This window comes from Zea mays, chromosome 4, assembly GCF_902167145.1.
Source record: "Zea mays cultivar B73 chromosome 4, Zm-B73-REFERENCE-NAM-5.0, whole genome shotgun sequence".
Lineage (NCBI taxonomy): Eukaryota > Viridiplantae > Streptophyta > Magnoliopsida > Poales > Poaceae > Zea > Zea mays.
Window position 1 is genome coordinate 13,827,002 of NC_050099.1, and position 71,280 is coordinate 13,898,281.

Sequence of the window (71,280 nt, forward strand, 5' to 3'; positions counted from 1 at the left end):
AAGCCTCTGACCTCCTCTCTGACCTTGAAACGACATTCAAGTGTCTCAAGGCGAGAGGCGTAAAACTCAATCCCGAGAAGTGTGTCTTTGGAGTCCCCCGAGGCATGCTCCTGGGGTTCATCATCTCCGAGCGGGGCATCGAGGCCAACCCGGAGAAAATCGCGGCCATCACCAACATGGGGCCCATCAAGGACTTGAAAGGGGTATAGAGGGTCATGGGATGCCTTGCGGCTCTGAGCCGCTTCATCTCGCGCCTCGGCGAAAGAGGCCTACCCATGTACCGCCTCTTAAGGAAGACCGAGCGTTTCACTTGGACCCCCGAGACTGAGGAAGCCCTCGGGAACCTAAAGGCGCTCCTTACAAGCGCGCCCATCCTAGTGCCCCCCGCTGCCGGAGAAGCCCTCTTGATCTACGTAGCCGCAACCACTCAGGTGGTCATCGGCGCGATCGTAGTCAAGAGACGAGAAGAAGGGCATGCATTGCCCGTCCAGAGGCCGGTCTACTTCATCAGTGAGGTACTGTCCGAGACCAAAATCCGCTACCCGCAAATTCAGAAGCTACTGTACGTGGTAATTCTGACACGGCGAAAGTTGCGACACTACTTCGAGTCTCATCCGGTGACTGTGGTGTCATCCTTCCCCCTGGGGGAGATCATCCAGTGTCGAGAGGCCTCGGGTAGGATCGCAAATTGGGCAGTGGAAATCATGGGCGAGACAATCTCGTTCGCCCCTCGGAAGGCCATCAAGTCCCAAGTCTTGGCGGACTTCGTGGCTGAATGGGTCGACACCCAGCTTCCAGCAGCTCCGATCCAACCGGAACTCTGGACCATGTTTTTCGACGGATCGCTGATGAAAACAGGAGCGGGCGTGGGCCTGCTCTTCATCTCACCCCTCGGGAAGCACCTCCGCTACGTGTTGCGCCTCCATTTCCCGGCGTCCAACAACGTGGCCGAGTACGAGACTCTCGTTAATGGGTTGCGCATCGCCATCGAGCTAGGGGTTCGGCGCCTTGACGCTCGTGGCGACTCGCAGCTCGTCATCGACCAAGTCATGAAGAACTCCCATTGCCGCGACCCGAAGATGGAAGCCTATTGCGACGAAGTTCGGTGCCTGGAGGACAAGTTCTATGGGCTCGAGCTCAACCACGTCGCTCGACGATACAACGAGACTGCGGACGAGCTGGCTAAAATAGCCTCGGGGCGGACAACGGTTCCCCCAGACGTCTTCTCCCGAGACCTACATCAACCCTCCGCCAAGACCGACGACACGCCCGAGCCCGAGAAGGCCTCGGCTCTGCCCGAGGCGCCCTCGACTCAGCCCGAGGCACCCTCGGCCGCCGAGGGTGAGGCACTGCGCGTCGAGGAAGAGCGGAATGGGGTCACGCCTAATCGAAACTGGCAGACCCCGCACCTGCAATATCTCCACCGAGGAGAGCTACCCCTCGACAGGGCCGAAGCTCGGCGACAGGCGCGGCGCGCCAAGTCGTTCGTCTTGCTGGGTGACGGAAAGGAGCTCTACCACCGCAGCCCCTCAGGCATCCTCCAGCGATGCATACCCATCGCCGAAGGTCAGGAGCTATTGCAAGAAATACACTTGGGGGCTTGCGGTCATCACGCAGCACCTCGGGCCCTCGTTGGAAACGCCTTCCGACAAGGTTTCTACTGGCCAACCACGGTGGCCGACGCCACTAGAATTGTATGCACCTGCCAAGGGTGTCAATTCTACGCAAGACAGACGCACCTGCCCGCTCAGGCTTTACAAACAATACCCATCACCTGGTCATTTGCTGTGTGGGGTCTGGACCTCGTCGGTCCCTTGCAGAAGGCACCCGGGGGCTTCACGCACCTGCTGGTCGCTATCGACAAATTCTCCAAGTGGATTGAGGTCCGACCCCTAAACAACATCAGATCCGAACAGGCGGTGGTGTTCTTCACCAACATCATCCATCGCTTTGGGGTCCCGAACTCCATCATCACCGACAACGGCACCCAGTTCACTGGCAGGAAGTTCCTGGACTTCTGCGAGGACCACCACATCCGGGTAGACTGGGCCGTCATAGCTCACCCCATGACGAATGGGTAGGTAGAGCGTGCCAACGGCATGATTCTACAGGGACTCAAGTCGAGGATCTACAACGACCTCAACAAGTTCGGCAGGCGATGGATGAAGGAACTCCCCTCGGTGGTCTGGAGTTTGAGGACGACGCCAAGCTGAGCCACGGGCTTCACGCCGTTCTTTCTAGTCTATGGGGTCGAGGCTATCTTGCCCGTAGACTTAGAATACGGCTCCCCGAGGACAAGGGCGTACGACGATCGAAGCAACCAGACCAACCGAGAAGACTCACTAGACCAGCTGGAAGAGGCTCGGGACATGGCCTTACTACACTCGACACGGTATCAGCAGTCTCTGCGACGCTACCACGCCCGAGGGGTTCGGTCCCGAGACCTCCAGGTGGGCGACTTGGTGCTTCGGCTACGACAAGACGCCCAAGGGCGCCACAAGCTCATGCCTCCCTGGGAAGGGCCCTTCATCATCGCCAAGATTTTGAAGCCCGGAACATACAAGCTGGCCAACAGTCAAGGTGAGGTCTACAGCAACGCTTGGAACATCCGACAGCTACGTCGCTTTTACCCTTAAGATGTTTTCAAGTCGTTCATATGCCTCGTTCTCTTTACATACACAAACAAAGTCTAACCATCAAGGAAGGGTCAGCCTTGCCTCGGCAAAGCCCGACCCTCCCTCAGGGGCTAGAAGGGGGGAACCCCCTCTGCGTCAAAATTTTCCTCCGAAAAAGTCTTTCTGCCGGAACATCTTTCGCGCTTTTTTACTACTTCGATAGTGGGATCCTGAAAACGACGGAGTACACGTAAGCGGCAAGGCCGATCGAGCCGAGGGACTCCTACGCCTCCGGGATACGGATACCTCACTCATCACCTTCTGCGATAAGTAACTCACGCTCGGATAAGCGATTCTACTGCCGAACAAGTCTTAATGCTCGAAAACTTTTCTGCCGAAACGATTTTTCGTGCCTTCTCGACTATATCGATAACAGAATCCAGCGGACGAGTAAGAGTACACGTAAGCGGCAAGGCCGACCGAGCCGAGGAACTCCTACGCCTCCGGGATACGGATACCTCACTCATCACCTTCCGTGAAAAGTAACTCTCGCTCGGATGAGCGATTCTGCTACCGACAAACAAGTCCTGATACTCGAAACGAGGGGAAAAGAAACGCAGCTTTACAACACGACAACGATATGTTTGGGCCTCGGTGGCCGCTAAAAACATACGCACACTACAGATAGACTGTTCGTGTAGGTTCAGACATCAGTAGAGGGAGCAGCAGCACCCTCGGCGTCGACTCCACCTTTGGCAGAATCCGACCCGGCCTTGGACGGCAATACGGTCGGAGGATCTCCACCTCGAAGGAAGATGTCAGCACCGCCCCTGGGCCATTGCCGCCAGGGTCTCCTCCAGGAACCCGGCCCGAGCAAACGGCTTGATCAGCCGCTCCGTAGCCTCAGCCAGCTGACCCCTGAGGACATCAGCCCTGCTCATGGCCTCGGCAGCCTGACTCCAGGGTTGGTCTCGCCAGTGGACGACCCGGTCAGGCTCCGGCCGACGAAGTTTTCTTATCTAGCCGACTCCGCCTCTGTCCACGCTCACACCGCTGCCTCCGGCTCCGACTCATCGCAGAGCAGCCGAGGGTTCTCTTTAACTAAGCAAGAGAAGCCTTGGGTGGCAAGGCCGACCGAGCCGAGGGACTCCTACGCCTCCGGGATACGGATACCTCACTCGTCACCTTCCGCACAGGGCAACTCACACTTGGTTAAGCGGTCTAGCTAGCCGACAGGCGAGTCCCGGTGCTCGAAATAAGGAAGAAACACGGTATTGCACTCAAATACCTAGATGTTCAGGCCCCGACAGCCACAATGAACAGACACCGGCACTCAAGGTGCCATTACAAACGGAACTCCGGTTCCGCTCCCGCGGGTATGAACAACCTCCACATCGGAGAGCCTGCGGGACGACAAGCTCCGGGTGGCTTGCCGGCAACCTCTGCAGCAGTAGCGATGGTCCCAGGGCGGACGCTACCGCTGGATGGCTCTCGTTCACATCCCCACTCGAGGGACGAGAACCAGACATTAAAGCCAAAGAGCCAGGGGTCGGTCCGCGGGTGGCGCTGCTGGTCTCATTGGCGGAGAAGCTTTCTCCAGCTGCCACCACCTCAGCACTGGCGGCGGCGTCCACCTGCCCACCAACACCACACCAGTGGGCGCCGGTCGCCCCAAAGCGCACCGGCAGGTCCTCACTCTCATCCTCGCCACGAAAACGAGAATGGAACCACCCCAGAACACGAGTACCGCCCTCACGGCGTACGACGAGTTGTGAGACCCCCCGGTGCAGCTGGCCACCGTCACCCGGACAGAGGACGGAATGTTGCACCCAGGCTGGGCAGCAGCAGTTCACCTTCCCCGGCATGGCTGGAGGATGCCTCCTCCGCAGAGCTGGAGGATGGTTTCCACCCCCAGAAGCCGAAGGAAGAAGCGGGACGCCAGCCCACACGAAGGCAGGCCCCGGCTCGCCTCGCCCTCCTCCCCAGCAAGGATGATGAAGATCCTTGAAGCTGAGGGCGGGGCAGAGGTCGCAGCCCGGCTTGCTTCTCCCCACCATCGAACTGGTGGTCACCGTCTTGGGTGACCATTGGTGAGGGGATGTAGCCGGGCTGCCTGATGAAAATCCTTGAAGCTGAGCGATGGCTGAAAGGTACCAACTTCCGTGAAGTTGTGCTCCTCCAACAACAGCGAGACGAAAGCAACACGGGCGATCCCCATCCGGGGGCTCGGAAGGCGGAAGGGTGCAATACATGAGGAGAGTGCGAAGGCATGGCCACCACCCAGGAGGTCGATCCCTTTTTAAAGGCGACTCTCCTCGCTCGCGTCCTCAGGCGTCGCGGACTAAGTCTTCACCAACGCGCTCAAAGGTCCTCCCCCTATGACACGAGGGCTGGGTCCCACGCGTCGTGCAAGCTGGACAGGACAGAAGAAGCCAAACCGCCACGCGCGGAGCATGTAACCGCCCAACGGTTACGGGCACTCCTCTGTCTTCGCCTAAACCAGTGGGTGAAAGGGCGGACCACCATGCAGGCGGCATGCAACTGCACCAAGAGGATGCACCCCTTCGACTTTGACGCATCCAGCATGGAGTCCCAGGCCCACACGTCATATAACCGGTGTGCCGGTTACTACGTGCGAAAAGCTGCACCGCCACTTACGCCAATGTCGTGCTTCCTCGACTGTGGAACCGGTGCCGCGACTCGAGGCAACCCTACGCATGGCCCAGCAGTGCCAACCAGGCGCATCGGTCACGGATCAGTCAGCCGCGAAGGCGTGACATCGATATGGCCAAAAGTGGGCCGGCAGTAATGGTGGCAGCAGGCGAGCGGAAGCGGCGGTCAAATCGTCTACAGGCTCACGGAAGCAGCAGGAGAGCCCTCTCCCGCGGCGTGGAGACGACGTGCCCGTGTTCCGTTCCTCGAACAGCTCACGCAACGGCTGCCCCGTGAACCACTCGTCCCATCGCATTAACTCCGCGGCAGGGCAGGCGACACCTTTGGCAGGCGAAGCGGGCGACGCTTCACCTCCGCCATGATGACCGCGTCAAAAAAGGTGTGCCACATCGTTCAATTTCGTATCCTTTTCCTCTTCCCCTTTCTCTCTCTTGCTACAGGGACCGGGAAAGGGGATACTCCGAAAGGGATCCTTCTCCGCGAAGGAAGCGGGCCCCGAGCCCTCCTACTGATCAGGGGTTCGAAGGCTGGCCCCTCGGAAGGGTTTGACAGCCGCCTCAGAGCACTCGGGCTCCACGCCCACTACTGGTCAGAGGTTCGAAGGTTGGCCCCTCGGAAGGGTTCGACAGCCGCCTCAGGCCACTCGGGCTCCGCGCCCACTACTGATCAGGGGTTCGAAGGTTGACCCCCCGAAGGGTTCGACAGCCACCTCAGAACACGCAGAGCGAGGGATGACTCTTGGTACGTCTGATACATGGCCGAGGCTCTGGCTACGCTCCCGAGGTACCCTAGGACATTTCTGAGACCAGCAGGAGCGATTCTGTAACGGAATCCCATCAGAGGGAGGCATCGAGCCCTCGGACCCTATCAAACGGGACCGGGTCCGGCAAAACACCTGCAGGTACTTTTGGAGCGTGCCTCTGGGCCACTAGCCGACCCTTATCAACGAGGCACGGGCGTCCACTCGGATCACCCGTTAGCAACTCACTGGAGACACCATGTTCGGCGCCCTCCGAGGGCAACATGGCGCTTTCCCCCCTCCTCCTTGCGGAAAGGCGACGAAGGGGCGTATGAAAAAAGCCGAGTCAGTCCTTGACCGTCCTCTCGCTCTGTGCGGAGGCTCAGGGGCTGCTCTCGCAAACCCGGCTCCGGCCAAACCGTTGACAGCGTCAACATACCAGCCCGAGAACTCGGAACCTGACTATGCACCCGGGCTACGACCAGTTCGCATGAGGGAACAACCAGACCGGCCTAGGCGTCACGAAAGACACTAAGACCTCGGAGGAGTCAAACCACTCCTCCGAGGCCTCGGGGGCTACACCCGGCGGGTGCGCTCGCACGCACCCACCGGAACGAAATGCAACCGAGAAAGGGCGGTCCCCTTGCAAAAAAGTGCGACAAAAGCCTCCAAGCGAGTACCAACACTCCCTTTGAGGCTCGGGGGCTACTGTCGGGGACCATAATTAGGGGTACCCCCAAGACTCCTAAACTCGGCTGGTAACCACCATCAGCACAAAGCTGCAAAGGCCTGATGGGCGCAATACAGGTCAAAGCTCCACCCACTCAAGGGACGCGATCTCGCCTCGCCCGAGCCCAGCCTCGGGCAGGAGCAGCAGACCCACGTGGATTCACGCCTCGCCCGAGGGCCCCCTCAAGCAACAGGCGCACCCTCGACTCGCCCGAGGCCCAGCTCGGACAGGCTTCACAGAGAAGCGACTTTGGCCAGATCGCCTCGCCAACCGACCGGATCGCAGGAGCATTCAATGCAAGGATCGCCTGACACCTTATCCTGACGCGCATTCCGCAGTCGACAGGGCCGAAGTGACCACAGTCACTTCGCCCCTCCACTGACTGACCTGACAGGAAAGCAGCGCCGTCTGCCCTGCTCCGACTGCTGTGCCACCCGCCAGGGTGAGGCTGACAGCAGCCAAGTCCAGCCTCAGGCGCCATAGGAAGCTCTGCCTCGCTCGACCCCAGGGCTCGGACTCAACCTCGACCTCGGATGACGGTCTCCGCCTCGCCCGACCTCAGGGCTCGGACTCAACTTCGACCTCGGAAGACGGTCTCCGCCTCGCCCGACCCCAGGGCTCGGACTCAACCTCGACCTCGGACGACGGTCTCCGCCTCGCCCGACCCCAGGGCTCGGACTCAACCTCGACCTCGGAAGACGGTCTCCGCCTCGCCCGACCCTAGGGCTCGAACTCAACCTCGACCTCGGAAGACGGTCTCCGCCTCGCCTGACCCCAGGGCTCGGACTCCACCTCGACCTCGGAAGACGGTCTCCGCCTCGCCCGACCCCAGGGCTCGGACTCAGCCTCGACCTCGGAGGAGTCACCGCCTCGCCCGACCTCGGACTCGGACCGACCACGCCGCAGGGGGTACATCATTACCCTACCCCTAGCTAGCCCAGGCTACGGGGAACAAGACCGGCGTCCTATCTGGCTCGCCCCGGTAAACAAGTAATGATGGCACCCCGCGTGCTCCATGACGACGGCGGTCCTCAGCCCCTTACGGAAGCAAGGAGACGTCAGCAAGGACCCGACAGCCCCGACGGCTGTGCTTCTACAGGGTTTAAGCGCTACTCCGACGCCCACGACATCACATGAACAGGGCGCCAACACCTCTCCAACAGCCACGTCGACATGTACATAAGGCTCTGGCTCCTCTCTGCTAGACACGTTAGCACATTGCTACACTCCCCATTGTACACCTGGGCCCTCTCCTTACATCTATAAAAGGAAGGTCCAGGGCCCTCGTACGAGAAGGTGGCCACGCGAGAGGACGGGCTGACGGGTAGTCTCTCTCTCTCTCTCTCCCACTCCCTCGCGAGCACTTGTAACCCCCTACTGCAAGCGCATCCGCCCTGGGCGCAGGACAACACGAGCCGCGGTTCCCCTTATTGTTCCCCCTTGTGTTCCGTCTCACGCCGACCCATCTGGGCTGGGACACGCAGCGACAATTTACTCGTCGGTCTAGGGACCCCCCGGGGTCGAAACGCCGACAATATTCCACATGGCGTTGCTTAAGCCATTATGTGGAACCCCCTCTTCATGATTCTGTCGCCCGTCACCCATATAGGATGGTCGACATGCCCAAGTTAGAGCATGTGTTGCATGCCCAACTACGCCAGTGCACCTGACATATCCTTGTTAAGTTACTACCTAATGATGACACCACTTGTGAGCCACTTCAACAATTGAAGGACCTCTACCCTAATATTCAGCTCAAGGACAAGTTGTTCAAATAGGTGAGGAGACATGTTATGACCTATAGACAGTATCTCCTATGTGCATCAAAGTGAGAGGCCAATGTATGGGAAGCCCTAAGGATCGAGGTTAGAGACCGCACCAGGGGCCAAGGCAAAAGGCATCCCAAAGGCTAGGGCTAGAAGTGACCAGAGGAGTCTTGGGGGCCAAAACGCGAGTGGCTCGGGTGCTAAGGAGCGAGGTGCCCCATGGCATGAAGGGGCTCCAAGGACTAAAACAGTAAGGTGCCTCAACAAATCCGACCTAACATAAGAGATATCTAAGGGATTGTAATGCATGAGTCCAGATTAGAAAAGGAAATTGCTTGGAGATAAGATTGAGTTGATTAGAACATAGTTTTGAGTTATTAGAAAAAAGAGAGTTCAAATCTATAAGGATTTCTAGTCTAGTTCGCTTGAAAGTCAAATCCTCTAGGGACTATAAATATAGAGATAATGTATTATTTTGAAAGCAAGCAAGACAATCATCTTGCTTAGGGGGGGTTTAATTTCTAGAGACTAATTTTAATCCTTCCATTTTATTTTATTTTTTTTAGCCCCTAAATTATCAAACACGAAAACTAAAACTCTATTTTAGTTTCCATATTTAGCAATTTAGGAACTAAAATAAAATAAAATAAAGAGACTAAAAAATTAGTCTCTAGAAACAAAACATCCCTAGCCTCAGAGGTCATCTCCCACATCTCTTTTTCACTTGCCCACTCGTGTGAAAACACGGCTCATACGCGCCGCTATGGGTACACACCCTAGCGTCGATCTCCTATCCATAAAACTTACACCAAAATCCTATGAGGACATGACTTTATTATTGTGTATAATAGAGAAAACAGAATACAACAGTGTCGATCCAGACATTTGTCATTCAGAATGGAAGCCACGCTAGAGTATTATTTTGCGGGCAGAAGGAATCCTTTGATGTCGAAAGATCCATCAGCATCAGTTTTTGTGATCACACCCTACAAATCAATCAAAAAACCCCTAGTCAGCCCAAAACATATCAACAATGTTCTCTGCAAAATTGCTGATCATATAAAGAAACATTCGAGAAGGGGAGAGAAGATACCTTTTCTGTTATGATTGCAGTGATCAGATTTGCTGGAGTAACATCGAAAGCTGGGTTCCAGACTGATATACCGGATGCAGCAACTTGCTTTCCCAGACCACCTTCAGAGTTCAGCAACTCCTTTGGTGATCTTTCTTCTATGACTATCTCATCCCCAGATGGGAGGGAGAGATCAATGGAAGTTACCGGCGCTGACACATAGAACTGGACACTATGATGCTTCGCGGAGATGGCGAGGTTGTATGTGCCAATCTTGTTGGCTGTGTCACCTTGAAATTTCATAAAGGAAACAAATTTAACAGTAGGAATATTTAGTTATACATTGATCACAGAAATGATGTGGACATTTACCATTTGCTGCTATTCGATCAGCACCAACAATGACAGCCTGAACATGCCCTTGTTTCATCAACGCAGCAGCAGCAGAATCTGCTATCAGTGTTGCAGGTATTTTTTCATGAACTAACTCGAAAGCTGTAAGTCTGGATCCCTGTAAATTGACAGTAAATCAGCATGCATGTTACATCTCCATAAACAACACTCGATGTTTTTATCACAATAATCGAAGTTCAAGGTTGTAAGCAGTTGTCCGCTGTCGCTATTGGAATTTTGACTGAAACAATCTAGTCTTTTAATATCATGCCAGCGATGTAAAATAGCTGTAGCTAAATTCCACAAAGACAAAATAAAAGCTGGCATTTGACAAGCCAAGTCAAAAGTCCAATGCCAATACAAACAGAGTATCAACCTGGTTAAATGGACGAGTTTCGGTGCAAAAGGCCTTCTCTAAAACTCCCCCCGAATGAAGAGCGCGTATAACCCCAAGGGCAGTTCCATAACCAGCAGTTGCAAGACTGGATTAGAGAGAAAGCAATATAAAGTAAAACTACATAAGGATCTGAGCATCACACATGGATAAAAAAGTGATACAACTCGATTTAAAAATTACCTGCCAGTATTACAATGGGTTAGAACAGATATCTTTTTTGAATTTGCAAGCTGCCTTTGAAGAAATACAGCTCCATGTGAGCCAATAGCTTTATTATCTGCCACATCATCAACAAGCATCGTCTCTGCGGCCTCAATGTAGACCTTATCGATCAAAGGGAATATATAACAGGTTAGCAAGAGGTACAATTTGTCCACCTAAATCAAAGAAGTTTTCCCCTCATCATCAAAGAGAGTCATCTAAGCAGCACATCATTCTAGAATAACATGGTGAAGCTGGAATTAGCACAAACTATCTTCAGTTGCTGTAAAAAGGTTCAAACTTAAGTAGTCAAACATATGACATATAGATGCACAGTGTATGTGTATCAATATTCGAACCAAACTTCAGAAGAACGAATAATATGAGGTTTACTCTACGGTTTAGTGTAAAAGCTTGAGGCCTTGAGGGACAATTTGAAGTGCGGCGGCTGCAAAAAGTGTTAATTCAACAGAAGTAATTTCTGGTTTCATGTTGGTATCATCTCAATCAGTCACTTCATCAGGTTGGTTAATTCCATATTTATATTCAGAAAATCAATGTTGCAGGACACATTATATACGAATGTAAATTCACACAGACATAGTTTATTCATAATTATTCTGTATCCTTTTGTTTTTAATTGAAAGCAGAGAATGTTTTTTGGGGGGTCAAGGTTAGCACCTGAAAGATAGACTTGGAATCTTTTGCAGTTTCAGCTGCCTTTGATACCAAAGTTTGGAGCTTTGTTGCAGCATCAGATAGGTTCACTGCAGTTGGTCGGCTGATGCAGAAACAAATAATTAGGTTACATATGCATGACTACAAATATACTACTCATCAAAATGATAACATGAACAGATACCAAACTTATTGTACGCATAAATAAAAAAAATAGTTGAACTTTGCTTACCTGGATACAAGGTATTCCAATTTCTTTGAAACAAAAGAAGCTGCTTCTTCAGGCGTACCAATAAAATCTAAATCAGAAACTTCAACGGCTAATGCTAGTGCCGCTGCTATGGCTATTGCTGGAGCACCACGGACAACCATGTCTCTTATTGCATTCCTGGGTAATATTTAGGGGTCAGTATAAAACAAGCATTATCCAGTGGTATTTATAACTAGTTACATTTCAATGGTTGCAGTAGGCCTATCACCATGGGAGCATATAACACAATTGCTGGAAATTATGTGATTGTTTTTTCTTCTCTAGTGTGATCAAGGTCAATCCAGAATACCGAAATTTCTACTGATCACAGATTCAATATGAATATATGATAGCCTTGTACACCTCTATTGATGAAATTACCAAAAAAAAAATGCCACTGTTTTACTTGAACACAAAAGTAAGCCACTGTGATAACCACAAAGCAGCAAAATCTGCTTTAGATTTAAGCAACACGAAGAAAATTAACAGTTATCACAAGCCCCACCAAATCAATTAGAAATGTATACAAATCAATTGAACAAAAGAAGTAACAGTTTAAAACAAACAAATAAAAAGGATCCTGTCCTACTTGATCTTTAGAGTTCCAATAACTGCTAAAATTAAAGCCTGCATAACATAAACTATTTACAGGTCTGAGAGGTTGTTTTGAGGTTGTGAAGAGGATATGCTCTGTATGCTGCAAACTGTAAGCTGGTGTCCCCAGCTAACTCTTGTTTGTGCTTTCAATTAGGTAGGACCAAGGTCTTCGGTATAAAAAAACCATCTACATGTATGATAAAAACATCTAGAGGGAAGAAGGCCTTCTGCCTCTGCTGTGATGGTGGAGAAGGACAGGAAACTCGCCACTCCGTACCCTATCATACCATAGGGGAAACTATGGTGCATGGCACCTGCATACAAGGACGCATCCTGGTGCTCCAGGGACGACATGCGGGTGAAGAGACTGGCAAGCTACGTAGCAATGTCCGCTAGGGCTTTCACGATGGCGTCAACAGCCGATGGTGGTGGAATCAGTGTCTGCTTCTCAGTCATTGTCACCACAACTCCAATACTAGATTGATAGGATTTGGGATCCTACTGTGGCTGTGTAGCTTGTATAGGCAGGAGATCGATGGTCGGGACGTGTACCCCTAACGGCAGACAGGAGCCATGGTCACACACAGGGAGCAGACGAGCAAGAGAGAGACGTGAGAAATGACCCTTGAGACCAGACAAGATAATTACCTTGCTTAATTAGTTTGATGCATCCCCTCTCCTTATATAGAGAGGCTTACTTGACCCTGATCCTTATTTTTATAAATACCTCCTAACAAGAATAAATGATAATCCTATGCAAAGTATCTAAGGCACTTCGCCCCTAACTGCCCATGTGACCTAACCATTAGCGTGGTTCAGACGTCTATAGGTGACGTTGGTCATAACACATGTACTAAGGCTATGGCCAGCAAATCGTGCAAAACACGGTTTTGCATGTAAACTGCACTATTTACAGAGTGGAGTTTGAAATGAGTGATGTGGATGAGTAAGCTGCTGGAGATAGTCTAAGATGTCTAGTTCAACTGGTGCTCTTGTTCTTACTATTTTGGGGACAATTGTTTTTGGAATACCCCACGTAGCTGCCACTAGGTTTAGTTATCACAATTTATTACAACACCAAACATGTGCAGATATTCTTTTGAGTAGAGAAGAACCCCAAAACCCCCATCTTCCCTCCTCTCATGCCCTACCCTTTTCCCTTCCACTCGTCAAATAACTAAAAGTTCACGGGAGCCACAACATACCTACAAAGATGTTCGGCTCTTCACGGGGCGGACAATAAGTTTGGTGGGAGTGCCCTGGATTTTACCACAATGCGCGTGGTCCGGAGCGACCGCACGAGCTCCGGCGAACAGGGAGAGCATCGCCGAGCGTGAGTATCCTTTGGCACAACCTATATGGAAACCACGACAGTTGTCTTGGGCTTTGACGAGGCAAACACGACATCCCCATGCCATGCCAGCCTCCTGCTCCACCAGAAGCGCGAAGACGCTGAGATAAAGCGCCGAGCGCCAGAAGTCCACCTCCCATATCATCTGCAAGCTGCAGCCTGCGGCATTGATGTCGCCATTCGGCCTGCTCGTGGACTCACAAGATGCCGCTGTGGCTAGCTAGACGCCGGGCTGCGGACGCTAGGCCATAGCGGCTGACGAGCAGTGGCGGTGTCAGACGCCTGGGATTGGAGCGGCGACGCTCGCGGCGCAACGCTCAAAACGACGGCCCAGTGGGCCGAGCCGTCCAGAGAGAGCCAGGTGATCGAGGGAGAAATTAAACGGGCCTTTTTCTTTGATCCGTTGGGCTACCTTGTATTGGGATCTGGGCCTACTCATCGACACACGGCACAGCCTTCACCTTTCTGGTCCAGTCCTCCCTCCTCTGTCGGCAGCTCGACAACGCCGCCTAGGCTGCCGCCGCAGCCACCGGTGGCTGGGGAAAAGAGAGGGGTGGGGTGGGGTGGGGCAGTGGCCCGTGGGTTCTCTGCTCCGGCGATAGTTGAGGCAGCTGCCCCACGCTGGCACGCTATCGTAGGAGGAGCTCCGCCTCCACGCACGCATGACAGTCAAGGACGAAGAGATGAATCGAGAAGAGAGAATCTCCGTCTCACCAGCCATCGGCGGAACTCTTGACGTCGATGTACTCCATCTCGAGCGGCAGCTTCCTCTGCGTCGAATTGAAACTAACTCAGAGTGAAAACCCCATCAAGAACTCCTATTTTCTTGGAATCAAACCCACAAAAACAACACATACCCACTTCACACCACAAGGGAAAGGAAAAGGCGCACCTGATCGAGGAGGCGGAGCGACCCACGGCTGTAAACGATGGACTGCAGCGCGTCGGATGCCGCCATTCTGGGCTGGCTTCTGGGAAGAGAACCGCCTGGATCGGGGGAAGGAAAAGTATAGGTTCGCGGGGATTTCAGGTGGCAGTGGGCAGTGGCACAGAGGGGGTTCGTAATAAGTGAGGTGCGCTGTGGCTTTGTTCGTTTGCCTCGGGATGGACGTGGCTAGGCTGGGCGAAGAAGAATGTCCCGCCACTTTGCGTTAAGGCCCTCGGTCAAATTTTATTTGCGCGTGCTCAGGGGAAGTTGACGGAACTGAACAGGGTCGGTGTGAGTGTGACGTGTTGCATGATAAATTTGCTAGAACGAATAAAAATCGAATTCCTTTTTTTTCAAAATGATGGAATTTCTTTGTACAGGAGAAACATGGAGTTTGGAATGTTTTAGAGGAAAATAAATATATATACATCATGCAACGGAAACATCATACGAATTAGTATCTCCATTTATTATTTAAAGCTGAACAGTACAAATTTACAATTACAAACATCAAATAAGAAAATTAAAGAGAGTATAAAGTAGTCTGTAGATGACGTGCAAACGGAGGCGGTAGGGAAGAGCAGGTTGTTTGACTTTCTACGAGATCATAGTTAATAGAAATGGCTTCGAGTTTGTGAATGAAGGGAAAATTCATGCCGTGCAAACAGAGGCGGCAGCATGAGTCATGCTATTCCACGCGTTCAATATGTGAGTATTTAGATGGCCGATGTGCAAAATGCGAACGGATCCAAAAGGTAGTGGAGAGAGGAATCTTTCTTTGATCACTTGAGCCATCACAGTGAAGAAATCGGCTTGCATTTGTTTATCTGCCCTGCATAAGTGAGCACGTGAAATCTCTTAGGCCCCGTTATCCTTGGAATTAAATTTTATTTTAATAATTATAATTTAGACCAAACTAATTAAGTTTATATATATATGTAATATATTTCTATATTATTCTAAATTATATGAGAGGGATAATTATATATTACATTTATGTTATAACGAAGTAAGTAAAAGAGTGTAAGTTGTGTATCGGAAAAATAGCATGTAAATCTATAGAATCAATCTTCATCTCTCACATCATGAATTTGAGATAGGCTTATATGATAACTTTGAAAAATAGTGGAATATCATATTCTAAAAAAATAGTCTATTCCATTAGTAAGATTCCAATTCCTTAAAATGAAAAGAAACAAATGGGATCTTATATCTCTTATATATACGAATCATGGGTTTGTTTCCTGCCCGTCATCGCGCCTCGTCACCAACAAATCTCGGTCATCGGAGCCTCGGCGATTAGCAAAAAAAGGCCTTGTGTTTCATCGAAATTGAACCCGACATCCAGGCGGCTCATTTACTTCATCCTTATCACCTCCGGTCTCCCTCCCTCCCACGGCCAGCGCCCCAGCTACCTCCCCTTCGGTTCTCGCCAGCCTCCACCTCTTCCAGTCTTCCTCCTCGCCTCTGGGTCCCGACGCCTTCCGCCGTCGACCAGAGCAGCACGCCTCTGCCTCGCCACCGTCGGGTCCCGCTGTCTCCAGCCACCGCCGCTCCACCTCCGCCACCTCATCACCGGGTCCCGTCGCCATCTGGTCACTGATGTGGGTTGTCCTACACCGCCCGGACATGCCCTTCTCCATTCTCCCTCCACCTCCGTCTGTTGACTGTCACCTCCATTCGCCTCAAGGTGCAGCGGCGTGGCGAGGAAGCGCGGGAGGAGTCGGTACGGCGGACGTGGAGGGCGCGGTCGCCTGGTCCGCAACAACCTGCATCCCGGGAGGCCACGAGAGAAGATAAGGTGAGGGAGAAGAAGTGAAATCCGGTCGTCATGCTGTTAGCCACGCCGTCGCATAGGGAGTGATCGATCGCAGTCGGAGTCGCAAGGAAGGGGAAAGGAGCAGCAGAGAGAAGATAAACGCGATACTGATAGTGTATTCGGTTATTCCATAAGCCTTACTATTCCTAGGGATGCCTATATCATTTTCGCGTAAGATGCTCAACCCATCATCTATTACACAGCCCACTCGGATCATCAAGCGGACGATGACATGCCTCACTCTGCGTCGTCAGTCTTCGTTCTTCTGATGGCTCTTGTCGTCGTCCAGCCCTTGCTGACTTTGCTCGATGCTGCAGTATCCCCTGGTTTCTCCTGTGTCATGGAGCTAACACCATTTTCGTCCCTTAGGTCCTAACATTCCCACCTTCTTAAGCGTCAGCTTGCCCCCCAGGCCGATGGAGAATTGTTGGTACCATCATGATTATACTCCATGGAATGTGCAAGTTCGTAATGCTGAATAGCAGTCCGCTATGAGCCCACAGGATTATTTCTTGTGATACTACTAATTTCTATCTCTACTATCCATTACGCTAAGGTAGTGTTTGGTTGAGGAGCCAAGTAGAACGGAGTCGTTCCATCCCTGATTCTAGGAACGGAGCCGCTCTGTTCTGTGTTTGGTAATCTGGAACGGAGCGGTTCTGTTTTTTGTTTGGTTGCAAAGTGAACGGAACGGAGCGTGACTGTGAGAGCGGGATTGGAACGAAGCGGCTCCGTTCCATTGATTTTTTGGAGCGGAATGGTTCCGGATCTGAGGAGAATATTCCCTAATTGGAGTCATTCCGTTCTAGTTACTTTGTAACCAAACAACAACAAAACTGGGACAGAACGGTTCCGTTCTACTTGGCTCTTCAACCAAACACTACCTAATAGTATAGACCACGCTACCGTGCCCCCGCCTCCCACTTCGTCTGTGCCCCTGCCTTCCCTCCCTCCTCGCGAACCCAGCTCGGAGCCTCATCTGGGACCACGTGTTGTGCACTCGTGCCCCCACCTCCCCCTCCGTGCACGCTAACAAACCCCCGCAATTGTCATGCCCTTGCCTCTCCCATCTGGGTCGTGCCCCTACCTTCCCTCCCTGTTCGCAACCCCGGTGGCCAGATCCACGTCCTCGTGGACACCGTCGGTGGAGAAGCTCTTGTGCCCCCCCATAGACCCTTCGCCCGGTGTCGCGGCGCCTAGATCCCATGCCCCACCCCACACCCTCAGTGATGATGACGAGCACACCGCACCCCCCCCCACCCCGGTGCGCACATAGAATGTCGATGGAGAAGCTCCCCCCCCCCCCCGATGCCCCACGAGAAGACAAGAACGTTGGCGTCTCGCCGCCGCCCCCAGCCCGATGCACAGATCAGCCACTGGTGGAGAAGTTCCCATCGGCGTCCCACGAGAGGACGAGATCGGTTGTCGGTGGAGATCGGTCGTCGGCCCTACTGTAACACCCTGAATTTGGGGTATAAAATTTCTTTCTTATTATCATCCAAATTCAGGTGTTACTCTTCTCTATCTCACTCTAGTTTCTACCTCTCTCTAGTTTTTCTCTCTCTCTTTCTCTTTTGGTTAGGGTTAGCTTAATTAGTGAGGGATTATTTATTTTATTTTTTGACAAAACATATGAGTCATGAAATGTTGCATCATGTTGAACCCCAAATATTCTTTGAATTGTTGCACATGTTTGATTTGGTTTGAATTTGAAACTTGATTTGAATTTGAATTGAAAACCCTAGAGAAAATAAATAGAAAAGCAAATAGAAATTCCCTGGAAAATAGAAAAGCCAATTCAGCCCAAGTCGGCGCCAACCCGCGCGCCCTCTCTCACTCTCTCCCTCGCTGCCCAATGGGCCAGGTTTGTCGGCGTCGTCCTCTCGCACGCGCGCCTGCTTCTCTCTCTCTCCCGCCAACCGCACCTGTCAGCTCGTCCCCAACCTCTCACCCACTATCCCTCGCTGTGGACGCGCCCACGACCGCGCAATCTCCGGCCACCTCCGCACGTCCCCGCCCCTTTTGAGCCCCGCGCCCTGCTCGCCCACCTCCCTCCCCCGCTCACTTGCACCCTCAACCGAAACTTCTCGCCCTCTCTCTCGCTCTGCGCGCACGACCAGAGAGCTCCGCCACCGCCCACCGTCGACTGTCGTCCGTTCTACAACCGTCGTCGAGCTCGCGCCCCGTTTGTTGCCTCGGTGAGTTCCGCCTTGCCATCAGCTACTCGAGACACCCTCTGGTTTGCCCTTCCCCTCTCTGGTTTTCCCGGCCCACGCTCACCGGAGTGTTTCTTGCGCAGCCAGAGCCCCGCCGCCGTCGATCCGAAGCTCCATCGCACCTCCGCCGTTCTCCAAGCCCCCCTGGAGTTTGCACTCGAGGTGAGCACCCTTCTCATGCCTTTATTTCGCCAAGTGTTGCCCTAGAGCCCGCGCAATTGCTCACCGGAGTTAGCTGCGCTGCCGCAGGACCTTTCCCACCGCGGTCTGCGTTCTCTGGCGCCCCCATGTCGATTCTGCGCCCACTGTCGTGTTCATTGTGTCGTAATGAACGTGTCTGACCCCTTCCCCAAGCCACTCGAGCTCTGTCGTGGCCACCCCCTCCCGTCTCCGGCGAGCCCTCGCCATGGGACCGAGCGGCGCCACCGCGTTAAGGTCTAGCCCCCATCCGTTAGATCTCGGGCGTCCGTCCGAGATCGGGCGGTTTAAACTTTAGCTGAACGGATCTAATCCCAGCCCTCCTATCTAGATCTGACCGTCCTTCTCCCCCCCTCACCCGCGCCCCTGCCACTGGGCCCGGCTGACCAGTCTGCCCTGGCTCGCTGACACCTCGTCCCCGCCTGTCCGTCACGTCCGCACGCCCGCACCCGCGCGTGCCCGCGCGATCTAATCTTGCCCGTTGATCTCTGATCCGATGGTCGAGATCACCCCGTACCCCTTCGCGTGTAAGTTTTACTTAAGAGACCCTCGAGTTTTAGAAAATTAACCCGCCGTCCTAAGTTCTAGCACGCAGGCCCCTGGTTTATTTTAAGTAGCCCCCTATGCTTTTGTTTAATCACAGAATTAGCCCTAATTTCATATTTTAAACTTCAAAACTTGTTTATTTCATATCTTTTTCATATAAACTCCAAATTTAGTGGTTCAAATTGCAAAATGTTCATGAAATTATTCTCTGCCCAAATAAATTATGTTCATCTATAGTCTGTACACTTTAATTTTACACCTAGAATACAAGATTAATGTATATGTTAATTTATTTATTTAATGAAATAAATAAAATGAAAGCCCTAGAAGTTAAAGTATATTTAATCTTGTGACATTAATGATATGCATTACATGAATTCATCTATGGTTTAACTTTTAGGTCTCAATAAAATGAATAGAATTAGGTTATGTAATTAATGACAACACTTAAAGAATAATGAGTTCCTAAATGAGATTTGTTCATCTTATAATTTAATCTCTTTCTTTGTTTAATTACTACTTTACCTTTTGGGATCCTCTTCGATTAGAAGAACTTTGGTTACTTTTATGATGACGATTAGTAATGATGGTTACACATTTGATCTCTCGTATTTCCTCTTGGAGGGAGTGCCTCTGGGTAATAACTGGGTTTATTACTAAAATTTGGCTCTACTTGTAGTAATAAAACTTGACCAACTAAAAGCAACCGCTTAACCTTAACTCCACATACAGCTAGTCCACTTTTAGCCAAACGGGATATTTGCTGAGTACGTTGATGTGTACTCACCCTTGCTTTACAAACCACCCCACCATAGGTTGTTCCCACTGTACTCAGTGCTCAGGAGGAGATGTTGGCAACATAGAGGACTTTGAGGAGTTCTAGGACTACGATGAGTTCTAGTTTATTTTTAGTGGCAACCCCAGTCAGCTGCCTATGTAGGCTTATTTTCTACATTTCGTTTTCTGCACTTCGATATTAATGTTGAACACTATGGCAATGTATTAGACTCTGTGGATGTCTTGGACATCTTAATGTAATCAAAGTACCTTTCCGTTATTTACTTTAAGCATTGTGTGATGATGTCCAATTATGTAATCGCTGTGTACGTGAGTTTCTGATCCTGGCACGTACATGGTTCGCATTCGGTTTACCTTCCAAAACCGGATGTGACATAAGTGCTATCAAAGCCCTTGCTGACTGTAGGACTGCTAGCCTAAACTAGAATGGTCACCCTAAGGACTATAGACATCCACTCTTACCTTGATCTTTAGAGTCATTTCAAAAGTTTTGTCTCACTTTTCTTTCTATTTACTTTTTGGTCTTATAGTTCTACTCTCACTCTTGTGCTTACGATGTTTTGTAGATGGCTTGTATTAGGTGCACTGCACGTAAGTCTGTGATCCCCTTTTTGCCTTCTTGCCTAGCGGAGCGTCCACTATGTCGCACGGTGCCAGGTCAGTCCAGCCACCTGGAGAGACTGCATCGTCGCCTGCATGAGGAGCAGGAGCGCCGACGCCAGGAGCAGGAGCAGGACAAGGAGCAGCAGGACTCTTCCCCCTCGCCTCAGTAGGAGGTGGAGTCTGGGAAGTCGCCTTCCCCTGCACCTCAACCAGAGATGACCCCTTCACCACCATAGGGCATCCCGGCTGCTGGAGGAGACCCTGACGAAGATGGAGACGACGATGATGCCGGTGGCAGTTCGAGCCACGGCACGGAGCTCTCAGAGGAGTCAAAGCCGGAGGGATGGATCGCTAGACCCATCACTCACGACGCCGCTCGCGGGTGTCACTTCCACGACGCTCTCGACACCCTATTGCATCGGGCCTTCGACCGATACACTTGGTCCATCGAGTATCGTTGTGTAGTCTACCAGCATCGTCGCGGGTTATACCCGGACTAGTGGGAGGCTACTTGCTTGGTGCGCCGTCTGGACGATGATCTCCAGGGTGCAGAGGCCTTCTCAGAGCACTATTCTATTACTGAGAGGGATACCGGCGAGGCAGCCATGCAAGATGCAGCACGACAGGCATTTTTCAGCATTGACCTGAAGTACTACCCTCACCGTTCGACCGACAGTGCTGGAGGTGTGATTGTCTCACCCGTTGGTGAAGGCAATCCGAGGCTGAACAGCATGGTCAACCTGGCCGTCGTGCTCAACACTAAGCTGGACCACACCCTTGACGAGTTGGGCAAGGTTCGGGCGGAGGTTGCGGAATTGCGTGCTGAGTGCGCAGCACGCCACTATCTGGATGGTGGTTCTCTCGCCCCTGTCGGGATTCAGCACCCTTACCATTCACCGCCCCGTGGTCGCTTCGATTATGGTATCCCAGACTGCAGGACCCGGATAGATTTGGATCCATAGATCAACGGAGTCGGAGTCTGTAATAATGCTTAGTTCAGTGTCTTAGTCTAGTCAGTCTTAGTTAGAGTTAGTTTGCTTATCGTATGTTGAAATGCTTGTCATGATGAACATGTAATGAAGTTGGATCTTTGTAATGATTGTCATCAAGGTGTGGGTATCCCTTGCAACTTGGTGTAGTTATTAATATAGTCGGTTATTTAGTTGGGTAATCCATTTATTTCCACTTTCCTCTTTATCTGAGAAGCTGTCAGTGAAGATGATCATTTGTTCAGTGCTATGAAGATTTCCTTATATCTTTTCTTATGCTGAAAGACTGCAGAGTCAGATCTGATGTGTGTGTGTGGTTTCTACAGATGTCTGAGAACAGGCGCAGAGGTGCAAGGCGTGCTCAGCCAGAACAGCAGGCACCCTAAGAGGATGCAGCCCAACAGCAGCAGTTGCCACCGCCACCCCCGATGACAGTTGAGCAGATGTTCATGATGCAAACTCAGGCAGTCCAAGCCATTGGTCAGACACTAGCAGCAATGCAGCAGGTGTAGCAGCAGCCACCCCCACCTTAGCCTCCAGTGCAAGTCCAGATGCCATAGGTGCCCAGAGACAAGCGGGCAGAATTCATGAGGGGCCATCCCATGTCTTTGCCCACTCTGATGATCCCATGGACGCTGAAGATTGGTTGCGTACCGTGGAACGTGAGTTGCACACTGCTCAGTGCAACAATCCTGAGAAGGTGTTATATGGTCCTCGACAGCTAAGGGAAGCAGCACAGTCTTGGTGGGAGTCTTACCTCGCCACTCATGCCAACCCTGAAGCCATCACCTGTGAGGAGTTTAGGGATAACTTCCGTCGCTACCATATGCCTGAGGGACTGATGATAGTGAGGAAGGAGGAGTTTCTCGCCTTGAAGCAAGGTCCCCTATCTGTCAGTGAGTACAGGGACAAGTTTCTGCAGATATCACATTATGCCCCAAAAGATGTCAACACGGATGCCAAGAGGCAGTACCGCTTCCTGAGAGGATTGGTTGATCCCCTCCACTACCAGCTGATGAATCACACTTTCCCTACCTTCCAACATTTGATTGACAGGGCAATCATGACTGAAAGGAAGTGTCGGGAGATGGAGGACAGGAACGCAAGATCGATGGATCTCAGGTTGGGAGTAGCAGTCATCCCTGCTACTCAGGCAACCCACCCCAGCAATTTAGGCAAGGTCACCCTCAAGGTCACCAACATCAGCGTCAAAACCAGCATCATCACCAGTACCAGAGGCAATTTCCTCAGCAGCAACAGCAGCAGTACCGTCAGAACACCCAACCTGGAGGAAATCAGTACCAACGTCAGAATAACTAGGCAGCTCGCCTTCCTGCCCCAGCACCCAACCAGAATGGCCAAGCAGCTCCAGCGCAAGTAAGAGGTCTTGCATGCTTCTACTATGGAGAACAAAATCACTGGGCGAAGAACTGTCCAAAGAAAGCAGCTCAGCAGCCGCCAGCAGTCAATGCCCCAGCAAGACAAGGAGCACCACAGCAAGCACCAGGAGGCCGTGGTCAGGCCTACAATCGTGGAAAGGTGAACCAACGGAAGCAAGAGGACGTCAGCAAGGACTTAACAGCTCCGACAGTTGTCCCTCCGCCAGGCTCCAGCACTCCTCCGACGGCCACGACATCACGCCAGCTGGGTGCCAAAATCTCTCCGGCTGCCACGACGGCATGTACTTAGGGCGCTAGCTCTCCTCCGCTAGACATGTAGCACTCTGCTACACCCCCCATTGTACACCTGGATCCTCTCCTTACGCCTATAAAAGGAAGGACCAGGGCCCTCTTAGAGAGGGTTGGCCGCGCGGGGACAAGGACGAGACAGGCGCTCGCGTGAGGCCGCTCGCTCCCTCTCCTGCGTGGACGCTTGTAACCCCCTACTGCAAGCGCATCCGACCTGGGCGCGGGACGAACACGAAGGCCGCGGGATTTCCACCTCTCTCACGCCCATCTCTGGCCACCTCACTTCCCCCCTTCGCGCTCGGCCTCGCGTCGACCCATCTGGGCTGGGGCACGCGGCGACATTCACTCGTCGGCTTAGGGACCCCCCGGTCTCGAAACGCCGACAATTAGTTTTAAATTTGATTTAATTTATGTGCTGGGTCGCACGCTTCGTCACGCGACGATCCATTTTAAAATGCAAATTTATTAGTGAAAGTTGCCTAGAGGGGGGTGAATAGGCAAGTTAAAACTTTTTCAACAAAAACTAGAAGCAAACTGGGTAAAACTGGATTGATCTCGAAATTCACCCAGTTAACTTTGGAAATGAGATGTTCTAAATGATCCACAGGGTTCAAAGTAGTAGATCTGAGAAGGGCACTTCTCAAAATCCACACACCAAAAAGATATAAACAAATCTTTCACGGAATGGTGAGAGAACGAAGAACACAAACAAACACAATGAGCAAGAACACAAGAGACACAAGTTTTATCCCGAGGTTCGGTCACACCACCAAGGTGCCCTACTTCCTCGTTGAGGCGCCCACAAAGAGCCGGGTCTCTTTCAACCATAATCCTCCCTTTGCCGACCACAAAGGTCAAGCCCACACAATAATCTTTGCTCAAACGAGCGGGTAATACAAACTTTCTTGTGATCTTCCACAAGATTTGGAGACTCACAAGAGACACCTAGTCGTCTAGGAGCTAGAAGCTACAAGAGTAATGAATCCACAAAGAACTTGATGTAGTACCAAAGCTCAAATCAAGAAGAGCAAGAAGGATTTAGAGATGAAGCACCAAAATCGCAGCTCTTCAATCTCACTCAAAGATTTCTCTCCAAAGATTTGAAATGGGAGAGGCAAGAGGTGTGTGAGAGAGAGTGAGAGGTGTTTCTCAGGTTAGGAATGAAGTTTTGTGCGTGCTCTACTATGGGGAAGAGTGTGGGAGGTGTATATAAAGGTGCCCCCAAAAGCTGGTGGCCGTTGGGGAAATCTGACTGAAAACCGTTTGAACCGGTTCTAAAACCGGTTGAACCGGATTCCACCAGGGGGTTTTCGGTTCACTGGCGGACTCAGCCGGAGACTGGACTGGTCCCAAATTTGTTTGAGCCAGACCAAAATTCGGTTGAACCGGTTGCAAATTCGCTTGCAAATCTGGTTGAGCCGGGCCAAAACTCGGTTGAACCGGTTCCAAATTCGGTTGAACCGGTTGCAAATCCGGTTGAACCGAGCCAAAATTCGGTTGAACCGTTTTTCCAAAAATCTGCACACGACTTTTTCTGACAGGACTGACTGGCAGGTCAGACAGTGACAGAGGGGAACAGTGCAGAAACCGGTTGAACCGGTTTTAATTCCGGTTGAACCGATTTTTGAAACTGTTGCACAGATTTTGAGAAAATTGAAGTGAAACAAAAGTAAAATGGAAGTTTTAGATCAAGGATTTTGAGCTTTAGTACCAACACCAACCTTCTTTATGGATCCCCCTTGATAGTACGACGATTCCTATACTCAAGTTAGATAAAATATAATTAAGTAAACTCCTTGAGTCATTGGTGTCTCAAGTGTGATTTCTTCATGGTGTTGCTTCATAAGGATCACTGTTGGGGGTATGCTTCGTAGCCGAAGATCCTAAAGAAAGAGAACACCTTCGAAGGATCCTCTCAGGAGCAAGCGCCGAAGCTACTACCTATAGAGCTTCGGCATAATGACAAATCTCAAGACGAAGAGCCGATCCGACTTAAAGATGGATTGACTTAAAGACCCATGATGTTTTGTGTCATTATTGTAGTCGATTGTAAAGGACACAAATGTAATTTTACACAGGCTGCCCCTTTGCCTATAAATAGGTGAACAGTACCCCGACACTGTTCACGAAATCCTGTAATCGCTGTCACATTGTGCTGGAATTATTGCTTCCTGCCAAGACGAAGGTATAAATGTATCTAACTACTATGTTTTAATGTTTAAGTTCATATAATAAAATATGTGAATAATGTAATTCATATTCGATATGTCTTTCTATAATGTCTCATGTTTTATATTTTATTTCATATTGTCTCTTAAGATTGATCACGAAGATATGACCTTCGTGATATTTTTGCTCATGGCCTTCGTCCGAAGCTCATTAAATCCTTAGGGAGATAATGCTTCAGCGGACGAAGGGAATTAATATTTAACAAGTCCCCAACATTGGCGCCCACCTCCGGTGAACTCACTTCCACTTTTTTGAGCTGATGGCTTCGTTCAACAACCAAGCTGGAGCTGCTTCGGCTCTGAAGCTGGTACTCCCGATAACAGGCGGATCATGCTCAGAGCCAGCTAACAAGAAGCAGAAGAAGGAGGCACAGAGAAGGGTACAGCATGTCGGGGTGCAAGGACCCTTCATCAAGTCAAGATGGTCTCACATCCCAATTACCTTCTCTCAAGAGGACCTTCAGCTCAAGGATTACCCTCACAATGATGCTATGGTTATTTCTTGTGTTATCAAAGGATTTCTGGTCCACAATGTTCTGGTTGACATAGGCAGTGCAGCGGATATTATATTTGCTAAGGCCTTCAGACAGATGCAAGAGCCCGAAGATAAGATCCATGATGTTACACATCCCCTTTATGGCTTCGGAGGAAGGCAAATTGTAGCGCTCGGCAAGATCACGATGCCAGTGACCTTCGGATTTATCAATAATACAAGGACTGAACAAGTTGTGTTTGATATCGTTGACATGGAATACCCTTACAACGCAATCATTGGTCGTGGGACACTCAATGCTTTTGAAGCAATTCTTCACCCAACATATCTTCGTATGAAGATACCTTCGGATCAAGGGCCTATTGCTATTCATGGAAGTCAAGAAGCTGCCAGAAAGGCCGAAGGAAACTGGACAGATTCAAAAGCAATCCATAATATAGATGGAGCTGAAGCTTGTGAGCAATACAAATACAGAAGGGAGAAGGCTGCTTCGGCTGATCAGCCGAAGCCCATGCTTTTATGTGAAGATATAGCAGAGCAGAAGGTGTTGTTGGGGTCTCAATTGTCTGAGGAGCAGGAGAAAACCTTGACAAGGTTTTTGTTCAACAATAAAGATGTCTTCGCATGGTCGGCCAATGATCTCTGTGGTGTGAACAGGGATGTCATTGAGCACTCGCTCAATGTTGATCCATCCTTCAGACCTAGGAAGCAGAGACTTCAGAAGATGTCTGATGACAAAGCCGAAGGTGCTCGGAACGAAGTGAAAAGACTTTTTACTGCTGGCATCATTAGAGAAGTAAAGTACCCAGAATGGTTAGCCAACACTATCATGGTGAAGAAGGCCAATGGTAAATGGAGAATGTGCATCGACTTTACTGATCTCAATAAGGCTTGTCTGAAGGATGAATTTCCATTACCAAGAATAGATTCTCTAGTAGACGCAGCAGCTTCGTCAGAGCTCATGAGTCTACTAGATTGTTATTCAGGCTACCATCAAATTTGGATGAAGAAAGAAGATGAGCCAAAAACCAGCTTCATAACCCCCAGTGGTACATATTGTTATCTTCGGATGCCTGAGGGGCTCAAGAACGTTGGAGGAAGCTTTAGCAGAATGACAGCGAAGGTCCTTCATTCTCAGATAGGCAGAAACGTGCTAACATATGTTGATGATATCATAGTAAAAAGCACGAAGCAAGAAAACCGCATTGCTGATCTGCAGGAGACATTCGCTAATTTTAGGCAAGCTGGTCTGAAGCTGAATCCAGAAAAATGTGTCTTCGGAGTAAAGAAGGGGAAATTCCTTGGTTGTTTGGTTTCAACAAAAGGGATTGAAGCTAATCCAAATAAAATCGAAGCTATCCTTCGGATGGAGCCGCCAAGCACAAAGAAAGGGGCTCAACGGCTAACAGGAAGACTGGCATCTTTGAATCGATTTATATCCAGATCAGCAGAGAGAAATTTACCATTCTTTGAAGTACTGAAGTCAGCAGAAGTTTTTCAATGGGGATCAGCTCAGCAAAAAGCCTTCGAAGAGCTGAAGCAGTATCTGATAGATTTAACAACCCTAACTCCACCAGCGCCAGGGGCTCCTCTGCTGCTGTATGTGGCAGCTTCGCACTCTGCAGTAAGTGCGGCGCTTGTCCAGGAGAAGCTTGAAGGACAATTGAAAACGCAGGCTCCAGTATACTTCGTCTCCGAAGTTCTCAGTTTATCAAAGAAAAACTATACAGAATTGGAGAAAGTGTTGTATGCCGTCTTAATGGCCTCCAGGAAGCTTCGACATTATTTTCAAGCATACCATATAATTGTTCCTTCATCACAGCCTTTGAAGGATATTATGAGAAACAGAGAAGCTACTGGAAGGATTGGAAAGTGGGCTGCGGAACTCAACGAGTTCAGCATTGATTATGTGCATAGATCTTCGATTCAGTCCCAGGCGCTAGCAGACTTCATCGCTGACTGGACGCCAGGGGCTCAGGAAGAAGAAGCAAGTAAAGGTGCCGAAGCTTGGACAGTGTTCTACGATGGCTCCTAGGGAACCTTCGGGGCAGGTGCAGCTGTCGTTTTAATTGCACCTTCCAAAGTCAAAACATGCTATGCAGTGAAACTTGATTTCAGCTGCACAAATAATATTGCAGAATACGAAGCTTTGCTTTTGGGGCTTCGGAAGTTGAAGGCAATGGGGATAAGAAGGGCGGTTCTCAAAACTGATTCCCAAGTTATTTTTGGTCATGTTGACAAAAGTTGCAAAGCAAGAGATCTGAAGCTTGAGAAATATTTGGATACAGTTCGAAGGCTTGAAGCTTCCTTCGAAGGGTTTTCTATCAAGAATATTCCACGAGGAGAAAATGAGCACGCTGATCTGCTAGCCAAGTCAGCGGCACAGAGGCTACCTTTACCTTCGGAAGTATTCTTTGAAACAATAAAAGCACCTTCGGTCGACCTTCTTGAAAGAGCAGTGCTCAATATATCTCCTGTTTATAGCGAAGATTGGAGAACTGAGATCATGTCTTTTCTCCAGGGCAATTTCCTTTCATATGACGAAGCTTATCATAAGAGAATAGCGGCAAGAGCCCGTCCATATGTAATAATAAAGGGGAGTTATACAAGCATGGAGTCTGTTCTCCATTACTCAAATGTTTATCCAGAGCTGAAGGTATAGAGCTGATGAAAGAAATACATGCAGGGCTGTGTGGATCTCACATCAGATCTAGGCCCTTGCTGGGTAAAGTTTTTTGTCAAGGATTTTATTGGCCGAAGGCAGCTTCGGATGCAGCAAAATTAGTCCAAAAATGCGAAGGTTGCCAAAAATGTGCAAGAGATCAGAGACAACCTTCGTCTCTAACTCAATTAATACAGCCCACTTGGCCATTGCAAAGGTGGGGCCTTGATTTGCTAGGCCCACTTCCACCAGCACAAGGGAATTTAAGATATGTTGTGGTGGTAGTAGAATATTTTTCTAAGTTGATTGAGGCGAAGCCCTTAGCCACAATAACGTCGGTCACTGTTCAAAAGTTTTTCTGGCAAAATATTGTGTGTCGCTTCGGAGTGCCGAAGGCTATCACCGTGGATAACGGAACACAGTTTGATGCTGAAGCTTTCAAAGAGTTTTGTGAACAAATTGGCACGAAGATCCATTTTGCATCGGTTCGGCATCCGGAGTCAAATGGACTTGTTGAAAGAGCTAATGGCATTATAATGACAGAAATAATGAAGTTAATCTTCAACTAGCCCAGGGAGAAGTGGCCAGACGAATTAATCAAAGTGGTGTGGAGCCACAACACAACAATGTCAAGGTCAACAGGTTTTACACCATTCAAATTGTTGTTTGGTGATGAAGCAATAACCCCAGAAGAAGCTAAAGCGGGATCAATAAGAACATTGGCTTCGGCAGAGGACGAAGCTGATTATTCTGTGGCAAAAGATGCTATAGAAGGGATCAGGCTTCAGGCTGTGGAGAATATCAATAAATATCAAGCCGAAACAATAAAATGGTGTGACAGAAAAGTTCGGTTAAAAAATATTAAGCCAGGACACTTGGTACTTCGGAGAGTTGCCAACCCAGATACAGTAGGCAAGCTACAGTTGAAGTGGGAAGGACCTTTTCTGGTAGTATCTTCGTCAAGACCCGGTTCCTACAGGTTGAAGGATATGGACGACAACGACATTCCTAGATCTTGGAATGCAGATGAGCTTCGGCGGTATTATGTGTAGATTGATGTAATCTTTTTTATTCTTTCCTATGGCACCCTTTTCCTTTCCAAAGGGGGAGAAAGGTTTTTAATGGGGCCATAGCATGTAATTTCTCTTTTTCTTATATCAGCTCTACAAGAGCAATATCCCCCAAAGATGTAAATGTAAAAACCGAGCATGCACCATCGAGTGCAAAGAGAAAAGGAAAAACAGGGAGAAGCTCGAAAGACGTCCCTAAGGGGATGCAGAGCACAACGAAGCTACAAAAAGACGTTCCTAAGGGAGCGCAGCGTAAGTTTTCTGCTCAAAAGTCGTTCCTACGGGAATGCAGAGCTTACAACAAAAAGTCAACGCTGATTCCGCCGAAGTATAAGGCGAAGCGTGAAAAGTCAACGCGATACCGCCGAAAGTAAAAGGCGAAGAAGTTCAAAAGACGTTCTTAAGGGAATGCAGAACTTACAGCGAAAAGTCAGCGCTGATACACCGAAAAATAAGCGGTGAAGCCGAAAAATAAACGGCAAAGATTTGTTATTCCTAAGGGAATAAGAGTTTTGATTGTGGTTTCGTTTGTGTCTTCGAACACTCATTTGCATGATACATTACATCATACATTTGCATTCGTAAACATTCACTTAGACATACATAGGATCATCATCATCATCATAACATACACACTTGCTTCGGCTTTAAAAGATAAGGCTTCGGAAAAAAGGGAAAAGAGGCAATTTTATGCTTCGCTGTGTACGCAAAGAAGGGAAGGTGTTTTTCGCCTTCGGCTCAAAAATATTAATTTCGTCCACACCAAAGCACTTTATATATTGACAGAAAGGTAAGATTATATTACAAGGTATAGATAAAGTCCACGAAGTGAAATTTAATTACATCATACTTTATACAAGTTATCACAGGAGTTTTTTGAGCTATTTCTACAGACTACTCGAGCTTCGTCAGCATTCATGGAGCTTCGTCTTTTTACTCCGTAGCTTCAGCTTCGGCTTCGTCATCCTGTATGTAAGTATTATAAGCTAAATTCAAAATTCAAAGGAAAAGGTAAGCATAAGGTATGATTTTGTTACCGGCTTAAGGTGGCTTCGAGCTTCGTCACCAGCTTTGCTTCGTCCACCCTTTGTCCATACTAATTTTATAAATCTATTCGCAATACTTCGGGCAAGGTTGGGAATGTTATCTAAGTCTGCTGGTGACAAGCTGAAGTTGGGTCTATTGATAACCTTTCCGTGTTCACAGCCAGACTTCAGAAAGGCAACAGCTGTGCCCCGAGAAGCTACCAGGGCACAGAAGTCACCATGCCCAGCTATAACTTCGTCAAGATCATTAATTTCACCTTCAATATGCTCGAAGGCACCAGGCAGGTCTTCAGCCGAAGGAGTAAACTTCTCGCTGCTGGCTCCAACAAAATAGAACACCTGCTTCAGCCGTTGAACGCATCGATTGCTGAACTCCAGACATTTATTCTGAAGGCTTGTCAAAGATTCTTTCAGCTCTGAACTTTTTTGGACTTCGGCCTCAAGTTTTGCATCAAGCTTCAGCTTTTCTTGTTCGAAGTTTTCTGATTAAGAAAGAAGCTTCGAATTTAATTCTGTTATTTTAGCTTCAGCATCCGCTAATAAGCCTTCGGTTGTTTGAAGCTCGAAGTCTTTCTTTTCGATAACAACTGATTGCTCTTTTATCTTGTTCCCTAAGTTCTCAATTATAACTTTGAGCTTTTTATCCTCTAAGTCCTGCTGCATTTTTAAAGCCTTGCTCAACAGCATACTCTGCGGACAAATAACCTTCGTTAGAAAACATTTATGTTATTACAAATAATAAAAGTTAGACAAAAGTTGTTTACCTTAAAATTGGAATAAAATAAACTACCGACAATGTGTTGTCGTCGGTAGCGGCTGATATCTGTTTCGAGCTTCGGGAAACCGATACTCTTTGATAGAGTACCGATAACCTTCGCGACAGTCTGATCTCGTACGCAGCCCAACCTTTCATCATCAATGCCACCGAAGAGAAGCGCTCCCGGCCGGTACCCGCAAGATATAGCATATTCTTTTAGTTCTTCTTTTTTAGCTTTTGTCAGCTCTTGGCCAACTAACTTTTGAAAGTTAAATGCTTTAAATGCTTCATCTTCCGAAGTATCTTCGGTCATTTTTTCCTTCTCGAGGTTTGCGGTCGTAGTCTCTTCGGTGGCTGCGGCAGCCTCTTCTACGGCAGCTTCTTCCGCGGCCATGTTTAGTAGTATTTTGTCTATATCAGCAACCATGCTTTCTAAATTAATATCTTCGGATTTGGCATCTTCGGCTCTGGCCTCTTCTGCGACAGCCTCCGAAGGTACAGCGTCAGTAGCTTTCATGCTTTCAATAGCCGGCATCTTCGGAGCTGAAGCTCCTGGTGGTGTTGCTTCAATGACTTCTGTCACAGTAACGATTCTTTGCCTCTTTGGCCTAGGTGCCTTCGTTTTTGCGGGCTCCTTTTCCTTCTGAAAAAGCTTCGTCAGATGTAGTCCCAGTGGACTTAGTTTGACAGGCAAAGTTTCAGTCATTACCTTTAAGATTTCCTCTACTTCGGTAGCAGAGGATGTCGTAGAAGTCCTTTCTTTTTCATCAATTGATTTTTGCTTCGGAGTCAAAGTCGTTCTTTTCTTCGGAGCAACTATTTTCGCCTCAGACTCTTGTTTTTTCTTCTTCGGTTGATCTTCATCGTCCTTATTCAGAGCACTAGCTACTCTCTTCCTTTTTTGGCCTTCGACACCCTTGTCCAGCCGCTCATAGTCAGGATATTCAAAACCTATAGCATCCATCACTCAGTTTAGCCTTCGTTTCGGACGGGTGCCGAAGGCCGCAGTCATCAATTGGTCTTCTTTTTTAGAATAATTTCCAAGTATTTCGTTGCACATTACTTCGATTGTATCCAGCCATTCTTGGCAAGGCACTTTGAAGTGCCTCTTGAATTTGTAATGGTAGGGCAGCCAGATAAGTTCTCCTTCCTTCTTTTTTCCTTCAAGCTTCGGCATGGCCCACTCTTTCATAGTTGGAAACACTTTGAAAGCCAAAAATTCCTGCACTAAGTCCCTAGTGTCGATGTGCTCTGCGATAACCCTAAATTCAGCCAACGCAATTTGGGTTGGACCCTCTAGTGTCATATTGCACGAGGGTCTGGTCTCTCTGAAGATCAACTCTAACGGACTCTGAACCAGCTTCTCCTTATCATCGTTAACTTTGACGTAGAACCATTCAGATTTCCAGCCAGCTGGCCACTTGCTTCGGTAACTGATCACTGGAAACTTTGTAGTCTTGTGGTAGGCAAAATTGTAGCAGCCGAAGTTTTCATGTAACCCATCTCCTCTAGCCTTGGTCTAATAATGTAGCTCGTGCACTCGGCAGAAACCTTCGGTAAATGGTTCCACCCCTTGGCTTCGGAGAGCCCAAATGTAAACGCTAAGCCTAACGATAGCGTTAGGAGTTAGCTGATGAAGGTGGATCCCAAACTTCTTCAGCACATCTGCAATCATCTTATTCAAAGGGAATCTCAAACCAGCTTTAAAGAAACTTTTAAAAACTACTACTTCATCTTTTCCTGGCTTCGGAATAGTTTCTTCCCCACCAAAGCGAACTAGCTCTTTCTTTTCTTCATTAAAATAACCCAGTTTCAACATCTTAGGTAGGTCACCTTCGGAGATGGTGGATTTTCCAAAATCCAGATGGCTGAGTTTGCTTAGCACCGCGCTGCTATAATCATCTTCAGACTCGGTCTCCTCAACATCAGCGGCCGGGACGTCCTCCGATGTTACCAGCCCAGACCGCTTCATTGCTTCGGAAATCGGAACAGTCTCAGTAGCTTCGGTCTCATCTCCCTCACGATCAACCCTAGCAGTGGAGCGAACTCTGGCCATTTGATTATGACTTTCTTGAAATTTTTGTTGTTGACTTTTTTGATTTTCCCGAAGCTCTTCCTCTTGTGACGAAGCAAAATCAAAAGCGAACTTTCGTCTGAGCACGATGATTAAGCTTCGGCTATGACTAAAATTTTGGCAGCCAAACAGTGCAATAGCAATGAATGTTGTGGTAACTTCACACCTACCCGTCTGTTTATATAGTGTCGCAGGTGGGAAGGTGAATCGTCAAGGTCTCCCGTACCGAACAAATAGTCACCCGCACTCGCTGAACGGTGGGCCACAGGGTCCGAGAAGGTGAATCGCTGGGGGGCGCGTAACTGCTGCAAGATGGGGCCACCGCGCGTGCGCCGGTTATTTTAATCGTTTCTCGCCAACGAGCTCAGGGAAGGTATTTTTCGGATCTTTGGCGTCCCGAAGCCTAGAAGATTTTTTTCACGGACCAAGCTCGTTATGAAAAATGATCTAGCACCGCGAAGGGGCTACTGTTGGGGGTATGCTTCATAGCCGAAGATCCTAAAGAAAGAGAACACCTTCGAAGGATCCTCTCAGGAGCAAGCGCCGAAGCTACTACCTATAGAGCTTCGGCATAATGACAAATCTCAAGACGAAGAGTCGAACCGACTTAAAGATGGATTGACTTAAAGACCCATGATGTTTTGTGTCATTATTGTAGTCGATTGTAAAGGACACAAATATAATTTTACACAGGCTGCCCTTTGCCTATAAATAGGTGAACAGTACCCCGACACTGTTCACGAAATCCTGTAATCGTTGTCACATTGTGCTGGAATTATTGCTTCCTGCCAAGACGAAGGTATAAATGTATCTAACTACTATATTTTAATATTTAAGTTCATATAATAAAATATGTGAATAATGTAATTCATATTCGATATGTATTTCTATAATGTCTCATGTTTTATATTTTATTTCATATTGTCTCTTAAGATTGATCGCGAAGATATGACCTTCGTGATATTTTTGCTCATGGCCTTCGTTCGAAGCTCATTAAATCCTTCGGGAGATAATGCTTCAGCGGACGAAGGGCATTAATATTTAATATTTTTATGTTGCATTGTTCTTAATTCATAGCATTTGAGAACAAGTCCCCAACAATCACAAACATCTTTGTCTCACCTTTTGAAGCAAACACAAATCGAGCCTGTGACTTGTGCCATTTCACCATATACGAGTTCAAATTATGGCTTCATGTCACCTTAGTGATGCATCAACATGTTGTAACTCTTTATAGCTGATTAGTTCATCGACTTAGTGCAAGTACTCTCTTCTTCACCTTAGCCATGGTACCTCGGTCTACAAGTCGTCGCTTGGCCTTCACCTTCGCTTAGTTCCTCGAAGCCCTTTCCTTGTTATCTTCACCCTATCAAGCCATTCTTGAGTCACATCCTATTGAGCATCCATTGAGAGAATCATTTCTTCAATATTGTGAACCTTGCTTGAATGTCATCTAGATATAACTACCAAGATCAATCAAGCTCTAAGCTCTAGTTTGATTCTCATATATTCATATATGGACTAATAGTAATATGGTCAAGCCAATTCACGATTCCTCATATCTTATTATGATCATATTTATGCATAGTGATTTCTCAGGACTTGTCCATATATTCAAACCGATATAGAGACCATATTATATCCATTTGCATTGTCTCACTGGTTATTTGACCTTGTGTTGAACTTTGTTCACTGATCATTATACACTATTCAAGTATGTTCATCATACTGAATTTCCTGTTCAACACTTAGCAAACTTGTTAGACCTTTAAATGTGTTGTTATCCAAATCACCAAAACTCACAAAAGGGATGAATGCACTTTCAATTAGTGTGCTGTGTCGCGCGCTTCGCCGTGTGACGGTTCACATTAATTTCAGATTATTTAATGTGTTGCGTCGCGCGTTTCGTTGTGCAACGTTTTGTTTTAAATTCAGTTTAAGTGGCATATGTTGTCGTGTGCTTTGTTGCGCGACGCTTTACGTTATTCTCATATTTAATTCAAGTGTTTCGTTGTGCGCTCCGTCGCACGATGATTCGCTTAATTTTAGATTATCTTAATTGTTGTGTCGCGCGCTTCATCGCGCGACGATTCATTTTAATTTCAGCTTAACTTGTGTGTGCTGTCGCACGCCTCGTCGTGTGGCAACTCGTACCAATTTTCAGTTAGTTCGTGTGTGCCGTCGTGCGTTTCGCCGTGTGACAATCCTTTAAATTTACCTTGAATTGTTTATAATAATTAAATGTGTAGCGTTACTTTATTTTATGCATAGCGCGATTGTCAAATTAATATGGTTATGTTTAGGAAAGTACTTTAATCTATAGTTGTTTAACGTAATTGTCCTTCGATTGTAGCCTCGACCGTTGTTTTCTCTTTCTCACTTAGTCGTAGGTGTGAGCCCTGCGCCAAGCGTCTGCTTATTTGTTATATTCTACTGCGTGGTGTATTATTCTTTATGTATTAAAATCGTGGAATGTATGTTTGAACTCGTATAGATAACGGTCCGTTGGCGGAGTTCGAAGGAGTTGCAGGTGAAGACCCTCTGCAGCAGCTGGTTGGTGAAGGCAAGTGTCCCTTGACCCATCTATGTCCTACTCATTTTATAATTCACTCCCCGCATTTACACAATTTATACCTAAGGATAGCTTTGTTTATCATGTCCTTGTTTACCTATGTGGGTTGGATCATATTGGTTTTAGCTCAATGCTAGTGCTTCACACTAATCAATGAACATGATGAGATTATTTATGATATGTTGTTTTCCCTTTTGATAATGATATTGTGACATTTAAGGGGACTCGAGTGGTTTTCCGAGTGCCTCTCCATAAGGACTGGTTCGTTGGATGACCACCGGGGAAAACAGTACAACCATGAGGGTGGTATGAGATGCCCTTAGCTGAATAATTTGAGGAACTGAGGTGTACTTCGCTTCGCCGTCGTGCCATCAATGGGCCTCGGTGTATGTGGCTCGCTCTGCCGAGGGTGGTTTGCCCCTTAGGGAGGAGTGCGGTACATTTAGGAAGCCTAACGGGCGGCTACAGCCTCAGGGAATCTTTGTAAAGGGTGCGTAGTGAAACCTTGCCTATTCACCTTGGTAGTGTTTAAAGGTTTGATCGGCCCGAGGCAAAAAAGAATCACGGCTCGTGGGTAAAGTGTGCAACCTCTGCAGAGTGTTATGAAACTGATATATCAGACGTGCTCGTGGTTATGAGCGGCCTTGGGAGCTCCACTGATTAGAGAAACATTGATCAGAGATGCTTTGTTTACAGATGATGATGAGGATAATGCTGGTCTCTATTGCGATTATGATTATGGTTATGGTTTCTGGTATTCTTTTCGTTTGGAAAGGGTACTTTTGGGTTAACAACTTGGGCTAATGCTAAATCCTGGCTCTTTACTAGTAATAATTACCTGACCAACTAAAAGCAACTGCTTGACTTTAACCCCACATAAAGCTAGTCCACTACAGCCAAACGGGACAATTGTTGAGTATGTTGATGCGTACTCACCCTTGCTTTACACACCAAACCCCCTAGGTTGTCCATGTTGCAACCACTGCTCAGGAGAAGATGAAGTCATGGTGGAGGACTTCCATGAGTTCCAGGAGTACGATGAGTTCTGGGTGTGGGTTAGCAACAAACCCCCAATCGGCTGCCTGTGAAGGCCGAGTTTATCTACGTTTCGTTTTCGCACTTTCATAACTATTAATGACTATGCGGATGTCTTGGACATCATGATGTAATCAACTATTACCCTCTTTTATGTTATTATTTAAGCACTGTGTGATGATGTCCAGTTATGTAACTGTTGTGTACGTGAATTGCTGATCCTGGCACGTACATGGTTCGCATTCGGTTTTCCTTCTAAAACCAGGTGTGGCAGATGTCCATGACTCAAAATGTCCCCTCGTAAGTAGGGGATAGCTTGTTCATCCCTAACGGTTAAGGATGTGCAAAAGCATGAGATGCCCTTTGATGAGTGGTTGGTCTCTAACGTGGCATAGATGGTAGTGGCATACAGTGTGTTGGTAGTCTGTTGCCTAGAGAAGAAATTTCCATCACTGTATACCAAGGAAGTCCAACCCCTTAGGGCAGATTTGTCCTACAAAAAACTCAGTGTATGCTTTGACACAGGGAGAGCCCTTAGTGATTTTTGGGGGAAGCTTGACTCAGGCCCCATAACAAGAAAGAACGATGCTTTTAATATAGTTCAAATGATGAACAGGTGCGTTAGGACTAAGACAAATGGGTGATCTGGAGGATCAACACCTCAAGCAATACATTAGAAAACGAATTGAAAACCTACTAGAATATACAAAGGTCTAAGACATGAGATGAAACCAAGCCAAACATGAAGATGATAAAGTAACAAGGAGTAGAAGGGTTTTAGCAGATGTCGAACCAATGCATTGTACTACTCTATGGGGCGTAAGGCTAAGCTAACCCTAAATTGTAGATAGACCAATAGTGGTAAGAGCTTAGACCATATGGTCTCACTATACACGCATAGAGGTGCTTCAGACTAAGCATTGGGCTCATGGTAGAGATGACATTGGATCATACGATCACACTGTTTATGCTCAATAGGAACATTGGACTTATCTTGTACATGAGCGTTAGACCATCGAGATGGAGTTTGGCGGTGGATAGAGAGGCTCCAAATAAGGAAAAGGAGCATCAGACTAGTTCGATGGTTGGTGTCGGAGTATACGTCATAGAGGTGTGCCCCAATAATGGACAGTGGCTAGTGCCAACACAGTAGTCATTGTAAGACATCGAATCCTGATACAAGGTTCAATTGCTACTCGTTAGACGGTCTAATAGTATGTAGATAGAGTTGTTGAGGGTGCAACATCTATAGCTCACCTTAGAGGCTATAAATAGAACCCTAGCTAATTATTTGAGATGAATGGAAGCTAAGAAACATAGCAAGTGAGTTGATGCTCATGTTTGGTAGCTCTAGAAATCTATATGCTCAAAGAATCACTTGGTGGTTAGCGTAGGTGCTTAGGTTACTTAGACCAGCGCTTATAGTGCTTGCTCTAGGTTTAGCCTAGTGTTTGAGTGAGGTTAGAATATCTATTATCTCTTTGTGCTTGCGCACACCATTGTAGTTGTAATAGAGGAGCTCATAGTCTTGTGAGATCACGCCAATTATGTTTATGGTTTGCCACATATAGTGGAGGTATCAAGGCCCATAGTATTTTGGCCACAAACTAGATAGTGAATACGACAAAGAGCATTCAAGCAAGGCTATTCCAAAGACTCACTTGCATGTGGAGAAGGATCGAGACTATCCATAGAGTTACCTAACTGAAAGCTTGGTAATCGCATGGGGTATCCTTGTGAGGGGCTCCAACGAGGACTATGGAAAAGCTTGTGCATGCTCCTTAACACCTAGGTGAAAATAATAGTCATCGAGGGTAGTTTGTATCTTTATCACCTTTTAGCTTCTGTATTTACAATGTGTACCTTAGTTATGTAATTTACCTTACTAGCTTAGTTGAAAGGCTAGTTGATAGGTTTAGAACTTAGGTTGCATAACGCTTTACGAAAGAGATAATAAAATACATAGTCAAACCATAGTTACACAAAGATAATGTATTTATTGCATATGTTCTAACTAGACAAAAATTAAAGCCATTAGTTTATTAAATAGAATACATAATTTATCTTCTTTGGACGTCACAATGCCTTCATAGTCAAGAATATGAATTATTATAGCATTATATTTTGCATCAAGAGTACAAATTATGATAGCATTGTATTCTACAATGGTGGATGGATTGAAGCAACCATTAGCTTGGTTCTACATTGTTCATCCATTTAATCGACCATTCATCCAATTTAGGCCTTGTTTGGTTATTCCCATTCCATGGGGTTGGAGGGCATTGGGCGGGATCAGGAGGGATTTTTACTTGCTAGGGATTTAAATCCACTCAATCCCCTCCAATCCATATGGATTGAGATTAAAACAATCAAGCCCTTAAATGGTTGTTTTGACCATTTAGATAGCCATTTAACCTAGTTAATGATTAGCCAACTATTTAGAATTTGGTGTTTAGCGTTTTGAAGAACATTATATATGGAACGATGATGCCTAAGAGGAGAGTAAATTAGGCAATCTAATTTCTCTTTAAAATATGGTCTCTATTTTTCTCCTAGTCAAAACTTGCACAAGAAAACCAAGCAATCTTATGTGCAATTGAGGTTTTGACTGTTGTTATCCCTAGCGCAAAGAAGTTATGCAACCTAGCTTCCAAACCTTCCCACTAACATATAACTAAGTTAATAAGATAAAGCAGACAACTAAGATAACACAATGTTAATATAGAAGCTTAAAATACAATAGAGATAAAATTTCTTATTTGTGCATCATTTTTTACTAAGGTATCTAAAAGAGTGAAAGCTTTCCCTAATCCTAGTTGAAGCCCCATGTAAGGGAATGCCCATGCAAGGGTCAAGCTTTCAGTTAGGTAATCTATGGATAGCCTCAGGCCTTCTCCACACGCAAGTGATGCTCCAATTGTGGCCTCTCCAAGGTGCTCCTCGTCGTCTCCATTATTGAGTTTCTGACTAAAACTCAGCTGACCTTGTTTCCTCCAGTACACAGTGGCAACCACACCATAAACGTTGTTAGTATAATCTCGCAAGACTTAAAAGCCCCACTTGGTACAACGACAATGGTACGTGCAAGCGCTAAGGGATACAATTGTGCACACAAGCACCAAGGTTGGAGGTGTATATTCCTCACTTCTAATCACTTTGCAAAATATAGAGCAAGCGCTAATGAAACAATCTAAGTAATCTAACACTTACCAAAGCACCTACACTAATCACCAAGTGATCTTTAAGACATGGTGTCTAGAGCTATAGGAATGCAGTCTTAACTATATTAATATTTCTCATCTTCCACACCTCTCAAATGGTTGTCTAGGGTGGCATATATAGCCTCTAGTACAAATCTAGCAATTGAAAGTGATGCAAAAATTCTACATACTCATAGAATGTTCCAGTGCAGCACCGAACACGCTGAATATCCACATCTGCTTTACCGTTGAAATTAGTCGTTGCTAATCATTTAAGTAAAGGCATTTAGTGCTTTGACATGTGTTACATCAGACATGTCCAGTACATTTTTATACCTTCTTAGGTTGATGTGCAGCCCCTCTAAGTCCATATCTGGTGAGGTATCCAATGACACATAGGACACATTCAGAGTCTTGAGAATCTCCCTAAAACACTATGGACTTTTGAGTGACGTATGTGGTGCCCCATATAGTGTGACATCCCATATCTGATACACACCTATGTCCGGTATACTATGTTTCGGTAACCTTTTTCTTTAGGGCTTGTTTGAGAGCATGCATACCGGAGGGGATTAGAGGGGCTAAAATGTCACACCCAGATTTAAGGGCAAACCCAAGTGTTTCTCAAATGTGTGCTAGGATCAAGTCTCACACATATGATGATTCATGGTACAGAAATCAATGTCACATCTTTATTGTATAATAGGAATTCTATATAAAATAACTAAATAAATACATCATATGACGACAACGATCCTCTGCAATCATAGTTGACTGGGAGACGACGACCTAGACCTCTCTGAACTCATTGTAGCATCCTTCATGCTCCTCATCTTGCAGTTTATATCTTTGACCTAGTGTGAGTATAGCAAGGGTGAGCTCACATACATTCATCACTCAACAAGTGTGGGAAAAGTAGTATAAGTCTTACCAAGGAAAAATGGTTAAGGTCGATCATTGCTTTTAATAAGTTGGTCAAAATTTTATTAGTATTTAATAAGTATAAGTAGATACCAACCCAATTAAATAATTGATCACAATTATAATAATAAATCCCACAATGCAATACATGATAGGTTAAATTTAATTCCATAAATTACTCATGTGAGAGTTCTGAGCCGCTTTTGACCATGAGCACAGCTAATATACCAGTTTTACACTTTGCAGATGTTGCGCATCTTTACGCACAAGACGTGTTTCCTGTGAAGCCAGGGTTAGCCAGACCCTTAGATACTTCCAAGGTGAATGGCTAGGAATCCACCGTGAAGCCTTTACAAAGTTCCACTAGCTTGAGAAAACTCGCTACGGTTTTAGGACGAAGGAAGCATAGGCCTTTTTCCACGATCTGTAACCCTATCGCAGTAATTATAGCCAGCACTATACTCTGCAGCAATGCCTCCCCGCTTGTCCCTTTCGAGTAAGGTAATCCCTCACTAGCTTTTCTAATTAATTGACAAGTACGTCCCATTCCACCCTTGTGGTAGCACTATTTTCTCAGGTTAAGCTCTATGTTCCAATTAACAAAATGATCTTATCATGAATAATAAAGAATCCATTGACAATAATAATAAAACGTGATCATAATTCATATATAGAATTAATTCCAAAACCAAGTAAAGCAATAGCAAGACTACCCAAAAATTCATTTGTTTGTAAGGTGTAGGATAAACAAAACTAGGTAATCTATTAGGTCCCATCATATTAACCTAATTGTGCCATAGTGATTAATAGAATCATTATTAGGTAAAGAAAGTGATCAAGCACACAACTTATCTTTTTGGTGCAACTCCAGGTACTTCTCCAATTTGGTCTTCAGGTTACTCATGGCCTCGCCTTTATATTGCAGCAATATATACAGATAGACAAGAAATAGGTAAAAATAAAATTACACCAAACATATAAAACAACTGCGTAAGAATTTTATATGGGTCGCTACGAGACCGTAGGTTCGAAAAACACTTAAATCGAAGTTAAATGAATTAGTTATGGATTTCCTAATGCTTTGAAAAAATTTATACTTAGAAATCATTCTCTATCTTTTATTTATCATTTTCCTGGTATTTACTGGGTTGCGGGTTAGATATTATAGAACTACTGGGTTTAAACTGCTAATAATAAGACCCAGCCGCATGGTTTTAAAGTCGTCCGACTAATCGCGATTAGTCGCGATTAGTCGGGCTTATCGCTGCTGCAAGGCCAATTAGGGACACCGACGCGATTAGGGCGACTAGAAACCTAGTCGTCCGACTAATCGCGATTAGTCGGCGATTAGTCGTCCGATTAGGATGGCGGTCGACTAGGATCTCTGTTTTGGGCTCCAGGCTGCTTTTTCTATTTGGGCCGGCCCACCAGGGGAGCTTTAACTGAGCGCCAATATTCCTATGTCGTTACACCAGGGGAGCTGAAAGCTGAAAGTCTTTTACCCTAGCTCTTTTACCCGCCGCCCTCTTCTGGTTACTGCTGCTGTGAGCGCCGCCGCCCTCTTCTGGTTGCTGCTGCTGTGAGCGCCGCCGCCCTCCCCTTGCTGCTGCTCTGAGCGCCGCCGCCCTCCCCTTGCTGCTGCTCTGAGCGCCGCCCTCCTCTGTTTGCTGCTGCTGCTTGCTGGACGCCCTCCTCTGCTTGCTGGACGCCCTCCCTCCTGCTCTGTTGTTCTTTTGCTGGAACAGAGATGAGCACTTCTGGTAATCCCTCCCTCCTCTAGTCTTTTGTTCTTTTGCTGGAAACAGAGATGAGCACTTCTTGAGTTGCTCTTTGCTTGCTGCAGATGAGGATGGGAGCCAACGTAATAATGTAGAAGTCATCTTTCCAGGATCTAGGTTGTCCCAGCCTCAGGGTGATGGCGCAGCCACAGATCATGCTGCCACACATGAATCAGTTGCTTCAGCTTCGTCTGATGTCGCAGCAGCTGCTGGTTCTACCATAAAAGATAAAGCTATTGCTGCACTACCCGTAGTATTGGCTGAGATGGCTAAGGATACTAAGAGAAAGGCTCGATCTTCAGACCCAGGGTGGAATTATGGATTTTGGCCAGATATTGGAAAGAAGGAGATGGTTCAGTGTATATTTTGCCAAAAAGTTGTACCAGCAGGAATCAAAAGGTTCAAGCAACATCTTGCTGGAGGGTTTGGTGATGTAGGGAAGTGCCCAAGAGCGCCTGAATTGGTTAGGAAGGAGATGGCAGGCTACTTGAAGAAGAATGCAAGGAATAAGAACTTGTTATTAGAGGATGAAGGGGAGAATGTAGAAGAGGGAGAGGGACAAGAAGATGATGATGCAAGAGAAGTACCAAGTTCTGGCACGGCAGGAAAACAAGTGAAGAGGAAATTAGCTCAAGCTGCTATTAAGTCCTTCATGGTTTCTGGTCCAGTTAAACCACAAACCCAAAAGCAATGCAAGTCAGTTAGTTCCATGTTGTGTAAGACACCGGAGGAAGTTGTTGCAGAAAGGAATAACTCTAAGTGTTCTCAAACTACTCTTGAGCATCTCACAAAGAAGGATAAGGAGTCAAAACAGATTGTTGATGATCATGTGGCTGACTTCTTAATTGAGAATGGGATACCGTTCAATGTCATTAATTCAAGAAGTTGGGAAATCATGCTTGAGTCTATTGGTCAATATGGTCCTGGTTATAGGTCACCAACATACCATGATTGCAGGGGCAAATTGCTTGACAGGGCTGTTGGAAGGACAACTGAACTCAGGAAGAAACATGAGGAATCTTGGAAGGAGTATGGTTGCTCAATCATGTCTGATGGGTGGACCTCTACAAACCACCGTCATATCATCAATTTCCTTGCCAACAGTCCAGCAGGAACCTTTTTCCTTGGTTCGGTGGACGCTTCAAGCGAGGTAGCAAATGCAAACATGCTAGCAGATCTGTTGGAGCAGCACATAAATCAGGTTGGCAAGGAAAATGTGGTGCAAGTTGTTACGGACAATGGGGCAAATTTCAAAGCAGCGGGAAGAATCCTTATGGAAAGGATTCCAACTTTATTTTGGACACCGTGTGCAGCCCACTGCTTGGATTTGATGCTAGAGGATATTGGGAAGATAAACGAATTCAACACTTGCATTAATCATGCAAAGAAGGTGACTAGATTTGTATACAAGCATGGCCGAATTCTTGATATGATGAGAGGTAAGATTGGTGGAGATCTAGTGAGACCTGCTGTGACCCGTTTTGCTACTTCATTCCTCACATTGGCAAGTATGCAAAAGAATAAGCAGGGTCTTAAAAGTTTGTTTGTTTGTGATGAATGGCATAATCACAAATTGGCGAAAACTAGAGAAGGAGAACTAGTTGAAAGCATTATCCTTTCTGTTCCATTTTGGACAAAGTTGGAAAACTGTCTTCGAGCTTCACAACCACTTCTTATTGCATTAAGAATAGCAGATGGAGATGAAACACCAGCAATGCCTGAGATTATGGCAGCCATGGAAAAAGCAAAGAGCAGCATCACTAATTCTTTGAGTAAGAAGCCACAGTTGCTTAGAGAGGTCTTGGATTGCTATGAAAAGAGATGGGATGGTCAAATGGAGCAAAAGATATATGGGGCAGCCTTATTCTTGAACCCAAGCAAGTTTTTTACTTTGAGAGAAAAAGATAGGAGGAGTGCTGCAAGATTGAGGTCAATGTTTAATGATGTTTTATGGAAGATGGTGCTTGATGAAGATGAGCAAAGTAAGATAAGTAAACAAGCTGATGACTATGAGAGGTCAGAAGGTTATACTTTCTCAAAGCCTGGTGCAATAAGAGATAGAGATAAAAAAATCCTAGTAAGTTTATCCCCTCTTCTAGTAAGTTTTGTTCCCCTTTCACTACTAACGATTTGATTTTAATTACCTGTAGTTAACTGGTGGGGATCATATGGTGGTAATACATTTGAGCTCCAATGTCTAGCAAAGAAAATTGTGAGCCTTTGTTGTTCTGCTTCAGGCTGTGAGCGCAGTTGGAGTGCATTTGCAAATGTATGTTAGTATTTGTACCTTTTGTTTGCATATTTCGTCTTCTCAAAATTGCTTAGGTTTCCTTTTGTCATTATGTAGGTTCATACCAAAAAAAGAAACCGTTTAGAACATAAAAGGCTGGACAAATTGGTGTATGTTAGCTACAACCGAAAGATGGCAAATAGATTTCAAAGAATTAGAGAGTTGGGCTCAAAGGGAAATAAAAGCAACCCCTTGATCCTACAAGAGTTCCAATGGGAAAATGAGTGGGTTCATGAAAATGATGAGGACAATAACGATGAAAATTCTCTTTGGAGGGCTGTTGATGAAGCTGTTGGTGCAACTGAGCATCTAAGGAGTAGAAATCTCCCTAGAGCTGCTGCTGGGGCTGTTAACAGAACATACACTAGAACAAGGAAGCGTATTGCTCGTCCTCCACAGTTTGGTGAATCTGATTCTGATGAAGAAATGCAAGAACAAGGAGAAGAACTTGTTGTTGCATCCACTGAAGATCCAACTGAAGAAGGCCTCTTTGAACTAGCTGATGAAATGCTTGATTAGCAGTTTAATCTAGTGTCCTGCACTCCTACTATCTTGCATTTGTTTGTTTTAATCTAGTGTCCTGCTGTCCTACACAACAATCTAGCAGAAGTCCATCTTATTTTAATCTTATCAGTTGACCTGCATTTAATCCTGCAATCTTGCTGTCCTGCTGTCCTACTAATATTTATAGCTTTATGTATATATACATATGCTCTTGGCCTCCTGTTGTAGGCATACCAGAAGTGTAATCCTGGAGTTGAAATCAATGTGGCAGTGTGCTGTTGTATACTCCAATCCAAGGTAAGTGTCTAAGTGATCCTTACCTTTTAGTGAAAACATGATCATTCATTCATTCTACAGTTTCATTGTAATATATATATATATATATATATATATATATATATATATATATATATATATATATATATATATATATATATATATATATATATAGTCCTGTTATAGATGGACGACTATAGGACGACTAGGGAGTCGACTAGGATCGACTAATCGAGCTAATCGACGACTAATCGCGATTAGTCACCTTATCGGTGCTTAGGCGACTAGAGTCGACTAGCCGACTTTAAAACCTAGCCGTAAGGTTATTTGAACAGAGGTGGGGTGCGGGTTGATTCAAAGAAACCAGAGGGTTTCTTTTGTAAATCTAGCTTTGGCAAAAGAGTGTCGTGTTATATCAGTCGTTGGATCTAAAGCTAACAATGTAGATTAGGTCGATCATTTTAGCAAACCGGTATGCGATGAGAACCATCGGATCGGAGATCAGCGGCCCGAATTTTACGAAGCTTGCTCCATCCTCACCCCTTGGATTTGATCTGAATAGTATGGACTTAATACACGAAGGGGTATACACGATCTAATCGTATGCGTTTGTGGAAGAATCAACGGTCCGGATTCCAACATAGCGTGACTTAATCTCGGCCATTCATTAGCGATGGACGGCCAAGAGCCCATCACCCATCACCCGCACCCGGACACAGCGGCGCGTGTGTGGCTAGGGCGACACTCTCGCTGGAGTTCGGCCATTCCGGTGTCTCGATGCCCCCATCTCGGACACCGGCGTGCGTAATACTAAGAACAGGGCACGGTGAAACAGGGGAACGTGATCTCAGTGTCGGTGAATACATTGACGAGGATTTCTTCGGCAATGGGCGAACCTGCGGTGATGCTTGCCCATCGGTGAGGAATTTCGTGCGATCGGCTTGATTACCCGCTCCAAAAAAACCCTAGCACACGCTCTCGGAGATCCTACGAAGCTCCAATTCCCATTGTTGGGAACGGATTGCCTGCATAATCATGAATCTTCACGGCGGCATGGCGGTCCTTCCCCACAGCGAGCTGACGGCCCCAGCGGTTCGGTTTCCCCAGCGCGCATGAAGAGCAGAGGGGGAGGTGCACGATGGTCGAAGTAGGTCGTGCGGCTTGCATAAACACCTAGAGAAGGGCATCAGCCGGGGAGAACAGCACCTAGAGGGTTGCTATTTCCAGGTGCGTACACGAAAAGGTCTTGAGGATAGGGATGATCCCGTCTGGACAGCCCCACATGCCAGTGGCTTTACGCGAGCGCGCGAGCGTTTTATTGGCCGTGCGGACGGTTACTGGTGGGCGCGTGATTCTGGTAGGTGGGCTCACATTGTCGGCGTCTAGGTGGGCATGAGTCGATGGGAAAGATGCGACTGATAGGGCGGGTCCGTCTGGCGGCGTGGGAGGAACTCAGCACAGATGCGTGCGCGGCGTGAGGTCGAACTTACCGATGGGACCCACGCAACCAGCGACTCAAAACAAAACGAAGCTAGGGGAGGTAGTGGGACGGAGGGGTGAATAAATGAGCAAGCGGGAAGTGGTGTTAGCGAGCCGAGATGAGGGGAATAGGCCCAGGTGTTATTTTTTCTTTTTCTTTTATTTTCTGTTTCCTATATTTCCTTTCAAATTTATATTTTAAATTCATGTTTTGAATACAAATCTGCTCACAAATGTAAATGCACAATCAAGAAAATCTATCATGAGAACATTAATTCCTTTTAAATTATTTACTCTTTTACTTATTTAGTTTTATTTTTATTTTAAAATGAATTTCACCTTAGGAATATGGAATATGCATGCATTTCACTAAGAACAATTATTTATTGATTAAATTTTGGGTATTACCAAAACCTTTAGTGACTACCTATCTTTAGTTCCACAAAGTGATAATCCCAATTTATTTAGGTGTCTTTTTATTTAATATTATTATTAGAAAACACATTTATTGAAGGTAAGGAAATACATTTTAATCCAAAATCTTTGGAGAATTCTTCCTATATCCAAAATTATGATTTTGAGGTGTTACATAAAATCACTTTGTTATTTACATTTAAATAAAAATGGTATTTTAACCCCTCCAATCCACTCTGGTATATTTGCTCTCAAACAAGCCCTTAGTATAATACAACTGTTATCCATTGTTTTATGTGCCTCACCGAATACATCCAGCGCTACTCTTGTTTGTCTCTTGCATAATCTTATAGATTTTCAAGTCTTCTAATGGCTTCCTTGTATTAATCATCTCAATTAGCATTTTACCTTCGTCCAAAGCCCTGTTACATCCTTTGAGCTATAAAAATATTAACAAATAATATAGTATGTTATTCTAAATGATTATGTTGATCATCGAACATCAAAACTTAGACCTTGTTTGAGATTGCTCCAGCTCCAAAAAAAATTGGTAGAGTTAGAAACATGTTATTAGATGCTCCAGAAAATCATGATGTAGAAATTATGAACCTTTAAAAGACATTTAGATAAATTATTTTGTTTATTATTTAAATTAAAAATATTTTAAACTATTTAAATTTATATTATAAACTACAACTCGAGCTAGAGAAGTCCTAAATACTCTCTTAATTGTCAATTAAAATTTAATTGTTAAATAAACCTTATGTCATTTTCCCGTGCAAATTGGGAGGTCAAATGGGCCTTAGGCCATTTTGTGAATAGATGCATCCCACACGAAGAAGGTGCGAGCGGGCAATGCATTCATCCCACGTAAGGCTTGCTTGTAAGCTTGTTGATTATTCCTACATCACATAGATTGAAAGGGACTGAAAAAATAATGAAGATTTTGACTTAGAGGGTATTTGGTTTCTATGGACTAATTTTCAATTCTATTTTAGTTTCTAAATTGCTAAATACAGAAACTAAAATAGAGTTTTGATTTTCGTATTTGGCAATTTAGAGACAAATAGAACAAAATTGAGGAACTAAAAATTAGTACATAAAACCCAAACACACCCTTAGACCTTGTTCAGTTATTCTCATTACACATGGATTGAATGGGATTGGAAAAAAATAAAGAAAAATTTTAACTTGCTTGGGATTTAAACCCACTCAATCCACATCGATTGAGAGCTAACCGAACAAGCCCTTACTATGGATTTAAACCCACACAATCTCATCCAATCTACATAGATTGAGCTAGAAATGAACAAGCCCTAAAGGAATCCCATGTAATCAAAATTGTGTATCTCAGATTCAATGTCTCACTCTAACCGTGGAACAAAACTAGAGATGACAATGGATAAATACTCACCGGGTATTACTACCCTATACTCATACTCACGACAAAAAAATAACCCCGTCGGGATCACTCATATACATTAATGGGTATGAATTTACCCCCATACCTATGTGGGTACGGGTCACTTGTGTACCCATAAAGATTAAACATATATCACAATGATATGTTATACAAATATAAGTATATCCATCTAAATATCATTATAAAATTTTTAGCATCATTTAACCATCCATTCAACAACACCAAAGATAATTGAATAAAGTAGCAACACTAAAATAGTACTATATAGTATATTATATATAGTATATTACATGCTCCATTACAAAGACATCAAATAATCGTTAAGCGTTATATGACACTATAGCCTAAAAGGTTGCTAAAAAAGATGATGATTGAAGCCCAAGTTTATGATTTTAGGCTAATTTTATACTAGGTATTTTATACCACGGATTAACAGATATAGGTGAGGACAAAACATTTTAATACCCGTTTACCTATTAGGTCCGTTCCGTTTACCTATTAGGTGAAGATCTTTACCCAATAAGAGACCTACGGATAGAATATTTAGCATATATACCCTAACGGAGTAAATACCTATCGGGTATCAGGTCGCAGTTACCGGCTGCCATCTCTAAACAAAACGAGAAACTACACCAAAATACTATAGTAATTAGCACGTGTTTTACAGTGACAGCATACCTGCAAACAATACACGAAGACAAAGGGGAGTTCCACATTCTGCGCCATTTAAAAATGCCAACATTTGGCCCAAAAAACTAAAATGAATTTGCATCCGTAGGTTTGGTAATAACGCATGCCCATAAGTTTAGAGTTCAAATGCAAGAAAAAAAAAAGAGTAATGCATCACAGTCGTTTATTTTACAGATGGAGATTTCTAAATCTCAAGTGCCATTCTTGTCTTCAGTGGAACACGTCAGCTCTTACTGCCTTCCCTGCACAACGGCAAACGATTAAGTGTCGGCTGTGTCGCTGATCAGCAACAAACTCACCGGTTGCTTCTGTATGCGCCTAATACAGACAGGCTAACATAAACAGAACTTTTAACTGTGTTTACAAATTTTAGTTAGCCTGTGCAAGAGTTCTGCGATCTGGTAGGCTAGTAGCCACAATGTATGGTTGCAAGCCTTTTTTTTCTTTTCTATAATCTATAATCTCTAAAAAGATTAAAGCACCGGTTTCCTCAGATCCATGGTTTCCACTGTTGTTGTGCCCTGCTACCCCACATTTAAATAGTAAAAATGCTAAAATTATAAATAAATGAAGATTTGAACCATGACTGTTAGCTCTAAACCCACGTTCAACCCCACCTAACCAATAGAACATACATATCTTGTATTTTATATTCTATATTTTAACATAAATGGAAACTGTAACAACATACAGGCACTTGCTATTTCTATAAAAAGACATGAAACTATTTTGTACCCAAACAAAGAGAAATGTAAGTTAGGCCCTGTTTGGTTCTCATTCCCACCTCACTGATGTGGTGGTCAGGGATCCCGAGGGGATCCATAGGGAAGGAATCCCCTTGTTATTTAAAATTGAATTGCAAGTGGATTTCTCCCCCGTGGATCCTCTTGGGATCCCTGACCACCAAATCAGCCCTAAAGATTATTTTTAGTCCCTAAACTACCAAACAGGGTAACTAAATGAGTTCTCCTAAACTTTAGTCCTAGAGTCACCATGGGGTGACTAAAAGTGATCAAACTTCCTTGATTTATCCTTCAGTTGATCCCCACTGCCCCTCCCTAGAACTGAACCAACTACATTAAATAGGGTGGCAATCTTGTCTTTATATGCAAAACTGAATGCACTTTTAGTCAGTTTAAGGGGGTGTTTGGTTTCCACCTCCTAAACTATGAAACAGTATGACTAAATAAAGCCTCTCAAATAGAAATTCTAAGGGCCCCCTAAAGTTTAGGAGGGTGACTAAAGCAACCAAACATCCCCTTAGACTGACTCCAGTGGAATGTGTAAAATAGGGAACACGGAACTGTAGATGATGATATTGTTTGACATTGTTTGCAGAGATAAATTTGAAATAAGGGATAAGATAAGGGATGTCATAGGAGATCTGCTGGGGATAGCCTTAGTTCCTAGGGACTAAAGTTTAGTCCCTAAAGTTGTTTAGTCCCTAAAGTTTAGGAGGGTGACTAAAGGAACCAAATAGGGCCTTAATATGCATGTTCCTCTTAAGAAAGGTTGCTGCGGAATCAGTTATAAGCACGTTTTCTTAAAACTAGCTCTGATGTATTCCTGCACCTCTATTGTAGTCCTCTACTGAATCCAATTTAAACAAATAGAGTGGCGTGGGAATTAAAAAATGAACAAATTAGCTCATAAATCTAAAAAACATTTAACAGGGAGAAAAACTGTAGTCGTACATCTGAAACTCGGCACACAGTTTACGAATTCAATCTAGAACTGGTCAAACAAAGGATGTCCCGGTTTAACTTTAAACTGCTGTATTTCAATTCAAACAGTAACGGCATTTTAAAAGTGAAATGTGTATATCAAATGCTCTCATACCTGCCAGTTTCCTTGTCCTTCACCTGGGCTAGGATACTGACCAGAACCTCTTTGCCAGTTATCTCCACCATATGCTGGTCCAGCCCCCTGTCTGCCATCCCCACCATAACTAGGATTCACACCAGGAACTCTGTTACCACCAGGATTCACTGATGGAGGTACCTGCCCATAGTTACCAAGTGTATTAGGTTGACCATAAGATCCAGGTGCTGATGGTTGGCCATAAGACCCAGGTGCTGAAGGACCACCAGGCCTAAAACCTCCTCCCTGCCCTTGCGAGAAGTTGCTACGCTCTTGGGGGTTGTTGTAACCTTGACCTTGCCCAGCTGGATTTACATGCCCTTGGTACTGAGTTTGACTTCGAAAATCAGGTGGTCCATTGTAGCCTGAACGGTCTGTGTAATCATTCCTTCCAAAACCTCTACCATCCTGACCACCTTGTGCATAATTCTGCTGTGGGGCATAGCCTCTTCCATCTTGCTGCGAGCGGTATGTCTGGTAGTTTCCTTGCTGCGGCGGGTTGTTCTGGTAACCACCTTCTGGTGGAGGACGGTTGTTCTGGTAATTTCCTTGCTGTGGAGGGCCATCCTGGTAGTTTCCTCGGTAGTTACGGTTCCTGTCAGTTCTTGATGGTCTGCTATAATGAACAGGTGGTGGTCTTGGAGTGATGACACCATTGTCATATTTGTCTCCTGGTGAAATCAATACATGTATCAGAATGAACTTCTAGCAAGCATCATCTGCTGGTTGCAATAAAAACATAAAAATGTGGCATGTTTATGAATTCAAGGAAATGTAAAGATTACTCCATTTGCTAACAAGGTATACAAAGAAAGGTGATTCGATTTATTAACTCGTAAATAAAAATGGGAATCCGACAGACCTCCGTACTCCTTTGTTTCTGGATATAGATATGAATCAGGCAAAATGAAAACTACTCCAGGCAAACCTGATCAAAATACCAAGGCAGGGAGGTAAATACTATAAAAGTTGTGTCATTAGTTGCAAGAAAAAAAACATTAGCTACTTCACCCACCGCGAAATTTTTCTGACATTTCCTCGGTCATTACAGCCTGAAAACCAACATAAGTCGTCGTACTAAAAGCATACATCCTCTTCTTGGCCTCCTCATAACTACAAAAAAAATCAGAGCCCATCAAATGAGACAAATTACATTGATTTGTTGAAATTAGTTGTTTATCTCATATAGAGACTATGAATTATTATAAGGGCAACAAGTCAATTATTTGACTAGTTGAAAGTTATGCCACCAAATATATACAATAATGCCCCGTTTGGATCCTTGGAGTTAAATTCTATTCTGATAAATAGTAATTTAGACATAGATCAATTAAGCTATTATGGTTTTATACTGAGTATATTTGTACTACTGTTAGCCATATGAGGGAGATATTTATATGCTGCATTTATACTATAGGAGAGCAAGCCAAAGAGTATGTTATAAGTTGGAGAGTAGGAACATAGACTAGTGATACATAAAATCAATTTCCACCCCCTCGCCCTATGAATTTGAGATAGACTTATATAATGTCAAATTCCAAACCAAATAACCTACTCTATTAAGTAAATTCCAATTCCTTCAAAATAAAAGGATCCAAACAGCCCCTAATAGATTTTAGCATCAAAAGAACAATAACTTGGCAAGTTACAATTTAAATCATTAAGTATATACATCATATGAATATTTGCATTTGTGCAATTAACCAAACATTGATCTTCGGTCAGTGGCACAGAGATCCCAGCTAGTGGGTACCATGTAAAGGATCACAAAAAAAAGAGTACCATGTAAAGTACAATGCTACAGAAACTAGGGAATGTAGACTGTACAGATGTGTGATCCTTGAAACTTGAAAGTCATGGTTGCAAAGGCAACTAGCCATTAGTTTCAGGTGGGCCCTGATATCTTTCGTGTTTCAACATAAACATCCATGTGAACCTATAACACTTTAGGCACCAAACTACCCTGGAAATGTTTGAACCAAACATAGAAACGAACGGGAGTTAGATAGTCTTGGCACTATACACTAACTATTTAATCCCACATCACATTGACACAAACTAATAGATGTTATGCAACCACTTCTAGTATGCATGTTCATTGCAATTCCACCCATGCTCAATAAACAACCTCGGTTACTTTTGATACTAGTCCTATCGTCTGATAATTACAGTACTTGATCACAATCACGACAGCATCTAGTTAACACATAAGTAGCATCTAATTAGATCGAAGACTTGACTGGTACCATATAGCCCACAAGGCAAGCCATGACACAGCAAGATGAAGCAACCGCACAATCCAGGATCGCGTTTCAGCTCCACAAGAACCAATTCACCGCGACAGCAAACCCAATCTGTAACAAGGCCACGCATTTCGTCGCGAAAAAGGAATGAAACGGGGAACCAGCTTGGCGTCATACCTCCCGACGACCTTGGCGAGAGTCTGGAGGTATGTCTCGATCATCTCTTCGCGCGACGGCTTGGGGTCCGGGAAGTCCATGGTGATGAGCCAGTGGTTGTAGTCGCAGCCCTCGAAGAGGATCTCGTCGGGGGAGATCTTGCTGTCGTCCGTCCCATAGTCGGTCCCGCCCCGCGCAGCCGCCGCCGCCGTGGACCTGAACCCGGCGCCGCCGCCGGGCAGGAATCGCCACGGCGGCAGCGGGAGCGGCGCGACCGGGGAGGCGAGGGGAACGAGCGGGCAAGGCCGGGCGACCGAGGTGGACGGGCGGAGCAGGGGTGCCGCGGTGGAGGCCGCCGCGAGGACCCGACGGAGGCGCAGTGCGAGGGCCATAGCGTGGGGCTGAAGGTTTTGGAGTTCTAGGGTTTTTTTGTTGGGGGCTCGGGGCTGCCGAGTACGGGGGTATAATAGGGTTTAGGCTTACGATGGCGTGGGAATTTGGCCAATTGTGCAATCATATTTAGGACTTATTTAGCCCTCGTTTGACTGACTAAAGATTACTTCCTCAATTTAAGTTTTATTTAGTCCCTAAATTATTAAACGATAGAATTAAAATATGAACTAAACTGTTTGTCTATAGTCCCTCAAAATATGACTAAAATGGACTAACTCATATAAATTTCACCTTTTGTTCATTTTTTATTACAGTTACACTGTGGTAGAAGAATATTAAGGCGTGTTTTAGTCTCTCTTGATTTATTTAATGTGTTTTGAGTACTTTTAGTCGCTAGAACCAAATAAGGTAGGTAATAAACTTTAGCCTCCTAACTAAACTTTAGTACTTGGACTAAAGCAACCAAACGGACCCTTAGGACTTGTTGGATTGCGTCTAGATCGAAGTAGATTGAGGAGATTAAATCTTCTTCTATTTAATTTTAACTATGGATAAATTTAATCTCTTTCGATCCTCTTCGATCCAGACGTAAACGAACAAGTCTTTTTATGAGATTTTATAAAAATAATTCTCTTAGAAATAGAATGAGAAATAAAGTATTTAGTGGTTAGAAATCGTCAAATCGACTACGGCTAAAATCTAGACAAAAACCAATCCAAACAAGCTCTTAGCAGAAAGTATAGCCATTCCGAACTCCGTTATATCTCCACCTAAGATATCATTTGGTTCATAAAATGTAATATAAATAGTAATAGTAATGATTTATATTAAAGTATCAACGATAATAAGTTTAAATAAGCCGATATCACTTTCTAGTATGATATCTGATTATAATTAAATTTAAACTAATATAATTTAACGATATTAGTTACACATTATATTATAAATATGTAAACCGAACAACATCTGAGTTATAGCCATTCTAAACTCCTTTATAGAGAAACTAAGTTAAAGTTTAACCAAATATAATAAAATAATAGTAATTATAATATATTCATTATTTATAAATCTTTGTATTGTCTTCTATAATTTTAATGTTTTAATACTTTTAATTAGATAAAAGTAATTTACAATTTAAATCGGAGAGAATAGTGTAGAAGAGTTAGGACGGTCACACTTAGAGTCTATTTGATTCATGGTGTTAAAGTTCAGCACTACAATAATTTAAACACGAGTGTTAAAAGATGCTAAAAGATGTTAAAATTAAGATGCTAAAGTTTAGCACCATTTTTAAGAACAATAACGACAAGTCGTCTAATCATTAATATTTTATACATATGTAGGATAACCTAGTCCCTAAAAAAGAAGACAAGTACAAGTTGGCCCTCGCAATATTGTGGCATTTTTCCATTTTCTTTATGTTGTAGAGGCTGTGACTAAAACGAGCTGAGTTAAGCCTTGATGCTCGATGGGTGATCGAGCTCGGCTCGATTCAATTTGAAGTTGGCTCATAAGCTGACTCGACTAAGCTTGCACGCCTTTGTAAATATAATTGCATTATATATTAATTTAATAGTATTTAAATAAGAAATATAGAATTATTATTCAATATTATGAGCAATATAAAATTTAATTTGTAATATATTCATCATTAAAGAGTAAGAAATAAACTGATAATCCATTATGATTTTATAAATTGATTAATTTAGCATAGTTGGCATAGCTCATGAGCCAAAACGAGAGTTGGCTCGACTCGCTTCACTAACAAGTCCAAAAATTAGGCTCGGCTCGCGAGAGCTCGAGTCAGCTCGCGAGCCTCGAGCTTATTTTTCGACCATAGTAGACATTGCCATGGTGAGAGATGAGCATAATATAAGACTGATTCCAATGGTTTCCCTTCCAGATCCCTCTATTCATACATTCTATTTATATTTAATGCATCCATCTTCCCTTTATTTCATCTTCCGTCCAACTATTCCTCCTATTCAGCTCTCTTATATACTTTAATTGAGATATTTGATTATTATACATCAGTTTTCGGAGTTTTCAAAAATATTACAATACTGTGGTACCGTAATACACATTGTTATCAGTTAATTAAACTTGAAAATGATTATTTCGCAGTTAAAGGCACTGATTAGAGCAAGTATAATATAAGGTTGTAAGCTAACTAAATGTTGAAGTGGATAAGAAAGAATAGAAGAGAGAGGAGAAGCGGGTTGTAAACTTATAGTCTTGGATATAAGAACTAAGAAATTTTGTGAGAGACAAGTAGATCATGTATTAATAGTGAAGAGCTAACCACTATACATACAGGCTAAGAGGTAGGCTGCAGGTATCCTTATAGCCAGCAGTTAGCTATATTATTAAACTTACTCATAACGAAAGGAGGGAGATTAAATCTCCCCGAATGAGAGGGGATTTCCTTACTCCCGCATCCCAATAGAAGGAAGAAGAGGGGTTGTCGTTGGAGCCATTGAGGGAGTGCGACGGGGTGAGCTTTGGGGAAAACGTTGGAGAAGGTCTAACAAGGGAATGTGCGTATGTGAGTGAGTGAGTGAGGGTACAATAGCCAACACAACCATATGGGGCTGGATAGCCCTTGCGGCCATGGCCAGTGGCGAAGGATGTCTAAAATTTTAGATGTGACAATGACAGTCCACACATCTTCTAACAGTACTGGTAATGACTCATGCATAAGATAGTATACTCAATAGAACAAGATTCAAAACTAAAGTTTGAATACACATATTAATATAAGATGTGATGAGTTAATCTCGCAAGCGTATATTCTTTACCTGGTCTCTTTCACCAAAGCGTTATACATTAATGAACCATCTACTTAACACTAGTAAATAAAAAACAACTAAAATAATAAACAAAGTACAAGTTGTCCAACATTTGTTAATTAGCTACAATGTTGACTTATTGCACAACATATAAACTCAACAACCAATACTTTTGTAGTTGTGCTAGGCTTGGGTCATGGCTGGTGGTGCATGAGTGTAGCATCCCAAAAATCCCAATCTAGGTTTGAAACCCTAATCCTCCTTTTACCCCTCCTTTCATCCTCTAATTCTAAGTTCTCCACTAAGTTTTTCTTTCATCATATGCATACATTTTGTTTGATCACAAGGCACCTCACTTAGATTCTACTTTCTAAACACTTAGAATATTCACAAAATATTTTATTCAAAAGAAAAAGGGGCAAAAAGGGAAATGGGGTTTGAAAAGTAAAAAGAAAAAGGAAAAACCCTCTCCCTGCCCTGTTGGACCGAATCTCGGCCCAACACCCGCAACTCCCCCCCCCCTCTCGCGCCCGCGATCCTCCTCTCTCGGCCCACTCCCGGCCTGCCTCCGCGCGCGCGCCAGCCCGCTCCGCACTCCGCCTCTCTCTCACTGACGAGCCAGCCCCACCTGCCAGTCGCCCTCTCTCGCACGCTCGCTTCCACTGGCAGACCGGCCCCACCGGTCAGCCGCTTCGTCATCCTCCCCGCATACGACGCCCCGCCGTCCCCTCACCGCCGTCCCTTCACCGCCGTCTCTTCACCGCCGTCTCCTCGCCGCACAGAAAGAGTTCGGCACCGCCCCGTCCTCCCCCCCCTTGACCAACGTCCTTGCCGGTACCCGCCCCGCCGTGGCGTCTCATCGGCGGCGCTGTGCGGCATTTATGGCCGGCACTGTGCAGCTCGCCGGAGTCAGGGCGCTCCACCGCCCCCCTTGCCCCCGCGCGTCTATAAAAAGCTTCCCCGAGCTCCTTCTTCCTCGCACCGGCCTCGACCACTACCCTCCTCCCCTCGCCCGAGCCCAATTCGCGAAGTGCCGCCGTCTTCCCCCTCTCCGGTGAGTTCCTCCCCCTCTTCTCTCTCCCTCTCTGTTGGCCCAGCGAGCGATTAAGTTAGCCTAGCAGCTTCCTCACTTTGCCGCAAACTCAAAACACCACTTCCCCGCCCCAATCCCTCGCCCAAAGACCACCGGCGGCGATCCCCGCCGCGAAGCTCCGCCACCTCCCCGCGGACAGCCCCCTCCTGTCCCCCTCTAGCCAAATTGAGCCCACCTCTAGGCTCGCCAGCCCCTCCCCGTGCTAAGGCACCTACGCATTGTCCAAGAACCGGGCCACCGGCGGCGAATCGCCGTCGAGCCCACCGGCGGCCGGGTTTTCTTCCCCGCGGACGGCCGGTTTGCCCGCGCCGTGGAACCGTGACGCCGTTTCCCCTCCGCTCTCGCTGTCTGGTGGACCCGCAGTGACGCCGTTGCTCCCGCGCGCCCGCGCCGTCTCTCCGCCTGCGGGCCGCAGCTGGGCCGGCGCCCTCGCGCGCGCGCGCGCCTCGCGCCTGGCTGGGCTGAAAACCACCCCCCCGGCCCACCTGAGAAGAAATTCCTTTTCTTTTTCCCTTTTCCTCCCCTTTTCCCATTTAATTAGTATTCTTCAATATTTTATGCACCAAAAATTATCCAAATAATTTCTAAAGATCTCATACAACAATGATGTTAGAAAATGACACACTATAATTTGTAAATCCCTGTTGATGTATTGTTTTATTGCCTGTTTTCCTAGAAGAAGCGGGGATCGTTGATCCGGAACCCGTAGCCCCGGAAGAGGGACCAGAGCCCGAACTTCCGGAAGTAGGTCTTCTATGCCAGGAAAGCTTCGACGAAGGCAAGTCCATCCTTCCCTTGATGCATAAATTACCTATTCTCTCTACCACTGCCTAGGCCGGGATCACGGGGGAATATTGCATTGGGAGTGAGAGATGGCCCGCATTAACATATACTTTCTGGATACGTAATGTGGTTTGGAAGGAAGGGCAATGTGTTTCCCCTAATAAAGTCTCTTCTTGAAAAGTTTTGCGATGAAGGGTACTCACCCTCATCACCCTGGGAGTGGGATGATCAGGGACTCCCTGGTTTAGTGGAGGGCCTAAGGTGTTGGCTCAGCTGGTTTAGGCGTGAGCAGAAGGATTGTCCCCTCATATAAGGACCGGCTTGTCATTTTCACTACCTGTACTCCTTTATCGTACAACCACTCGAGACTGTGTGGGCAGTCACTCAATCCGAACTTGTGCGGTCCAACCCCAGGGTTAAGAAGGCTGGGGAGCACCGGGAGGATAAGGAGGGGGAAAGTTTTGTCCGGTTTGGGCATGGTGGTGGCCTGACTCCTTCCGGATAACCATTAAGGTTAGGATGCACGAGTAAGGAAAGTGATCCGGCATTCGGGTCTCGCGACGGTGAGATCGCAGAAACCGGGCTAGTGGGTAAAGTGTACCCCTCTGCGCAGAGTCAAAACCTATTCGAGTAGTCCGTGTCCACTGGTATGGATGAGTCTGGTATGGTATGGCAATTAGAGCTTTTTCTCTAAGTTTCTTAACAAGAAAAAGGTGTGTTTAAATGGGTTTTGAAAAAGAAAATAAAGCCACAGGAGCGGGAAGCTCCGTGGTGGTTGAGTTTTTGGTTACTTGTAATACCATGGGAAAACCTTCAAGCAACTGCCTCTCTCTAAGAAAATGATGAGTGACTACAACTCCACCAAATTGAGCATGTACATCATAGGTCTCTTTCTCTCTACGGGAGCGGGGTGGGCTTGCAGAATACCTAGTGTATTCACCCAGATTTATTTATGTTTTTCAGCAGCCGAGGACTTCTTTTCTGCTATGCTTGATTAAGAGGGCTATGTCTGCACCCAGTTCTGCCTGTGGCTTGGGCTAGTGTATTTTCCTACTACGCTTCTCTATTTGGCTCTCTCTCTCTTGAGCTTGTACCCCGGTATTGTAATAAATTTATCTAAACTCTGTACTATTTGAAGTAAGGAATGTGTTTACTAGCCTCCTGGGACTAGTAATTGTTTCACATTTGAGTCCCAAAGGATCGGGACGCTTCAGGTGGTATCAGAGCCCATAGGACTGGCCGTAGGTCGCAGCCCTGACCCTAGAACCTACCTTAAAAAAGAAAATACCTCTTACCTCAAGAAAAGTTTTCTCTTCCCTTCCCCGGTTTTAACAAGACCCTTCTTTTCCTATTCCAGATGGAAGACTCTCTGGCCATTAAGTCATCCTACTGCTCAGAAGTGGAAGGGTTCCCACGCCTCTTGCGAAGCTGTGCGCTCCGCATGGGAATCCGCAAGAAGCCGGAATACGTCTGGACGGAACATTTAGAGGGCGGAATGATAAGATGCTCTATGGCAGTCTACCTGGGGGAAAGCCAAAGCTATCCCAACCAACGTTCCTTCCAAGTCACTTTTACCGGAGTCCATTTCCTAGATGCTTGCCAAAATGTCGCCCGAAAAGCCCTCCGACAGCTATGTCAGAACTACAACAAAGTAATCATTGAAACCCCCCTTCGCTACTTTCCACCCAGCAACAAGAATACCCCCACCTGGAGGAAAAGACTTCAGGCCCTATCAGGAGGAGATCCTATTGAGAATGATCCCACCATTGTCTACATGGCTGGATACCTTCATACCCTTGATAACCAATATGATGACCTCGCCCTCCACTGCACTTCCCTAACCTCCCGGGTGGAAAGCCTGGAGCAGAAAGTCAGGGAACTTTCAGAAGAAAAAGCGTCCCTCCAAGAGAGCCTCTCGTTAGCTGAAGGCGAAGAGACCAACACCCGTGAAGCTTACCGCACCCTCAAAATGGACTACGACAAGAAACTGAAGAAGCTCGCCCCCGCAAGGAAAATCCGCAAGAAGACCAAAAGCCAAGGATGTCAGACTGAGCAGCAGGAAGAGAACCCTCCCAGGAACCAGTCCGACACCGAGGACATGTCCCTGGCCAGCCTTGATGACCTTCTCAAGGAATTTGGGGACACTTTAGAGAAAGAGTTCAGGGGTACCCTAGGTAGCACTCGTGTGTGATGAGCTTGTGGTAGTAGTATGCTATGTAATGTAATGGCTTGATGTAATGAATAAAATAACTAGTTAAAAAAATGGCATGTGCATAATAGTGACTCTCTTCCCATGGCAGATGGCTTCGGATAGAACCACGCCTACCGCCTCCGGGATTGGAGCAAGACTTCCTCTAGGAGCTGAGGGAGAGGCTGGCGGAGAAGGGGGTGAGACCCACCTCCCCGCACCTCCAGAACTACCACTAGACCTAGCCCAAATTCTGGCCAATCAAACCAGACTCATTGAAGTCCTCACTCGAAGTCTGGAGAACCAGCGCCCAGGCGGTGGAAGGCCCCAGGACAGGATGGGAGAATTTCTGAGACTGAAGCCGCCCACGTTCGCGGGGTCCAGCAATCCCCTCGATGCAGATGACTGGCTTCGCACAATCAAGAGGAAGTTGGAAGCCATCGCTTGTCCTGAGAATCAGCGTATTCAGCTGGCAGCTCATCAGCTTTCAGGAATGGCTTTAGCATGGTGGGACACTTTCAGTGAAGCCATCAGAGACGCCACATGGGCAGAATTTGAAGCAGCCTTCCGTGAGCACCACGTACCTCAGGGGATAGTTCAACTCAAGGAGGATGAGTTCCGAGAGCTAACTCAAGGCGGGAGGACAGTCAGTGAGTATGTGCACAAGTTCACAGAGCTGGCCCGCTATGCTCCTGAGGATGTCAGCACCGAGGCCAGAAAGATGGCTCGTTTTCTGAGAGGGTTAAGACCCGAGCTTAAGACCATCCTCGCCAGCCAGGACTTCCACAGCTTCTCTCACCTTTCCAACAAAGCTATTCAAGTGGAAAGAGCAAAAGAGGAAGAAAAAGGGCACATCAAGAGAAAGTTCCAGGTCCTCCGAGCACAACAGCAAGAACGTCACCAGAGAGCTCGACCCTTTGGGCTCCCCCCAGAGGTCCAAGCTTCCATAAAAAATCTGGACCCTCTCCATCGCGCTACAGTCAGCAGAGTCAGAGCTCCCATCAGGCACCCTCCGTTGCAAGCAACCAGCCGCCAGCAAACGCCTGTTGGCACTGCGGGGACCCCAGTCACTTCAAGAACAACTGCCCCCAGTTGAAGGCACCAGGACCAACCTACTCCAACTCGGTGAATGGCCCCAAGATTCCATCAGCACCTACCCCCAAGGCGTTTCCTTCCAGCAGCCAGCAGAGCAGGGCTCAGTACCAGGGCAGGGCCCGGGTCAACCACGTCGACGCTCAGGAAGCCCAGCAAGCCCCGGGAGTAGTGCTCGGTGAGTTCCTCGTTGAATTTACTCCCGCTTCTGTGCTTTTCGATTCAGGAGCATCCCATTCATTTATAGCCGCTAAGTTTGTGGAAAAGCATGGCATACCCTCTACACCTCTAGCTATCCCTTTGGTCACCCGAACCCCGGGATCAGACCTCCTGTGCAAACTCAGGTGTTCCCAAGTCAGAATTCTTTTAAGTGGGGTAGTGTTCCTGGCAGACTTAACCATCTTGCCATCCCAAGGAATTGATGTAATCCTAGGAATGGATTGGCTAGCTAAGCACAAGGGTGTTATCAGCTGCGCAAGCAAGACTGTTCTTCTCATAGATCACCAAGGAAAGGCAGTTTCCTGTCAAGCCCAACCGCCCGCAAATGATCCAATGATATTTAATCTGGCAGTAGAAAGCATGTCTGTAATCAAGGAGTTTGAAGATGTATTTCCAGAAGAGTTGCCCGGGATGCCACCAGAAAGAGAAGTAGAGTTCTATATAGATCTCATTCCCGGCACCGCACCCATCGCAAAGAGACCATACCGCATGGCCTCCACTGAGTTGGCAGAATTGAAACTTCAGATTTCGGAACTGCAACAAAAAGGGTACATCCGTCCCAGTTCGTCTCCCTGGGGAGCACCCGTTCTTTTCGTTACCAAAAAGGATGGGAGCATGAGGATGTGTATTGATTATCGATCCTTGAACGAAGTTGCAATCAAGAATAAGTACCCTCTTCCCCGGATCGATGACCTATTCGACCAACTGCAAGGAGCCAAATACTTCTCCAAGATAGACCTCAGGTCAGGGTATCACCAACTCAGGATTAAGGAAGCAGACATTCAGAAAACTGCATTCGTCACCAGATACGGGCAATATGAATTCACAGTGATGCCATTTGGACTAACCAACGCACCCGCCTTTTTCATGAACCTCATGAATAAGGTATTTATGGAAGAATTGGATAAATTTGTCGTGGTTTTTATCGACGACATCCTCATCTATTCCAAGAGTCGCAAGGACCATGAGCAGCACCTTCGAACCGTCCTCGGAAGACTCAGAGCACATCAACTTTATGCTAAGCTCAGCAAGTGTGAGTTCTGGTTAGAGAAGATAGCCTTCCTAGGGCATATCTTGACTGCTGAAGGGATAGAAGTGGACCCATCTAAGGTAGAAGCTGTTTCAAATTGGAAGCAACCATCCAACGTCAGTGAAGTTCGAAGCTTTCTGGGAATGGCAGGGTATTATCGCCGCTTTATCAAGGGATTCTCCAGCATAGCAAAGCCCATGACTGAACTTCTCAAAAAGGACAATAAGTTTGTATGGACTCCCAAATGTGAAGGAAGTTTCCAAATCATCAAGGAGAAACTTACAACTGCACCAGTCCTGACCCTGCCAGACATACACCAGGATTTTGTCATCTTCTGTGATGCTTCCAAGCAAGGCTTAGGATGTGTCTTAATGCAAAATGAGAAAGTCATTGCTTATGCATCCCGATTACTCAAGCCGCACGAACAGAACTATCCTACCCACGATCTGGAATTGGCGGCCATAGTGCACGCCCTAAAAATTTGGAGGCATTATCTGATTGGGAACAAATGCCACATCTTCACTGATCACAAGAGTCTAAAGTACATCTTCACGCAACCGGACCTCAACCTCCGTCAGAGAAGGTGGCTCGAATTGATCAAAGATTATGACCTCGAAATCCACTACCACCCCGGAAAGGCCAACGTGGTAGCAGACGCCCTCAGCAGAAAACCCTTCGGGGTTAAGGGAGCAAACTTTCTGGAAGATTGGAAGAAAGAATCAGCTCAGCTAAATGCATGTCTGGGAGACAACGGTGGCCTGGAAGTCAAGCCAAATCTAGAAGATCTCATACGCAAGGCCCAACGCCTGGACGCAGAAACAACCAAGCTTATGGAAAGAGCACGAAAGGAGCAACTTCCGGACCTCAGGACAGATAATCAAGGAGCCCTCTGGTTCAAGGATCGCCTGTGCGTGCCAGTGGGAGAAACACGAGAAACCCTGCTCGATGAAGCCCACAACTCAGCTTACTCTATCCACCCAGGGACCACCAAGATGTACTTAGACCTTAAGACCAGATATTGGTGGAAAGGGATGAAAAGGGAAATAGCACAGTATGTGGCCCGATGTGACACCTGCCAGCGAACAAAGGCCGAACATCAGAAGCCTGCAGGCCTGCTTCAACCCCTCCCAATACCCGAATGGAAGTGGGAAGAAATAGGCATGGATTTCGTCACCGGACTGCCCAGATCCCAAAGAGGAAATGATTCCATATGGGTAATAATCGATCGTCTCACCAAGGTGGCCCATTTCATTCCAGTAAAGACCACTTTTGGAGGAGCAGCCCTCGCCTGATTATACCTTAAAGAGATAGTCAGGCTACATGGCATTCCACGGAAGATAGTATCAGATAGAGGAACGCAGTTCACTTCAAAATTTTGGAAGGGCCTTCAGCAAGCAATGGGCACCAAATTAGATTTCAGCACTGCTTATCACCCCCAGTCAGATGGTCAAACAGAGAGAGTCAACAAGGTCCTTGAAGATTTACTCAGAGCCTGCGTATTAGCCTTCGACAGAGATTGGGAGTCTAGTTTGCCGGACGCCGAATTCTCATACAACAACAGCCATCAGGCCAGCATCAAAATGTCACCATTCGAAGCACTGTATGGAAGAAAATGCCAGACTCCCCTAATGTGGTCCAATGTAGGGGAAAGAACACTAGAAGGACCCGACTTTGTTAAAGAAGCCGAAGAAAAAGTTGCTTTGATCCGCAGAAGGTTACTTGAAGCTCAGAGTCGACAGAAGAGTTACGCAGACAATAGGCGAAGGGAACTCAGATTTGAGGAAGGAGATTTTGTTTATCTCAAGGTTTCCCCAATGCGTGGTGTCAAAAGGTTCCAGATGAAAGGAAAGCTAGCACCCCGTTTCGTCGGTCCTTACCCTGTCATTTCCCGAATAGGACCTGTGGCATACCGTCTTGAGCTACCAGAATCCATGTCAGATATTCACAATGTGTTCCATGTGTCTCAACTCCGCAAATGCCTAAAAGTACCAGAAACCCGTATCGAGGCAGAAGCAATTCAGATTCGAAAGGATCTCCAGTACCGGGAAAAGCCAGTGAAGATTCTCGACTCAGCAGTCAGAAGGACCCGCAATTCAGAAGTGAAGCTCTGTAAGGTTCAGTGGAGCAGAGATGGAGAAGAGGAATCCACCTGGGAAAGTGAGGACTCTCTGAGGAAGGAATACCCTTACCTTTTCTCGAGCCCCGTCTGAATCTCGAGGGCGAGATTCCTTTAAGTGGGGTAGGTTTGTAGCATCCCAAAAATCCCAATCTAGGTTTGAAACCCTAATCCTCCTTTTACCCCTCCTTTCATCCTCTAATTCTAAGTTCTCCACTAAGTTTTTCTTTCATCATATGCATACATTTTGTTTGATCACAAGGCACCTCACTTAGATTCTACTTTCTAAACACTTAGAATATTCACAAAATATTTTATTCAAAAGAAAAAGGGGCAAAAAGGGAAATGGGGTTTGAAAAGTAAAAAGAAAAAGGAAAAACCCTCTCCCTGCCCTGTTGGACCGAATCTCGGCCCAACACCCGCAACTCCCCCCCCCCCTCTCGCGCCCGCGCTCCTCCTCTCTCGGCCCACTCCCGGCCTGCCTCCGCGCGCGCGCCAGCCTGCTCCGCACTCCGCCTCTCTCTCACTGACGAGCCAGCCCCACCTGCCAGCCGCCCTCTCTCGCACTCTCGCTTCCACTGGCAGACCGGCCCCACCGGTCAGCCGCTTCGTCATCCTCCCCGCATACGACGCCCCGCCGTCCCCTCACCGCCGTCCCTTCACCGCCGTCTCCTCGCCGCACAGAAAGAGTTCGGCACCGCCCCGTCCTCCCCCCCTTGACCAACGTCCTTGCCGGTACCGCCCCGCCGTGGCGTCTCATCGGCGGCGCTGTGCGGCATTTATGGCCGACACTGTGCAGCTCGCCGGAGTCAGGGCGCTCCACCGCCCCCCTTGCCCCCGCGCGCCTATAAAAAGCTTCCCCGAGCTCCTTCTTCCTCGCACCGGCCTCGACCACTACCCTCCTCCCCTCGCCCGAGCCCAATTCGCGAAGCGCCGCCGTCTTCCCCCTCTCCGGTGAGTTCCTCCCCCTCTTCTCTCTCCCTCTCTGTTGGCCCAGCGAGCGATTAAGTTAGCCTAGCAGCTTCCTCACTTTGCCGCAAACTCAAAACACCACTTCCCCGCACCAATCCCTCGCCCAAAGACCACCGGCGGCGATCCCCGCCGCGAAGCTCCGCCACCTCCCCGCGGACAGCCCCCTCCTGTCCCCCTCTAGCCAAATTGAGCCCACCTCTAGGCTCGCCAGCCCCTCCCCGTGCTAAGGCACCTACGCATTGTCCAAGAACCGGGCCACCGGCGGCGAATCGCCGTCGAGCCCACCGGCGGCCGGGTTTTCTTCCCCGCGGACGGCCGGTTCGCCCACGCCGTGGAACCGTGACGCCGTTTCCCCTCCGCTCTCGCTGTCTGGTGGACCCGCAGTGACGTCGTTGCTCCCGCGCGCCCGCGTCGTCTCTCCGCCTGCGGGCCGCAGCTGGGCCGGCGCCCTCGCGCGCGCGCGCCTCGCGCCTGGCTGGGCTGAAAACCACCCCCCCGGCCCACCTGAGAAGAAATTCCTTTTCTTTTTCCCTTTTCCTCCCCTTTTCCCATTTAATTAGTATTCTTCAATATTTTATGCACCAAAAAATATCCAAATAATTTCTAAAGATCTCATACAACAATGATGTTAGAAAATGACACACTATAATTTGTAAATCCCTGTTGATGTATTGTTTTATTGCCTGTTTTCCTAGAAGAAGCGGGGATCGTTGATCCGGAACCCGTAGCCCCGGAAGAGGGACCAGAGCCCGAACTTCCGGAAGTAGGTCTTCTGTGCCAGGAAAGCTTCGACGAAGGCAAGTCCATCCTTCCCTTGATGCATAAATTACCTATTCTCTCTACCACTGCCTAGGCCGGGATCACGGGGGAATATTGCATTGGGAGTGAGAGATGGTCCGCATTAACATATACTTTCTGGATACGTAATGTGGTTTGGAAGGAAGGGCAATGTGTTTCCCCTAATAAAGTCTCTTCTTGAAAAGTTTTGCGATGAAGGGTACTCACCCTCATCACCCTGGGAGTGGGATGATCAGGGACTCCCTGGTTTAGGGGAGGGCCTAAGGTGTTGGCTCAGCTGGTTTAGGCGTGAGCAGAAGGATTGTCCCCTCATATAAGGACCGACTTGTCATTTTCACTACCTGTACTCCTTTATCGTACAACCACTCGAGACTGTGTGGGCAGTCACTCAATCCGAACTCGTGCGGTCCAACCCGAGGGTTAAGAAGGCTGGGGAGCACCGGGAGGATAAGGAGGGGGAAAGTTTTGTCCGGTTTGGGCATGGTGGTGGACTGACTCCTTCCGGATAACCGTTAAGGTTAGGATGCACGAGTAAGGAAAGAGATCCGGCATTCGGGTCTCGCGACGGTGAGATCGCAGAAACCGGGCTAGTGGGTAAAGTGTACCCCTCTGCGCAGAGTCAAAACCTATTCGAATAGTCCGTGTCCACTGGTATGGATGAGTCTGGTATGGTATGGCAATTAGAGCTTTTTCTCTAAGTTTCTTAACAAGGAAAAGGTGTGTTTAAATGGGTTTTGAAAAAGAAAATAAAGCCACAGGAGCGGGAAGCTCCGTGGTGGTTGAGTTTTTGGTTACTTGTAATACCATGGGAAAACCTTCAAGCAACTGCCTCTCTCTAAGAAAATGATGAGTGACTACAACTCCACCAAATTGAGCATGTACATCATAGGTCTCTTTCTCTCTACGGGAGCGGGGTGGGCTTGCGGAATACCTAGTGTATTCACCCAGATTTATTTATGTTTTTCAGCAGCCGAGGACTTCTTTTCTGCTACGCTTGATTAAGAGGGTTGTGTCTGCACCCAGTTCTGCCTGTGGCTTGGGCTAGTGTATTTTCCTACTACGCTTCTCTATTTGGCTCTCTCTCTCTCGAGCTTGTACCCCGGTATTGTAATAAATTTATCTAAACTCTGTACTATTTGAAGTAAGGAATGTGTTTACTAGCCTCCTGGGACTAGTAATTGTTTCACATTTGAGTCCCAAAGGATCGGGACGCTTCAATGAGCCACTTTATATGATGAGGATATCACTCCTATACATATAATGCATGGATCGATAACACGATCACGTGCACGACAACTAAATCTCTAGGTTCGTTCTAACCTAGTTAATTGTGTTTTAGAGCTTACGCTTGGAGCCATGAATGTTTTGATGATTAGGAACCTTATAGAGGACCAACAAGGACTTGGAAAAGGCCAAGATGTCAAGGAGGAGAAGCAAGGGCATCCACAACAAGAAGGAGATCAAGTCCGACTGAATTGCGACCGATCTCGGGTTCTAGGACCAGTATGCACTAAAATGGATGCCCATGACACATCTGAACTCCTTTTGGGTTGGACTTGATATGGTTGGAAAGCTAAGGATATAAATTATCCAACCCAATTGGTCCCGACTTAAAATTTATCTAAAGACAATGGGAATCTTCGAAACAAATTAGTGTCTAGATTATGTTTCGGTGCTACAACACCGTCGGTTGGGCTATTGGCCCATGTATCGCATTGGAGCCCATTAGGGACACGTCTAGGGATATTGCATGCCCCTAAATCATATATTATCAGCATCCACTGTCACCATTAGGATTGAGTTTTGCTAAGATTTATTCTGTCTTCGAACAGTGTCATTGTTCATCGGTTTGTGAGACCCCACCTTGTGATCAATACAGTTTTGGTTATGTTCTTTCCTGTTCTTTCTTGTGTTCTTCATTGCACTTGTAGGGATAAGTCTTCGTGGTGAGGTCACTCATGTGACACGGGTGATAACCAATAGAGCAGTAGTGTAGTGATTGCGAGGATCTGTTCGCTCGGAGCCTTGGATCATCAATGTTGAGATCTCCCTCCAACCAAGTTATCCTACCTCTCGGAAGATCGGGTCTTGCGCTCTATCATTATACCCCTTAACATGTCAGTATTGTGACCATTCATTGTATGGGCGCTGACCTTAAGAGAAGCTCATTAGTACTCTAGCATATTTAAGCCTAAATAATAGCCTAAAAATTGTTTATTCTCCTTCTCGTTGCTTTGATAGAAGACTATGGTAGACTAAGCACTACAGGAAACGCCTAAATTTTCGTGGGCCAAAAACCCATGAAAATAAGCGTAAACCGACGAAAATAGGATATTTTCGTCGGCATGCCGCCGAAAATATGTTCGACGAAAATAGGCAACTATTTCGTCGGTACCGACGAAAATGACCTATTTTCGTCGGCTTCCCCAAGGCCGACGAAAATAGGTGCTCGGCTTGGTATTTGCGTCGACCTCGATAGCCGACGAAAATAGGAGCTTTATTTTCGTCGGCCCCGGTGGCCCACGAAAATAGCTGGCGGCCTGCATGTATTTTCATCGGCCTCCGAACAGGCCGACGAAAATTCATGATACCCCCCCCCAAAACAGATTTTTCTGCACCTTTTAATTCACAACAAAATACACATAATCCACAATATCACATATACAAATTTCACAAGCAATAAAAATTTCACAAACCACATTCACAAGCAATACCATATACATAGTCCATAGTCCATACATAGTCCATAGTCCATACATAGTTTCAATACCATAATCACATCCATAATGAAGTCTATACATAGTCCATACATAGTCCATAAACAAACTCACTACTCACTCTTGCGGGCTGTGGGAGTTTTGGCCACTCCCTCCTCCACCACCAGGAAGGTGGCCACTCCCTCCAGAACCATGGACGAGGAAGTCTTGGACGTTGACAGCACCCTCCGATCCCTGAGCATGTGACACTGAACCCTGCAATTCATCAATCATTCAAATAAGGCTGTGTTTTGCTATCCCTATACATATACATTGCTATGTTTGGTCACTATTTGCATAAAACTAAACATGGAACGTCACCTATGATCCATGGTGATGAGGAGGCTGTGCATGCATCCACGAGTAGTGTTGTGCTGGCCACCCCTGAGGTGGTGGCACCCACCCCGTCGGTGGCGGTGCCATCCACGCTTGAAATGGCTGAGAGCCCGCAGGTGGCTGGGAGACCGGTGGCACCCATCCCGGGACTGGCTGCGATCCTTGGGGTGGTGGAACCGTCCAAGTGCTTGGAGGTGTCTGCGTCCACCCAACACCGGTCCACAGTGGTTGCGACGCTGGAGCTTGTCCTGGCCACTGTCCCCATCCTTGTGCCTGCGAGCCATTTTTGATAATAAA

The 71,280-nt window shown here is 46.4% G+C and overlaps 3 protein-coding genes across 4 annotated transcripts; 1 reads left to right on the plus strand and 2 right to left on the minus strand.

Annotated features, from left to right (window-relative positions):
• Nucleotides 1-8,966: 8,966 nt before the first annotated feature.
• Nucleotides 8,967-14,563, minus strand: IDI2 (Methylthioribose-1-phosphate isomerase). The gene is made up of 9 exons (NM_001111805.2): nucleotides 14,355-14,563; nucleotides 14,177-14,232; nucleotides 11,497-11,652; nucleotides 11,268-11,367; nucleotides 10,566-10,708; nucleotides 10,365-10,470; nucleotides 9,968-10,106; nucleotides 9,617-9,885; nucleotides 8,967-9,509 (listed from the first exon to the last, which is right to left on the minus strand). The coding sequence occupies exons 1-9, from the start codon at nucleotides 14,418-14,420 to the stop codon at nucleotides 9,441-9,443; spliced, it is 1,104 nt and encodes a 367-aa protein (NP_001105275.2). The 5' UTR covers nucleotides 14,421-14,563; the 3' UTR covers nucleotides 8,967-9,440.
• Nucleotides 14,564-15,575: 1,012 nt separating this feature from the next.
• LOC118476879 (uncharacterized) lies at nucleotides 15,576-16,384 on the plus strand. 2 transcript variants are annotated; one of them, XM_035967194.1, is made up of 2 exons: nucleotides 15,576-15,994; nucleotides 16,081-16,384. In XM_035967194.1, exons 1-2 carry the CDS (start codon nucleotides 15,590-15,592, stop codon nucleotides 16,207-16,209), a joined length of 534 nt encoding a protein of 177 aa, XP_035823087.1. In that variant the 5' UTR covers nucleotides 15,576-15,589; the 3' UTR covers nucleotides 16,210-16,384. The 2 variants fall into 2 exon arrangements, with proteins under 2 accessions (XP_035823087.1, XP_035823088.1); XM_035967195.1 differs by having other exon boundaries at nucleotides 16,087-16,384.
• A 33,813-nt stretch (nucleotides 16,385-50,197) lies between these two features.
• On the minus strand, nucleotides 50,198-54,834 carry LOC100272746 (uncharacterized). Its single transcript, NM_001147199.1, has 5 exons — nucleotides 54,440-54,834; nucleotides 53,035-53,132; nucleotides 52,882-52,947; nucleotides 51,999-52,690; nucleotides 50,198-50,401 (listed from the first exon to the last, which is right to left on the minus strand). The coding sequence occupies exons 1-5, from the start codon at nucleotides 54,808-54,810 to the stop codon at nucleotides 50,390-50,392; spliced, it is 1,239 nt and encodes a 412-aa protein (NP_001140671.1). The 5' UTR covers nucleotides 54,811-54,834; the 3' UTR covers nucleotides 50,198-50,389.
• Nucleotides 54,835-71,280: the final 16,446 nt, after the last annotated feature.

What these genes read in the sequence shown, in the direction of transcription:
- LOC100272746 (NM_001147199.1), bottom strand. Translation starts at nt 54,810, where the DNA reads ATGGCCCTCGCACTGCGCCTCCGTCGGGTCCTCGCGGCGGCCTCCACC. An exon ending in CTCGCCAAGGTCGTCGGGAG is followed by an intron (nt 53,133 to 54,439) that starts GTATGACGCCAA and finishes TTTTTTTTGTAG; the next exon opens with TTATGAGGAGGCCAAGAAGA. An exon ending in AGAAACAAAGGAGTACGGAG is followed by an intron (nt 52,691 to 52,881) that starts GTCTGTCGGATT and finishes TGATTTCACCAG; the next exon opens with GAGACAAATATGACAATGGT.
- IDI2 (NM_001111805.2), bottom strand. Translation starts at nt 14,420, where the DNA reads ATGGCGGCATCCGACGCGCTGCAGTCCATCGTTTACAGCCGTGGGTCG. An exon ending in TTGGAATACCTTGTATCCAG is followed by an intron (nt 11,368 to 11,496) that starts GTAAGCAAAGTT and finishes TTTCTGCATCAG; the next exon opens with CCGACCAACTGCAGTGAACC. An exon ending in AAACTCGTCCATTTAACCAG is followed by an intron (nt 10,107 to 10,364) that starts GTTGATACTCTG and finishes GTCAATTTACAG; the next exon opens with GGATCCAGACTTACAGCTTT.
- LOC118476879 (XM_035967194.1), top strand. Translation starts at nt 15,590, where the DNA reads ATGGGATCTTATATCTCTTATATATACGAATCATGGGTTTGTTTCCTG. An exon ending in GTCGCCATCTGGTCACTGAT is followed by an intron (nt 15,995 to 16,080) that starts GTGGGTTGTCCT and finishes ATTCGCCTCAAG; the next exon opens with GTGCAGCGGCGTGGCGAGGA.